At 41.4% G+C, this 72,089-nt stretch overlaps 1 protein-coding gene across 1 annotated transcript; it reads left to right on the top strand.

Annotated features, from left to right (window-relative positions):
• The first annotated feature begins 8,207 nt into the window (after positions 1-8,207).
• Positions 8,208-43,384, top strand: UGCG (UDP-glucose ceramide glucosyltransferase). The gene is made up of 9 exons (XM_014889223.2): positions 8,208-8,516; positions 31,667-31,808; positions 35,349-35,451; positions 36,418-36,519; positions 36,895-37,007; positions 38,910-39,088; positions 39,507-39,593; positions 40,000-40,189; positions 40,940-43,384. Exons 1-9 carry the CDS (start codon positions 8,419-8,421, stop codon positions 41,108-41,110), a joined length of 1,185 nt encoding a protein of 394 aa, XP_014744709.1. The 5' UTR covers positions 8,208-8,418; the 3' UTR covers positions 41,111-43,384.
• The last annotated feature ends 28,705 nt before the right edge of the window (positions 43,385-72,089 follow it).

Below are 72,089 nucleotides of genomic sequence, written 5' to 3' on the forward strand. Positions count from 1 at the left end.
TAATGAAAAATGTAAATTTAAAACATTACCTAAACAGACAAAAACGTAAATGCAAATTGCCTTCTTCCCTCTCTATGCTTGTACTCAATATTTCTCTAACATGTTTGTGGTTCAAAACAATTATATTTTGATACATATTCTGATCAGCATGTGAAATTCCATGTACATACTGTTATCAGGTGAAGAATTATTTGCTCAGCTGGTGGGAAAACAAAATACTTATGCTGCAAAATCAGTGGCCAGTAGAACCACACAATACTTATTCTGTAGGCTCATGTTAAATGCTAACCAAGAAGAAGTACAAAATAATGAAGTTACTTCCATGTTTGGGAAGTAACACCAGTTTATCCAGAAGTCAGCTATAACTCTGGGGTTTACAACCACCAGAGGAAACCCCGGGACATATGAACATATGTGCAAAGGGGAGGGAACATTTACTAATAATAACTTCAGGGAAATAATGATCATATGCATGTTTATTCAAGGAATATCAATTAATATTATGTAAAATTCAGTATAAAAGCAAGAGTTTTTTTATACTCAGCTCAGCTGGTAGAGATATCCCGTGTGCATCCAGTGGCATAATAAAGAATGCTTGCTTCTTAATGCTATATTGGCATTAAGGAGCTTTATTTTATTGATTTTTTGGTAGCAATACTTGCAACAGATTTTCTTCTTACAAGGAACCTGTTTGCTTAGTATTCCTTAGAGATATGACTTTTAAAATACCACAACAGATATTATTTTTGAAGCAAAGCTAGCCCCAAAAGTGAGAGGACTTAGAGCTTTAAAAAATCCCCAAACAACTCTGAGCCTGTATTCTATTTATATCTATCTATCCATATATATATAGATATATAGATATATTTAGATATAGATATATAGATATATTTAGAATATATATATATTCTAAATATATATAGATAGATATATTTAGTATATATATATATATCTTTAGAAGGGAAACAAGGTCTGGAACACAAATCTTGAGGGACTAGGGATGTTTAGCCTGGAGAAAAGGAGGCTCAGGGGTGACCTTATCACTCTCTGCAACTGCCTGAAAGGAGGGAGTAGCCAGGTCAGGGTTGGTCTCTTCTTCCAGGCAGCCAGTGACAGGATGAGAGGACAGAGTCTCCTAAGCTGTTTTAGGTTTAGGAGGAGGTTTAGGTCGGACATTAGGATCAAGTTCTTCTCAGAAATAGTGGTTGGGCATTGGAATGGGATGCCCAGGGAGCTGGTGGAGTCACTGTTCCTGCAGGTGTTTAAGGAAACCCTGGACCTGGCACTCAGTGCCATGTTCTAGTTGACAAGGTGATGTTAGGTCAGAGGTTGGACTTGATGACCTCAAAGGTCTTTTCCAACCTAACTGATTCTGTGAAATATATATAGATGTAGATAGATTTACTGTTTCCTTTTGTACTTCAGATATGAAAAATATCACAACTACCACACTTTTTCAATCAGATGCTCTCACTCTTGATCACCACCCTCTTTTCTCTTACCATCACACAGGGAGAGATTCCTGGCTGTTCTTCTTGGCCTGTGGCTCCACAATAACCAAAATACTGTGGCCAGATGATTTTGTTTTCCAGGAGGTAAGGGTAGCATGATATGCCCTATAAGGAGCATATGATTTGTTTATAGGACATTTTTTAAAAAATAAAAATATACTGGTGTGTAGATATGACAATTTTGTGACAGTCTGTATATTGAAAAGTAATGTCGTTCCATCTCAGAGGGATAATCCTTGTTCTGAAAATTTCAAAATAAAAATGGAGACAAGAGGAGGTAAAGGAATAAAAAGGGAACAGATAAAAATTGAAAGATTACCTGTTAACACTTACTTATAACAAAGCCCCATTGTTGTTGCTCATTAATAATTGCAAATTAAAAGCAGAAACTTTGGAGTACGTAACAGAGGACAAGCCAGAGCAAACATTTGGAGGTGGGCCTTGGAGAACAAACTCTTACAAAATGTGGCTGCTGAAGTGAAGAATAAGAACTTTGAAGGAAAGTCAGGAAGGAGCAGTAAAGAAATGGAAGATATCCAGGGCTTACAAAGGAAAAAAGTTGAAAAGGCCTGTATGAATGAGTGTCCATCTGGAGTTGAATCTGATGAAGAATGTGAAGGACAGTGAAGTACCCTGTAGCAAAAGAAAGATGATAGAACATGTAGGACCAGTGCTTAAGCAGGAAGGTACCTGGTGACAAAGGACATGGGTAAGAGTGAATTAGTCAGTGCCTACCTTCAGTGGAGGAGCATTAGGTTAGGGAACACTGAATGGTACTGGACACATAGGGGACTATTCCACCTGTCAGATACACACGAGTGCTGAAGCAGTGGGCCTCTTCTGATTGTCTTTGACACATCAGCAGAATATTGGAGGTTCCTGAGGACAAGGAGAAAGCAAAAGTCCCTCCTGTTTTCCAGCAAGGCCACAAGTAACAGCCATAAAACTACATGCTGGTTAACCTCACCTCAGCTCAGTCCCTGGAAAGGTGATGGATCAACTATTCTGGAAACCACTTCTAAACAAAGAGAGAACAATTAAGTGATTGGGAGTAGTTGGCCTGGATTTATGCAGTGGGAACCAACCTTCTATGTAGCTTTCTATGACCAGATGAAAGTGAGTAAGGGGTGGTAACTGGAAGTTGTGAATCTGAGCTTCAGGAAGGCTTTTACCACTGTCTCCCACAATATCTTCATAGACAGAATGACAAGGAATAAACCAGATAAGGGTGTGGTGAAGTAAACTGAAAGCTGGCTTAGGCAGCCAGGCTCCAAACCTTGTGATCAGTGGCAAGAACTCCAGCTGGAGGCCAGTCACTATTGGAACGCATCAAGTGTCAACAGTGGAGCCAGTGCTGTTTGAACCCTCAGAAAGTTTGCAAATGAAACAAAGCTGGGAGGTGTGGCTGATAATATATATAAGTGGATTGAAATTCAGAGGAATTTTGATAGTCTGGAGGAATGGGCTGATAAGAACTACATGGAATTCAAGGAAGAACATTCCAAGTCCTGCATCTGGGGAGGAACAACCCAAGGCAGCAGTACACACTGAGGGCAAGCTGTCTGGAAGGCAGCTTTGCAGAGAAGGACCTGGGGGTGCTGGTGGACACAGCTGACCATAAGGAGCAATGCACCCTTTAGCAAAGGCCAACATCAGCCTGGCTTTCATTGTTATGTGCATTGCTACTACATGTAGTAGCATGGAAATAGACCAGCTGAGGGTCACAAGAATGACAGATACTGGAGCATCTGACATACGAGGAGTGAAAAAAGAGATGGAATTGTTCAGTCTGCAGAAGTCATGGGGAAATGTTACCAATGTGCACAAATACCTGGTTGGGTGGAATAATGAAGATGGAGACCAACTCCAAACTCAGGAACTCCCAATGACCCTGCTCAAGCAGTTAAATTGGAATAAATTAACTCCAGAGGTCTATTCCAAACTCAACTATTCTGTGACTTGCGAAATAATTTCTAAATGACGGTTTTCTAAATGTAATTATTGTCCAAGTATTCCACAATTCAATGCTGAGTGCATATGCATACTTATTTCCAACAGCAATATTTGGGAGCCTTACAGGTTAATGAGCCTGGATCAATTTGTCAAGAAAAATACATGTACCTGAAACATTATTGTTTGAGTTTTTTTTAAAAAACTGCTTTCATGTTCTATTACAAAATTGTTTCTGAAGATCAAAAGTACTGAGGCTTTATTAGTTTCAGATTTGTACTTTGAGGTTTCGCTGCAACCTGTAGCTTTAACTTTTTCAGCCCTTAGGCATAAGAGCTCTGGTCTCTAATTTTTCTGATCTTCAATTTTTTGAGACACAGTACCAGACAAGACTGTTATGGCTAGCCCAGAACTACATTTGTTAAACCTCACAAGCTACTTCACAGATGCAGATCACTTAGCTTATTACTGCCAAATAAAGAGGATACTTGCAGAACTGTCTCCTTTTTGGTCTCCCTCTCTTGCCCCTACTAGACAGGCTTTTATATCTACAAGTCTTCTAGGATTTAAATGAATTTCTGAACTTACTTATGCATGGATGCTAAGAAGCAGGGAGCAATTGCATAGATTTCTGTATCAAATCCAACTAATAACTGGATACTTTTTTCATAATCTAAGCATTTAAATTGAGGAAGATTTAAAAGATATAAAGAAAGATATGAAGAAGATATAAATATTCTGCAAGGCAGAATATTTATATAATAACAAACATGCAGAGCTGTAATACACACATTTCTTTGATTAGAAAAAGGGAACAAAAGTGGATTTTTAATAAAAGAAGACAGACATCTCAGAGTTTAAATTACTAAAACCAAGTTTCAAAGACACAGAATCCTTACCAATGCATATTCCCTTTATAATAAGGTATTAGCAGTTTCAGAGTGCAGATGCATTAATGGATCTAATAATTAAGCAAAGAGAAAACTTTTGCAGTCTGTCCCCTTATATGTATGTTTTCATAAGGAAAATGACACATAAGCAAGAGAAAGCAAATTTATCCTTGCCTTCTATTTGCTCAGAAGCTCAGTGATGCCATTCTAAACAGAAACAGGAATAGCAAAGTGGACTGGAGAATATATACTTGGAAACACTAATACAAATTCTTAAATAGCATTTCAGTGGATTTTAAATACAATTTTAACTGTAATCCAGGTGACAAGTTGTCTTGCTATTTGAGGATGTAGACTTAGATCAAATTTCTATCTCCAAAGCTTATGTAAGCAATGGTTTTCAACAGAAACTGATGGTTGAGAAGAAAACTGGGAGGTCTGTATAGGGTTAAAACCTTTCATAGGTACACCAGTAAGAGAAACTCTTGTGGTTTTGGTTTCCACAGCCTTCTCAGCATTAATACCACTATCACTATAGGCTAATCCACTATTGTTCCTTTGTTGACTAATTATATTTATCCTTTTTTATCAGCTCAAAATTACATGAGCGTTTCTATTGCATCACTTTTGTTGTTGGAACAAGTCTCATACCTAGGCCATGTAGGACCATTATGAGAGAGATTTCTATTAAATTAATCTTTTTCAGTCTGCAACACTGTCAAACACTGTTGTAATTAATAAATATTTTGGCAAAATGATGACAGAACCAAGAACGGCAGCTTTATCGCACATGTGAAGGCTAATTTTGTTTTTAATTTAAACATAGTACACATTTGCATTAAGTCCCAAGCACTTGATTAAAACACCAGGGTGTATCATGCCCCAAGGCATAATGAGGCACCTTTGAGAGGCAGATTTGCCCTGCTTGAAGAGCACTGCTCTCTGTGAATTGTTGCACTCCATACTTACAGAGAGGAGACCAAGGGTATGTCCCCTACTACTGAACTGTCACAACACCAGGCAGCCTCAGGCTTCAGGCAACCTTTATTCTTTTCTCCCCCACTAATCTTAATATACCTGCTGAAAGAATCCATATGGCAGCAGATTTGACTGTAGAAGATGCTCAGGTTGAAGGCTTTACCACACCTGATTTTCCTCCATTGCAATCCTGAAAGTATATTAAAGATGCTGGTTTTAAACCATGCATTGACTTGAACATTGAGTGCTGCAGCTTTTTACCTTAAACACCTAATGAGAGAGTTCTTTCTCCCCTTACAACCACAGGCTGGAATGACATCCCAGAGGGGATGGCAGAAAGGCGGATCCTTTTCTAGATAAAGTCATTTATACTAGCTTGGTGTTTTCCCGTGGAACATTGCTTTAGGACTGCTCATTCATGAGTATGGCTGGCTGAAGTATAGGAGTCAGTATCTCTATTCACTTTAGTTATGAAGAAGTCTGAGTAAAGTTTGTTTGCATGGAGCCATTAACCCTACCTGTTGCACAATAAGCAGCCTCTCAACCTAATCTCCCAGGCAAACACCTTCTAGGACAAAAAATAAGATTTACTGCTTCAGTTTAATAAACTGTGATTAATTGCTTCACTGATTACTGGAGATACAGGCCCTCAATCTTCCTCATTTCCCCGTACTGTCATATTTTAAGCCCAGATACTCTTTTACATAGGCTGTTTCTGCCTTAGAAAAAAGATGCCAGCCAACCAGGCAAGGGTTATATGAGCTATATTCCACCAATTCATACGTATCAGCTCTGAATTCTCTGACTCAACTAGTCTTGTTACTGTGCCAATATTTAGCATGGCAGTTCAAATCATGGCAAAAAAATGTCTATAAAGCTCATTGAGGCAATCTTAAATCAATATAAATGTGATCATTAGACTCTAAATGTAGGAACAAATAGAAAAACCCTGCCACTTTCAGTTACAAATGACATATAAACACAATAGGGGAATTTGAAAATTAAGGTAATTAATTTTACTTGAAAAATTATTTTTAAGGAAGTTATAATAAGAAATCACTGAAGCCAGTGAACAAGCATGGTGGTGGCCCCATGATTTATTTATGTGGAAAGTAACATTAACAGGAACTAACAGATTACACGAGCAGTGTTCGCATTAGAATGGACGGATACCTCCCCTGTCCTTACCAGCAATTAATAGCTTTTCACTTTTAGTTTTAAATTATACTTTTAATATGGTCAATTCGTCACCAGGTGAGATCCCATCTTTTCGGACAGTGAGTTGCCTTTAAATTGCTATATCCTAACTTCTCACTTACAACTAGAGCTAACTTGAAATCCAGTTCTTTCTACAGTTGTTGTGGTGACTAGAATACTTTTCAAAACCACAACTGAGTTCTTAGCAGAATGTATGAACACACCTTTACCTATATTAACAAGACAGAGCTATGGAGGAAAACTATTACAGAACATGCATACACTGCAATGTTCAGCTTGTGTTATTGGTCAAGACGCCTGAGAAAAAGTATACCTTCTCGTGTACAGGTAAACATAGTTTCTTATGTAAGGCTGTGCTTATTCTGGCAAGCTCAGTATGCAGGCACAGCCAGTCAAGTCATTTTATCCTCCCACGGCATACCCCAGATTAATGGAGTTAAATTTAAAACAGTTAATGCAATGCATGTTTGCCTATTACACAATAAGCAAAAAAAGGAGATAAATTGGTGTTTCTGACCCCAGATCAAAAAAGCCGAACTGTAAAAGAGAGCAGAAGTGTTGGGAGATTTCTGCGTATGAACCCCCTGAAAAATGGAGCCACATTACAGTAATAGGAACTGTCATAAACACTGTAATGAAATAAAGGTAAGAATAGCTGGATCAGAGGATTAGTAATGAGCAACTGAAACTTTCATTAACTGGGCACTAACTAAAACGTAGCCAAGGCTGATAGTCATCAGGCTGCTTGAGCACTACTTCGGCTCCACAGATGGCAGTATGACTGTTGGAATTGCCCTTTGGTCCTTGGTGCAGCTGCTCTGACTCACAGAGTTCAGCACCGCCAGCAGCTCATAGGTGCACACCTATGCTGGAAATAGCAATCCCGTCCTGCAGCATTCAACATCACCAAGAAAGCGTTCGGACTCAAAAGCAATAAAGAAAAATAACAAAGGCCATGCAGCCCTACATCAGCCCCCTTGCACTACATCTCAGAATAAAGAGCAGTTAGTGTTGGAAGACACTTCTAGAGATCATTCCGTTCAACCCGCTTGCCAAAGCAAGGTCACCTAGAACAGGTGAACCAGGAACAAGTGCAGGTGGATTTTGGAATATCTCGGGACAAGGAGACTCCATGACCTTCTTGTGTAGCCTGTTCCAGTGCTCTACCTGTGTAAAGAAATACCTTTCTCTTTCTCTTTCTATGCTGAGAGGAACTTCTTGGTGAAATTTCTGATTTAGTTTATGGCCACTGTTCCCTGTCCTGTCGCTGGGCCTCGCCGAAAAGACTCTGACACCTTGGTCTTGGCACCCGCTTTTGATATATTTATATGCATTAATGAGATCCCCTCTCAGTCTTCTCTTTTCCAAAATGAACAGGTCGAGCTCCCGCAGCGTCTCCTCAGAGATGCCCAGCAACACCGGCAATATCCGGCTGCCCCCGACCCTCCGCCTCTATGGATAAGGGGCTGCGGTCTCCTCAGCGGCCAACACCAAAGTTGGACGGCACGGAGCCAGCGCCTCCGCCGCGCCCGCATCCGTCCCCGGCGGCCGGAGCTGGGCACACCGTTCACCGGCGGCCCGAGGGGGACGGACCCAAGGTCAGGCGGCGGCGGCGGCGGCGGCGGCGGGCGGGGGCCGGGCCGGTAACGGATGTGCCCGCCCGCCCCGCCTCCTGCGCTGACAGAAAGGCGGCGGCGGCGGCTCTCGGTGCGGCAGTGGCTGCCGCGCGCAGGCCGGTACGGAGCAGCAGCGGCGCCTCCGGAGCCGCCCAGAACCCGCCCGCAGCAACCGCCGCCCTCGGGCCGCCCGCGCCCCCGCCTCGCCCCGCTCCGCTCCGCCGGCTCCTGCTCGGGCCGCCGCGCCCCCCGGGGATGGCGGTGCTGGCCCTGGCCTCGGAGGGACTCGCCATCTTCGGGCTCATCCTCTTCGTCGTGCTCTGGCTCATGCACTTCATGTCCATCATCTACACGTAAGCGCTGGGGTGCGGGGGGATGGCGCCGGCGTTGTTCCGTCACCCACCCGCCATCGCGCCCGGAGCGCTCGGGCAGCGGGCCCCGTCCGCCGCGCCGCCTCCGCCCGGGCCGGCGGCTCCCTGCCCCGGCTGTCAGCCCGGGCACCCGCCTGCCTCCCCGCGCTGCAGCTCCCGCAGACCCCGCCGAGAGACCCGGGCGTCGGGCTGGCCGTGCTCAGGGCACAGCTGTGTCCCTGCCGTCGGTCTGCGGGTCAAAACCGACCTCTGGGTTTCTGCCCCCTGCTCTGTGCGGTGATCTTTGCTCCGTTGCCCTTAGTGCTGCTAGGGAAGGCTTGGTGTTTGTTGTGTGCTGGTATACACCTGTAAAGTGTGGTGATAGTGGGAGACCAGGGTGCACAGGACTTAAAAAAAATGTATGATATTTGACTGCAACGGCTGTACGACAGAACAACTAGAAGAGCACAGTACTGAGCCAGCCATAAGCACACTTCTTTATTGTATTGAGAAATAATGATAGTACTAGTAAAACAAGTATATATAGTGAGTCAGATCCTTCTTGGATAAGTCCAAGTAAAAATGCCTTTAGAGTTTGAGAGCAGTGTTTGCATTTTAGTGACTGACAAAGCAGATAGAACCTGGCAGAGGAATTTTCTGTGGGTATGTGGAAGAAAGAATTAAGAATGCGTCTCTTTGTATATAGTTGTTTTGCTTTCTTAAGTAAAAGGCCACTCTTGCATCACTACTAGGATTAGAAAATACCTGAATTTCTGTTTACTTTCCTTGTGCTTATCTGTTCTCCTTTCTTGCTGCTCTACTGCATCTGATAGGTACCTGTAATAAACTTCAGCTCTTACTGAAAGCAAAGCTTGCAGAATGGGACAGGTTGGAAACGGCCACTGTGGATCATCTGGTCCAACCACCCCTGTCCAGCCATCCCTGTTCATCCTAAAGCACATGGCACAGGACTGTGTCCAGACAGTTCTTGAATATCTCCAGTGAGGGAGACTCCACAGTCTCTCTGGGCAACCTGTTCCAGTGCTCAGTCACCTGCACTGGAAGTCTTTCCTCATATTCAGGTGGAGCTTCCTGTTTCTTCCTGTTTCTTTCAGTTTCTGCCTTTTGTACTATTGCTTGACTCCACTGAGAAGGGCCTGGCTCCATCCTCTTGGCATCCTCCCTTCAGATACTCTTCAGATACAGATCAGGACATTGATGGGGTCCCCCCTCAGTCATCTATTTTAAACATTGAATAGGCCCAACTCTCTCAGCCTTTCCTCATATAGGAGATGTGCTAGTCCCTTAATTCTCTTCATAGCTGGACACTCTTTTGTCTCTCTTGTACTGAGGAGCCCAGAACTGGACACAGCATTCCAGGTGATGTTTCCCCAGGGCTGAGTAGAGGGGCAGGATCACCTTCTGGGACCTGCTGGCACTGCTCCTCTTAATGCAGCCCACGATGTCACTGGCCGTCTTGGCCACCAGGGCACACTGCTGGCTCACGGAGGGCTTGTTGTCCACCAGGACCCCCAGCTCCTTCTCCACAGAGCTGCTTTCCAGCAGGTCACCCCCAGCCTGTGCTGGTGCCTGGGGTTGTTCCTCCCCAGGTGCAGGACCCAGCATTTGCCTTTGCTGAATTTCAGAAGGTTCCTCTCTGCCCATCTCTCCAGCCTGTTGAGGTCCTGCTGAAGGGCTGCACAGCCCTCTGGGCTATCAGCCACTCCTCCCAGCTTTGTGCTGTCAGTGAAATTGCTGAGGAGGCCTCTGCACCTTCATCCAAGTCACTGATGGATAAGTTGAACACGCCTGGGCCCACTCTTGAACCTTGGGGTCACCACTAGTGACAGACCTCCAACTGGACCCTGTGCTACTGATTATGAACCTCTGAGATCTGCTGTTCAGCCAGTTATCAATCTGCTTCACCCATGCCGTCCATACTTTCAGAATCGAATTCATGGATACTAAAGATTTGCTTCTGCTGCTTTATTTTATTTTGGGATTGTTTGTTAGTTTTTAAAAATGTGAAATTACTAATGAGCTCTAATAGTTTTATATTCTTCTACTGTAGTGCAGTTATCCTTAGATCTTATAGCTCTTATATTCACTTGGATGTTTTCTTTCTTGAAAACTACCTATATGGGTTCTCTTGGACACAAATGGCAGGATTTCAGTACTGGGGAGCAGAAAGGCTGCTTAGTGGAGGAAGAGACTACTTTGGACATGGCTGATTTTTGTCAGCTTTAAAGATTATCAAAACGCAGGACCAAAATAAAACCTGTCAAGTGAGCATGTGTGGTGCTACTGCTCGTAACTTTTTCTCATAAGTGGCAACTGAAATGGGCAGGAGACACAAATGGGGAAGACATGCAAGAGGATGAACAGGAGGCAGAAGGATGAAATATGGTAAAAGATGTGAGAAGAAAGACCAGAGAAGAGTACACTTTTGGGCAGTTGATGCCACAGGAGCTACCCCTTCAAAAGGACTGGCTCCTGTGGAGGCAACACTGGAGCAGGGACACTCCTGAGTGCACTCTGCCCTTGCAGGTAAGGCACTCCCGAAAGGACTGTAACCTGTGCACAGCCCATGCTGGGGTAGAGACACCCTGAGGGGCTGCAGCCCTGTGGTTGACTTTCCCCTTAGTAGACTGCAGCCCATGACACAAACTGTGCCACGGGACACAGACTCTGCTAAAGGGATTGCAACCTGTATTTAAGACACAACCAGCACTGGATGAAAATGAGTGAGAAGTAAGACATGGCAGAAAAACCATGATGTGCTGACCCTTGCCTCCTGTGTCATCTTGCTGAAGGGCTGGAGGAGGGACTGAGTGTAAGGAACTTTTCCAATGAGCACTTCAGATAGAAGGGTGAGGGGAAAATGTTTCTTACTGAAGCAGAGCCTCGGGAAGGAGGACAAAGGGTACTTCTCTGGAAGCTAGGTTGTTTGTTTTTTTTTCCTCAATACCTACATTGATAATTAGTTGCCTTATCATTGCCAGTAATTTAAATAGAATTGCCTGAATTGAAGCAGCTTTGCCTGTGACAGTAATTGGTGGGGAATGCAGCTGGACCTGGTGTGGCCTGCATCTAGAGTATTTGCAGTGGTGTGAAATCTGGATGGAGTTGTATTTTTTGTTAATGGGAATTTGTGTTACAAGTGCATGTATAAATTGTGTGTTAACAGGTAGAAAACTTGTCAGTTGTGAAGGGGAGTAAGAACTGGGGTGATCCAGTCTCAGCCTCTGTGGCCCCTGGAATTGCCATCTCAGTAGGGCCAGAGTCAGGAGCTGTCTTTGACGGAGTAATGGGCTGATGTCAGCAGGGCTATTCGGTGTTCAGTGCAAAACAGTGGCCCGTGGTTAGAGGTGAGCTGCTGGTAGCACTGAGATAACCAAATTGCAAACTGTTCTGAGTCCACAGGCAGTTGTGGAGGAGGTGCCCTGTTTACAGTGATTTGGCAGATCTGGAGAAAAAGGACCACAGCTCCCCATAGTGTGTCAACACAGCTGCCCTTTGAAGTGAAAATAAAGAAGTGGTGGACACCACTGTCCTTGGTGGACAGGCAACTGTCCTTGCAGCAGCTGATGGGATGATGGCTAGAGAGGGACACTGTGCTGGCGAGTTTGGAGCCCGTTAGCATTGCCCTGGGCAAGGGAAGAGGGCTGGGAGATTGTCTAGTGGAGCTGTGCAGGGAGGAATGCCCTGGTCCTTCAAGCAAGATCGTCCTGGGAAGGCAAGGTGAAGGAGGTGATCAACTGTATTTGCTTTGAATGCTGGAGCATCTTTGGAGGGAAAGGACTCCAGATAAAAGATGATTGCTAGTGTTACAGCTTGAAAACCCCTGGACACTGTTACTAGCGCCCTTCATCTCCTAGAGACTAGTTTTATCCTGGATGGCTGACACAGCACGCTGGAGCCTTTCTGAGACCCCTGAGGAGAAAAGGGTCTTCACCTATGGACTGAAGCTGCTTTTTATGTCGGAGGATACAGCATTAGAATAGAATTCGATGATACTTGGCATATACTGAATAATACATTGTTCCTATTACAGACAGTAAAGAAGAAAGGTGAAATTAATTAGTCTTCCTGCTTTTTCCTTACAGACAATATTATTATTATATTATTATATTATTTAAATATATTATATTATTTAAATTTTTTGAAGTCATTGAGGTACTGCTTGTACGCAATCTGCACTGTGTATAGCCATGCTCTATTGGTGAGCTGGAAGGTCCCATCTCGGCCACTGGAGTACTAAGATAATGTAACATGTATTTAAGAAGTTTGATTTAGTAAAACACTTAGAATGTGTGAATTAAATAGGTAAATGGAGTTATTCAAGAAAGTAAGCTTTTTTTGTCTTGAAATGCTTTCAGCAGTTGTTGAGATTAAGATCAAGACAATATTTCTTTTGCATTGGTTTATGCTGTAATTGCATTCAAAGTTGTAGGGTTTGAATATCTAAGGTACTGTTCTTCTGTACTGTATTTGCAAAATCTGGTTCTTGCCACCTCTTTCCTCTACTTTGAATGGATTTGAAACATTTAGAACATGTTTGAAACATTTAGAAACATTTAGGTTGGAAAAGACTTTCAAGACCATTGATTACGGCTTTGACTGAGCACCATCTCTTCAGTTAAGCCTTAGCATCAAATGCTATGTCCATTTCTTGAATATTCCTGGGGAAGGTGACCCTACAACCTTCCTGGGCAGTCCATTTCAATGCTTGGCAACCCCTTCCTTGAAAAAATTCTTCCTGATATCCAGCCTGAACTTCCCCGACAGAGCTGGAAGCCATGTTCGCTGTCAGTTGTTGTCTAGAAGACACTAACCCCCACATGGCTTCACCCTCCTCTCAGAGAGCTGTGGAGAGCAATAAGATCTCCCCTGAGCATCCTTTTCTCCAGTCTGAACAGCCCCAGCTCCCTCAGCTGCTTCTCACAGGACTTACTCTCTAGACCCTTCTTCAGCTTTGTTGCCCTTCTCTAGACAAGCTCCAGCACCTCAATGTCTCCCTTGTTGTGAGACGCCCAAAACTGAATGCAGGATTCAAGGTGTGGCCTCACCAGTGCCAAGTAAAGAGGGACAATCACTGTCCTGGTCCTGCTGGCCACACTATTTCTGATACAAGCCAGGATTCCATTGGCTTACTTTGCCTCCTGGACACGTGGCTGGCTCATGTGCTGGCAGATGTTGATCAGGACATCCAAGTTGCTTTTTACTGGGCAGGTTTCCAGCTACTCTGCCCTCAGCGTGTAGCACTGCATGGGGTTATTTGACTCCAGAGCAGGACCCAGCAGTTCACCTTGTTGAATCGCTGTCATGGCTTAAGCCCAGATAGAAATTAAGCACTCACAGCAGCTCACTCAAACGCCCCTCACAATTGATCCTGACCTATCGATCCAGATCCCTCTCCAGAGTCTTCCTACCCTCCAGCATTTCAACACTACTGGCCAGTGTGGTGTCATTGTGAATGCTTGATCCCATTGTCTGGGTCCTCACTAAAGATGTTAAAGACATTAGGTAATGTTTTGTAACTCTCTTAAGCTTTTTATTTGTCTTTCTGTCTTTATTTATCTGGTCAAAAAACCTGAACTCATGTGAAGTCATGTTCTGGCTGAGTCTTCACTGTTCTTGTCCCACTTGTCAGTGGCAATTCTAATTATAGTACTTAATGGAAATCACTTTAAGGCAGCCACAGTCAGCTGATATTGAAGTTGCTCATTTTCTTGGTTCCCAGGTGTAAGCAGGAAGGGTCGTGCGTGTCACTTAATTGATAAACATACTGCTGGTTTTAGACAAATTATTTTAAAAAGCTTTTAGTTACAATAGTAAATTAAGAAATAATGAATTCTGCATTTATGTGGTATTTGGGTGTAACTGGGCCTTTTCTGCTGAGTGAAAATGAAGACTTTTCAGAAACATATACAGGCAATAAAAAACTCAAATATAATTGAAAGTAATTAGTAGCCTTATTGTGTGTATGGACTCAAGGAAAAAATTCAATTTTACAGATGCACAAGACTCAAGTTTCCTGAGGTACTTTTGCCACACTGAAAAACTTCTTAAATGTGGCTTCCAAACCTAAGCAAAAACCTCTACATAGCTGATGTTTAACTTCTGTTTTTTTTATTGTTAAGTTAATACTTTGGTTAACAATCTCTTATTGTATAGTAATTGTGACAATTCTAAAGGAAATAACTGTTTTATTTCTCTTGTGCCTGTTTGTCTTGTCAACCCTTTTTTTTTCCTCTTTGACCATCTTTTGCTGCCCAGTCTGTAATTTGTGTCCAGGGTTATCCTGCTCTAATCTCTCTGCTTCTCATTGTCATCTCTTTTTGTGTGTTGGTGGGACTGTTTCCTCTTTAGAACTTTCTTATATTTTCCAGTGTCTGGCAATAGATTGGGTAAGAAAGCTTTTAAGAGCAGCACTAGTTAATCAATTAGCAATGATCGAGTTGGCATTTTCTTTGATTTGTGAAACTGCCGCAGACTCATCTTGTTGCACATAGGAGCCAGGTAGGTTGTAGTGTGTATCTAATTCAAAAGGCAATGTTTAGAGAACTCTCCTGTTACTAGCAAGTGTTACCAAGCATAAGTGAACAAACACTTTGGTATTCTCTGATGGAGATAATCCAACTCCTCCTTTGTGAGGTGAGAGGGACCCTTCCCTCCTGTTGATAACCAAACTCGGAGAACTGCAAAGTGTGATTGTACTGGAGCTTCTCCAGGAAGTGGCTGGAAGATGTCTAGCACATGCAGAATACCATGTCTGTTTTTGGGTACGTGATTAAATGAACTTCAACTTGAAGTTGAATGAAATTCAACTTGAACAACTTATGCAGGTTGTCTTCCTCAAGATGAGTAGTTTTTCCAGTTGTGTAGCTGATGACAAGGATGATGTAAAGTGTTGGTGACTCCAACAACAGATTGCCTATGGTCTTGTATGTGTGGAACAGGGAATGAAAGAAGTTGGTGCTCTGATCAGCAGTGTCTTTTTCCAAAAATTCTTTTATGGTTAAAAGCACGCAAAAGAAACACTTAAGTGTTTGACCATAAACTGGGACATGGGAGAAGCAGGAAAAGTTGGAAAGTTATCTGAGGCTTCTGTTTGATTTGAGGTGATGTTTTATCTTCCTTCTTTTTCCCTGAGTAAGTGTTATCTCCAGTAATCTGTGCATTGATGATGGTCCCTACTTTGGGATTTCTGTGTAAAGTGTTTGCTGCAAGTGTTACATTCTTAGAACTTCATGTTGTATGGGTTTTCAGCGAGTGGATTACATTGTAGCGAAGCAAATCTGAAAGACAGCAACGCAGAGATTGGAAGCCAAGTACTGTTAAGGGGAGGAGCACAGGATGTTCATAAGGTATGGAAAAGCAGAAGTCAAAATAGACAGAATATCCTGAGTGGGAAGGGACCCCTAGGATCATAGAAATCCAGCTCCTGTTCCTACACAGGACAGCAGTGTTCTTGTGCGAGTGCGCCTTTAGCTCTGGCAGACTTGATGCTTTGACCACTTCCTTGTGGGGGGAATCTTTTTCTACTATCCATCCTAAACCTTTCTTGACCTTCAGGCCATTCCCTCTGGTCCTGTCACTGTCACCCCAGAGCAGAGATCAGTGCCTGCCCCTCCTCTTCCTCTCACAAGGAAGTTGTAACTGCAGTGAGGTCTGTCCTCAGTCCTCAGTCTCCTCCAGGCTGAACAGACCAAGTGACCTCAGCTGCTCCTCCTCATACAGCTTCACCTCAAGGTCCTTCACCAACTTCATTATCCTCCTTTGGATGATCTCTAACAGCTTTATATCCTTTTTTTTTTTTTTTTTTTTTTTTTTAATGTTGTTGTGCCCAAAACTACATGCAGGACTTGAAGGAAGGCTGCACCAGTGCTGAGCAGTGTGGGACAATCTTCTTTAACAACTTAGAGCTGAAAACCTTTTTTTCCAACAGTGTGAAGGAAATTGGAGTGCTTTTGACACATTTTCGTAGTTTGATGTATGCATTGATATGATAATAGCTTGTGATAGAAGATGGAAAGTATTGAAGGAATGCTAAGTTTGAGGTGCACAAAATCATCAGGTGTCAGTGATTGCTGGGGCCATTTGACATCTTCATTAATGACATGGTGTAGGTGCCGTGGTCAGCAAATTTGCTGATGAAGAACTGGAGAGAGTGGCTGATATATCAGATAAGTTCAGAGAGACCCAGACAGGCTGGAGAAATGGTCTGACAGGAAGCTTATGAAGGTCAACCCAGGAAAATGCCATGTCCTGCACCTGGCAGAAATAACTCCATGCATCAGCACAGGCTAGGGATTGAGGCTTGAAAATAGTTGGGCAGAGAAAGACCCGTGAGTGCTGATTGGTGCCAGTCAGCCAATCCAACATCAGTTTGATTATGAATAGTGACATGCTTTTGGCAGAGAAAGGCATGGCTGCATGGTTAGCAGGTCAGGAAGGTGATCCTTCTGTTCTACACAGCACCAGAAAGGCTGTGTCTGGAGTGCAGAGCACAATTTTTGTCTCTCCAGTATGAGTCATGGGTGTGCTGGAGCAAGGCTTAGGGCTGCAGAGATGATGGTGGGAGTGCAGCATCCGTCGCTCAAGGAGGCACTGAGAGCTGGAACTCCGCCTGGAGAAGGCTTGGAGGGATCCCATTAATGTGTGTGAGTACCTGATTGTTTGGAGTAGTGAAGGGTGTGAGGTCCAAGACTCATCTCAGTGGTGCCTTGTGACAAGATGAAAAGCAACAGGGACAAATTCGAGTGAAAGACTGTAATTTTAAAGCAAAGAAGACAGTCATGCTTAGGCATTGAAACAGACTTTCTGGAGAGTTTGTGGAGGCTTTGTCCTTGGAGACAGGAAAAACTGGCTAGTTCTTAGCAACCTAATCTAGTTACCTCACTTAGAGCCAGGCATTTGGAGTAGCTGGCCTCAAGAGGTGCCTTCCAACCTCTGCTGTATGGTGGATTTTTTTTGTGAAAGGTGATGCTGAAGCAGCTGTCTGGACTATTATGGAGCAATAGACTAAGAAAGAGGTTGTATGGAGGATGTAAGTTTTGAGTGTTGCTTGTTTTAAACAAGTTGAAGTTTACCTGACACCATGTAATTATAAGACTTAAATTTAGACAGTCCTTAGGGGAAGATGTATCTGAAAAAAACAGGAGGTGACTTTTTATATATTAAGATTGTGGTGGAATGAGTTGCTGTATTACAAGCTTGATAAATGGGGGAAGCAAAGCAGTGGAGGACCAGAAATCTGAGAGTGGTAACAGTGTGGGAGAACACCAATAATGCTGAAGGCAATTAGGGCTGGCCAATTTTTTAATAGTGAGAGTCAGGAGGATAAAAACTATAAACTTTGAGGCCACTGTTAGTGGCCCTGCACTATTTACCAGAATGCAAGAAACCTAAGCCTAGATTAAAGACTGTCTAATGTTCATTTAAAGGGAAGAAATCATGGCAGTCTGGATGGTGTGCTTATGTTGAGAAGAGGGAAGACAGTGAAATAGGTGTGTGTTAATTTTAAAGGCTACTTAACACATGTCTTGGAGTGGTTTGTGTAGAAAGGGAAGATAGAAGACTGTAAGATTTAGGGTATGCAATATGGAAATGAAATGGGTTGGGTTAGTGGAGCTCTTACAGGACAAAAAAGCATCCAGCTTTGTATGTGAGCTGGAATGGAAGAAGCTGAATAGTGGAATGGGGAAAAATAGTCTTTCTATCAGCTTTTGTCAGGATAAGAGTATTTCAAAGGCATTTAAAGAAGTTGATGCCTTACATGAACTGTTTCCATAAAGGTGCAAATTTTGATTAAGGCGGATGAGTAAAATGGAAGATGATAAATTACTCTAAAAATTGGAATCTGAAATTTATGTCCTAGCTGTTCCATGACATGCTGAGCATGTAACTAGTTTTCCTCGTTTGCTGGAGCACCCTTTAATATTTGTGTCCATCGCTCCCTGAGAATGTCGTAATGCTAAATAGTGGTATCAGAGTTCACTAGGTATTTAAAATTGCTTGTTAACGGAAATAAAATACTGTAGTTTTGACACACTGAATATTGGTTTTACATTTTACTGAGGACTACTCTTTAAAAGAAATTATTAATTACTTTATTGTGAGAGACTAAAAAAATTTCATTTTGCTAATTGCATGGTGACTAGTTTTGAATTTTTTAATATGCATTACTTTAAATAGTAGGTGATGAGGATCTATGCAAGACTATATCTTCTTGTAAGTGGCCTGGGTGAATTCATACACTGAATCAAATTATTTCCCTTTAAGCATATATAAAGAAAGTCTCACACTGTCCTTTGGACAATGAAGGCAAAAAATATTCTTACAAGTGTGAACCTGTAAAATAGAAAGCTGAAGGGATGCACTGTATTAAGAAAAAGATCTGGACTTTCTTGTCACTGTTACTTGCAACACTTTGCTGAGGAATTGTTTTATTTCTTGTAGCAGTTCTTTGAACAACCTGGTGGATGCTTCTAGTGGAACAACCTTTTTTCATTAAAGCAACAAATAACTAACAGCTTGTCTTTGCCCATTTGTGCTGGTTTGGTCAGGTTTCAACCACTTGAAATCTCTCTGTAAACTAAAGATTGTTTTGTTTTCTTCTGCTTCTGTTGATAGGGCTCATCTTGGATTTGTTAACAATAGGGTCCATGAGGAATCTGTAAATGAAGTTAACCATTCACTCTTATGTTGTTTGCAGTTGTCCTATTTTTATTAAGCATTTGCCTTGATCTTGATTCAATTTGCCCACGTTGTAATGATTTCCCAGATGACTGCTCCTTTGGTTTAATAATAGGTAGTATGCTACACCTTATTTTATGAAGTGGAAATATCACTTGTCTGGTCATATGCACACATTGTTAAAATATTCAAGCTGATGAAAACCAGATATTGATCAATGTATTGAGTTGTTATGGAGCAAATATCCCGAGTGCTTTATACTGAAATACTTTGAGTTAAAAATAGAGTTAAAAATTGAGCTAAAATAGTTACTTCACACTTCTTTTTAAGCATTTTTAAGAGAGATGATACATATGTTTTATACCTGCATTTACAAGAAGATTCTTTTGTGCAGATTGTGTAGTGGTGAGGGCAGTAAAATATTTTTGACAGTATGAACCAAGTATTGTGGGTTTTTGTAGATATAAGACAGGTAAAATTTGCCAAGTTAATTTTTCTGGTTTGTATCTGTTGAATGTGTTGGCTTTCTGAAATGCAGTCTAACATGATGCTGAGTGTAGAAGTGTTATCTTAACATTTTCTTTCACAGTATTTTTGGTTTTAGGTAATTACTTCTTTTAGTTTCTGGTGTTTCCTACAGGAGACTTATTCAAGCTTTCCAAGGCATTTGCAGCACAAGGGCAGTGACCCTCTCACTGACAATTGTGTCAGTCCAGACAAGGTTTACAGCTTTTTTTATTAGCCCAGCTGTGGGTAATATGGTCCCAGACTTGTTCAAACTTGTGTGAATTGGTGTTGGAGTGTCTTTTTCAGCATTGTGCTGTTTTGTACTCTGGAAACACTTGTTGCTGAGTCAATGAAACAAAAATCAGACTGTCATACACTGAAAATAAAGAAAAAGTACCTGCGATATGGTTTGTTAATGTAGTTTCTGATTAGCCATTAACATAATTCTGTTACTGGTAGTTAACTGTTTTGGAAGTTTTGAAGGACAAAAGGAGCAATTTGGGGTAGGATGTACTTTATGTAATGTTTAGCAAATTATGTTGTCATTTAAACTTGTGCCTTATGAAATAATTGAGACTGAGCTAGTTTAATCTTATAATATTTTCAAATAAAAGTCAGAAAACCAAATTGAATAGTCTGAAAATAAAATTGTTCTAAAGCTTTGTGTTTTAGAAGCTCCCATACATTGATGAGTTGATCCTGCACTAAGAGATGTCTGCTGTGGTTAGTTCATCTGGCCCAGAGTTATGGCCATCCCTTGGAGATGCTTTCATAAAACAAACGCGAATTGTTGGATGCAGCAGTTGTCTAAACTTGCATAGTGTTTGTTGCAAGGAGTACCAAAACATTTCTGTTTCTTTGCCTTAGTGAATTTTAATTCAATGCTCAAGGGTGATAACCCAAATCCCTTCTTTCTGCTATACCTTTCTAAACATTTCTGCCATTCTAATCAGCCCTTAGTGAGCATGTGGCTGTGTGGTGACTCAGATTGGCAAGTGAGTTTTTTCTGTGGGGTAGTTCCCTGTTTGATCAGCAGGCTGATCGGATTTGTCTTGTGGTGCTGACTGTTTTATGGCCACAAGTGGGCTGAGGGTGTAGGAAAGCAGAAACAGGGAATAAATTGCTATTTTGATGGCAGACTGCAGATAGACTACAAGGAAAAATGGTGTGTTTATTTTAATGTTTAGTGTGATGCAGTAATGAATGTGTTGTAGGCAACTTGCTGTGTCTTTAACTCTATTCAGCTTGCTGAATTGTGAACTATCAAAGATTTGGTCAGCAAAAGGTGTTCCTGTTGCTTCAGGTTGAGCCACAGCCTATTGTATGGCTGTTTGTTTCTCCTTTAATCCTGAGGGCGTGGGAGGGGAGTAGGAGAGGAAGTGCTTGCTGGCTTTAAGCTGAGGTCTCTAGCGTTTGCTCTTTCTTATCGCTGAAAGATATGGTCGGGGTTTTTTCTACTTAAAACTGTAAAACAGCTTTGAAAAACCATTTTTAATTCCCCCTATTGTCCCCCTGTTTTCGAAAAGACTGTATTAAGTTATTGATTGCATGTACTGAATGTGACTTAATGGTAATACTTGGAAAAAACTGGTTAAAGAATTCCAGTAGTGCATGGAGGTTTTACATTTGAAATGGGAAATAGCACTAGATAGGACCTTAACCGTTCTACATTATATGATTTTTGTCCTTATTCTCAGCCACTGATTGAATGACTCCTTTCCAAAACTGAAAAAGCAAATTGGTGTTTAGTTTTTGAGAATGCTCACCTTCTAAAAAATAACAATGGTCACGGTCTAGTTCTTTCTTGATCTTGATCAATTCCAGTTCAAGACCTCTAATTTCACCTTTCCCCCCCCTTTTTTAAAGTTTTGACTCTTGAGCTTCTTTTAGCTTAACTTTTTTAAAAAATCAATTTCTCTTCCTCTCCACTACTCATTGTGATTTCAGGCCACTACGTTTTAAGATCCTTTTCATTTTGTCTGTGGAGGTTATGTGTAGCACAGGAGAAAATATGCATTGAAAGTCAATGGAGTGTTTTATTTGCCTTGTATACTTAGTTGGTATGTGATGAAGCACAATTGTAACATGCTTTCCAACGTAAACCCCTAGTATACAAAAGGCAGGATTGCGTTTTTTATTTTCAGTGGTTTTGCAGGCATGCAACAGCTATGCCTGTTTTTCTGCTGGCAGACAGCCAGTGCACACCTGAATCATACCTACCATGTTCTTCTTTCAGACTCATCTACTTCCCCCTGTCTCTGAACATTTTATCAAGGCCAAGTGACTTGTTAAATGTTTTTAATTGTATTAGGGTTTCCCCTTAAGTACTGTCCTGTTGTCCACACCTATCTGTTTCTGCTCCTCCCTGGATCTGACAGTTGTGTAACTCTTAGGCTGGTGAGTGGGTAGGTTGACTTGCCATGTGTCATATGGCTGTTGAATTGGATGTGATTGAGTGACAATAGTGGAGGATGGGAAAGAATGCCTTTCTGACAGCAGTGACTGACTGGTGCAATGGTTTGACCCAGGCCAGCAGCTAAGCAAGGGTGCCTGGCACTAGCATATTTCTATAGGCTGATGTTTTCCTTTCGGTCAAGAAAGGTAGGAGAGGGATATGCTGTAAGTATTACTTCAAGAGTCACTTTTGAACACTGGCACTGTTTTCTGTTACTAATTAACTCAAGTTAGCTTTGTCTGGCAGATAAGGAGCAACCTATTAGGGAGTGAATGCTGTGAAGGAAAGCTATGATGTAGAGTTGGTTGTGGAACACTGTTTAGAATCCTGAATCTATGGTCAGCTCAGCTCTTCTGGAATCCCACTGAAGCGTGAGATTGAAGGAGAGCCTATTCCTGCTCTTCTTCTGTGATGCTGGCAGCACGTTCAGAGTCTTCTTAAACATGCTCTGGAGCTTTGTGCAGCTTTCCTTAAGATGCCTGAACTCTAATTTGGCAGAAGAGAATCTGAAGTGGAAGAAAACAAAAGCTAGATTTAACGTTCAGTTGAGTGAGTGATTTGAAGCAGGAATGTATGTGCATCAGTACTGGCACGATGTCTTGTTTGGCTGGTATTGATGGCAGCATAGGAGGAGGATTACTGGGGGACCTTTACTGCCTGTGAAGCTGCATGATTATCTTGCTGCATCCTTTCAAGCTTGCTAGGTGGAACTTATGAATCTCAGCTAATTCACTGTGGGATCAGACAAATGTCAGCATAGGACATCTCAGAAAAAGATGAGGAAGGAGGAAAGAGGGAGTGCCTCTGAGCTGTAACCTGCAGTTAAACTGGTTCAGCTACATTATAAAGATCCTCTCAAGGGGAAGAAATCTTTTCAACAAGACCAAGATGTTTAAATCTTGCTTTAAGAGTAATTCTGTCAGTTTAATAAGAGACCAGTGCCTACAGGTGATTCTGGGTTTTCTCTTTGATCTTTCAGTTTTCAAATCTCTCTAACATCTATGAGGCCCTTAAAAAAGAGTAATAGTGTAGTAGGCCTCCACAGTAATGTAGTAGTAGTATTTCTGTGGTCTTAAATATGGACAGAGAAGTATAAGAAATGAGTATTTGATAATAGTATATTATACAGCCTTACTTGTATCATTGCAGTCTTCTTGTGTTTCTCTGCTTCCATGTTTGCTTCCTTATGAGATCTACTCGAGCTGTGACAATGGTTGCTTATATATGCCTTATTCCTCCCACCTTCACATGCAGACAAAACCTGCACATGTATATTTGTTACACAAAATGTAGTTATATATTCATATATATTTATTATATAATATTATATATAGAAAAAATCTTATTCACGTATAAAACACAGGAAAATATAGAGTCATAGAATAGTTTAGGCTGGAAAAGCTCTCCAAGATCATAAAGTCCAACTGTTATCCGAACACTGCCATGTCCACCACTAAACCATGTCCATAAGTGCCATATCTATACACCTTTTAACTATCTCCAGGTTTGGTAACTCTGCCACTTCAGACTTGTGTTCCAGACCTTTCTCTAGCTCCTTTGCCCTTCTTAGACACACTCCAGCGCCTCAGTGTTCTTCTTGTAGTGAGGGGCCCAAAACTGAACACAGCACTTGAGGCACAGCCTCACCAGTGCTCAGTACAGGGGGATGGTCACTGCCCTGCTCCTACTGGCCACACTATTGCTATTACAGGTCAGGATGCTGTTGGTCTTCTTGGCCACCATGGACACATGGCTATCAATCCCTAACATTCTGGCTCATGTTCAGCCATTGTTCACTTACACTCCCAGGTCCTTTACCTCTGGGCTGATTTCCAGCCCCTCCTTCCCCAGCCTGCAGCTCTGCACGGGGTTGTTGTGACCCAGGTGCAGGACTGACACACAGCCTTGTTTAACCACACACAACTGGCCTTGGCCCATGGATCCAGGCTGTCCAGATCCCTCTGCACAACCTTCCTGCCCTCCAGCAGATCAACTTGGTGTCATCTGCACACTGACTGACAGTGCACTCGGTCCCCTCATCTTGATCATTGATAAAGATATTAAACAGGACTGGACCCAATGCTAACCCTGGGGAGCACCACTGCTGACTGGACGCTAACTGGACTTAACTCCATTCCACACCATTCTCTGCCCTGGCCATCCAACCAGTTCTTAACTCAGCAAAGAGTGCATCTGTCCAAGACATGGGAGTCAATTTCTTCCAGGAGAATGCTGTGGGAAGTGGTGACAATGGCTTTACTAAGTCAAGGTAGACAACACCCATAGCCCTTCCCTCATCTACCAAGTGGATCACCCTTCCACAGCAGATGATCTGGTTGGTCAAACAGGACCTGCCTTTCCTAAACCCTTGCTGATCCCCAGGTTGTCCTGTACATGCCATATGATGACACTCAAGATGATCAGCATCAGAACCTTCCCCCACACTGAGGTCAGGCTGACAGGCCTGTAATTAGTTTCCCAGATCCTCCTTCCAACCCTTCTTGCAGATGGCTGTCATGTTGGGTAGCCTCCAGTAAATTAGAGCTTCTCTCATTAGCCAGGACTGCTGGTAAGTGACTGAAGAGTCTTGGTGTGCACTTCCATGAGCTCTCTCACTAGCCTTGCATGGATCCCATCCAGCCCCAGGTGCTTGTAAGTCTAAGTGGTTTAGCAGGTCACATTTGTCCCCCTGTTCCTTTCTTTCCACTCAGGGGTCTTGTTACCTGAAGAACAATTGGTGTCACTATTAGAAACTGAAACAAAGAAGACAGTATCTCAGCCTTTCCGTATAATTTCTCACTGTGATTCCCTCTGCAATCAATAAAGGATGGAGATTTTCCTTAGCTCTCCTCTTGTTGCTAATGTGCTTATATATACATTTTTATTGTCTCCCATGGCAGTAGCAAGATGAAACTCTATTTGTGTTTTGGCCCATCTAGTTTTCTCCATCCATAACTTAATGACACCAGAGATGCTTGCATCGTCTTTCAAAGGTCATAAACTCTCCTTTCCATCCTGAGTTCCAGCCAAAGCTCTTTCTTTAGCCAGGTCAGTCATCTTCTCTCTCTAGTGGCCTGCTGGCTGTGCCTTTAGGATTTCCTTCTTGAAGAATATCAGGTACTCTGTAGAACAATCTAAACAGGCCAAATTCTGCCCTCTGGAAGTCCTAGGTAGCAGTTCTTTCGACTCTTCCTACTTTTCCAAGAATTAAAACTCCATAATTTTGTGATTGTTGACAGCCTCCAACTGTCCCAGCAGCAACCAGTCCTCAGATGACAAACAAAAGGTCCAGTGGGCCCCCACCCACAATGGACTCACTCAGCTTCCTGACACAGTCAGTATTTTCTACACATTCCAGGAACCTCCTAGACTGTTCCTTCTTTGCTGCATTGTATTCCCAGCAGATACCTGTTACATTGAAGGCCCCATGAAAAAAAGGACTAATGACTATGAGACTTCTCCCAGCTGCTTGCAGACTATTTTGTCTGTCTCTTCTTCCTGGTTGGGTGTTCTATGACTCCCACCATGGTTTCTGCCTTGTTGGCCTATTACCCTGATTCCTGCCCATAAACACTTAACCCTATCATCACCATTATTAAACTTTAGACAACCAAAACAATCACAAACATACTGGCTACCCACCATCCATTGTAGCACTTGAGTTGTGCCATCATCCCACTGTGCTTCCATGGTGATAGCTATGTCATAGTTTTCCAGCTGCACAATGGCTTCCAGCTCCTCCTGTCTGTGGCCTATGCTGCATGCATTGGTTTAGATGCATTTCACCTGGACAATTAATCCTGCCACCTTGTTTGGGGGTGAGGTTTTCCTATGTGACAGTTTTCAAACACTGGTGGTTTCTAGGACATCAGTAGCCCTTGTGTGTTTGCTGCAATGTGGATCTCAATCCCCTGCCTCCACTGAGACTGAAGGACCTCACTAAGCACACTGCCCCTTAAATACTGGCAGGCTGTCCTCAAGCTTATTTCTAGCATGCCTGATTTTTTTTATCCCTTCCCCTTTTAAATTAGTTTAATGAGCCCTGCTCACACCTATGCAAAAATCTTTTCCACCACTTTGAGACAGGTATAACCCATCTGTTGCCAGCAGGCCATGGTGTCATGTAAACCAGCTGTGGATCAGGAAACCCAGAATTCTGCTGGTGGTGCCAGTTATGGAGCCAGATGTTATATTCTGCTTGATCTTCCAGTGATGTTTCCTCTCTCATCCTTTGCAGCTGGGCGTATAGAGGAAAAACTATTTGTGTTCTGATTCTGTAACCAGTTGTCCCAAGGACATTATTGTGCATGCATTATTTTACATATAGAAGTTCTCTTTCTTTATAAAAAGTATTCTTGGTTACATATTTTTAAAATGATCAGGTGACTGTATAAAAAGTTACTGCTGTGAGATACTGGAACTTTTTTGTTAGCTGTCTATGACTTCTTATGTGAACTATTGCATTAAGGGTGGTAGAATTTTATGTGCCCTGATATTAGTCCTGGCGAAGCAATGATGCTGTTAACACTTTAATAAATTTAGGGGTTGTCTGTAATACTTTTTGAAATCCTCCAATCTTTTTCAGTTGTATTTAGTGCACTGACCAGTGTAGTATACCAGTAACAAATTTCACTTATTTTTCTTCTGTGGATAAAAGTATCAACTTTGGGAGTGTTTTAACTATATATACATAGTTAAATATATAGTTATATGGATGGATATATTTCATTACGCATACAATATGTAAAGTAAAGAAGATATGAGGAGCTCATCTTTTAACCCTTCTGTTACGAAAAGGAGAATAACCTCACATTTTCTTATTCCTGTTCAGGATGAGACCTTATGCCCTGTATTCCATAGCAAACCAACAGTCCACAAAGACCTGTGTGAGATGTTTCAGATCACCAAAAATTCAGAAGTAGAAGCAGGAAAACAAGTCCCTTTCAGAAATGATCTTCTGCTACCTTATCTTGATGGCCTGTGAAACCACAGCCTTTGAGGAATGCCATCAGTGCTTTCTGCATCTTGTTCTGCCATCTTGCCAATATTAAGAATCTTTTACAAATTTCTCATTAAGATTTACTTACCTCCTTCTGACAGGATAGTTCTTTAATTAAAGTAGCTGGTGAGGAAAAGTTGACATGAGTGAATAAGGACTGTTGAGGTTTTTTCAGCTGCCTTTAAAAGGTATATGTCTGAGAGACTCAGCAGCGTGTCTACTGTAGAAAGGTTCTTGGTTTTGCTAGAAGAGAGATGGAGAGGGACTTTTTACAAGGTTATGTAGTGATAAGAGAAGGGGGAGTGGCTTCAAACTGATGACGTAGGTTAGATTAGATATTAGGAAGAAATTCTTTGCTCTGGGGGAGGTGAGGTACTGGCACAGGTTTCCCAGAGAAGCTGTGGGTGCTCCATCCTTAGCAGCGTTCAAGGCCAGGTTGAGCGGGGCTGTGGCCACCTAATCCAGGTGTCCCTGCCCACGACAGAGTATTGGAGCTAGATGGCCTCTAAGGTCCCTTCCAATCCAAGTCTTTCTATGACAATACTCTTCTGCCCTTAATGAGCTGGGGAGAGGAAGTCCTGTCCTGGCCTTCTTTTGTTGCATAATTTGGTACAGGTTAGCAAGAATTCATTCTGAACAATGATAACTTGTTGGGATTTTGTCTTTGGAGACTTTTTTTTCCTCTGCTGAGAGGAAACCCGGGGTATGGGTGCTTCCATGGGTTAGTTATTATTGTCATAAGCAACAAAGCTAGAGAAGGTTTTGCAGATGCTTTTTCCTTGATGCTGGATAGTGAAACTACAGCTCTTAACACTATTACCTTATGGCTGCTTTTTCTTTTTTCTTTCCCAATCTATGTATGACAGTACCAGACTGTACAAAAAAAAAAATTCAGTTTCACTACCTAGGGACTGCAGGCTCATTAATTTAATAAATGTGGGTTCAAAAGTGCTTAAATAGAACCTGGCTACTTTAACACACGTTATCTCAAAGTGCTTATGAGCACTGCTGTGCCAGCATCTGTTTCAGAGTTCAAAGGTTCTTGGTGGTTTTGGCTGCTTTGGACTAATATCAATGCAAAATAACATATATTATCCTATACACAATGCGAACCTTTGAGAAAGGATTGCTTAGCTTTATAATTTTGAACTGTATGTGTTACACATGCAGAGTAACGTAGAAATTAAGACCCTTGTGATCACAACGTATGTCTGAGAACTGAACCAGCATAAGCACAAGTTAGTGCTCCAAAAGGCCAGCTTCATCTTACCTCTCTTTGGAGACTTTGGTACATATACTGTAGCAGATTCATTTAAAACGTGCTTGCATCAACAGTGTTAATGTTGCTTAAATTCAGTCTATTATTTTGACTTCCACGTTAAATGTTAGCCTGAATTTCAATACTGTAACTTTTTAAATGGTTAGCCTGTTTCTCTGGTAGGTTTTCAGTTGAAACTTTAATTCTTTTTCAGAATACGCCACTTCAACAAATAGACCTCAGTGTAAAATGGTGTGGTTTACTGTTAATTTGCTGTTTGGTACGTGGACTCTAGCAGAGCACCATAGTTACTTTAGTGTCACAATACCTCAGTGCTTTCAGAAGGACAGGCTGCCACTTCAGTGCAGCGTTATGAATAGCACATGAACTGGAGTCTTAAGATGGAATGTTAGGGACAGTCTTGCCACTTGCTGTCAAAACTGTACAGTGCTTCTGGATTGCGATAGTGCTGCATGTCTTATTTGAGAGTTTTGCAAGACTTCTCTCTTGCACAGTCTGTAGACTTCTCTTACCGTAATCAGTCACCCTCATAATGCTTGTCAGCGTGGTTCATACTATGTTGCCTTGCAAGAGTCTGTAATTTTTTCACTTTATGCTTATTTGCCACAGTCCTGCCTCAGAACTATCGTCACAACCTACTGCTCTGACACTTCCTTCTAGTATTTCCTGTTTGTCATGGCTTTTGTTGCTGTACAAAGCTCTATGCATTGTTGCATTTTTTTTTTTATTTTCTGTCCCTTGCATTATCTACTTTTTGACCCTCCTGGTCAAAGTTGCATTCTTCAGACTCTCTCTTTTCATTGGCATTAAAGGGCCTATTTCCTGTTATGTTTGTGAACATTGGTAGAAAGATTTCTGCCTGGGGTAAGTTATCTGAATTACTGCTTTTTTTACTTCGGTCTGACCATCCCTTGGCAGTTAAATGCTCAGCAAGTCTATTTCAATTTACCTCTGCAGAGCCCAGGCCTGGACTCAAAAATAGCATTGGGACATAATCTGCCTTGTTCTTCTGTCTTTTTGGTCAACCCACTGTTTATTTTCTGTAACATTATGCTCATGATATCTAGCTGCTAACCTACCTGAAAGGCAAACATGCAGGCTGGGCTGGGGCTGATTAGGCATCAAATGCCATTGTGCCACTTCAGGGAAAAGAATATTCTGGAGATCTACTGGAATCTCTTCTCTTGCTGGAGGTTCTTCATAGTTCAGTAATTTTACTTGGTGAAAGTTTAAAATGAGAATTGATATAGTTAGGTATACATTGCAAGAAAATAGTCTTTCAATCTGACTACTCTTCACAGCAGAGAACTGCAGTGTGTGGTATGTATGTTAATTTGCAAATTTTATGTTTCTGCAGATACTTGCCCTTCAGTTACTTGTGTATATGTATTTTCTCAGTGCAAATTCGATTGTATACTGGCCCATTGTTAGACAGTGGTTTAGCACAGAAGACCAAAAGAAACTAAGCCTCTGCGAATAAAAGAGATTGGATCCAGAAAGGTTTGAAATATACCCAAGTAATGTGATTAAAACCAAACGAGGTTAGATGTTGGTGCCAAAAAATTGATGTATTTTATTTAATAGTAAAAGAGGCAAAGAGAAAGAGAAAAGAAAGCAGAAGGAGATAGAGAAGGAAGCGTGCGTGGGGGGTGTGGGACAGGGGGAGAGTGGCAGGGGTTCGGGGGAAGCTCATCACCCATCCCAGGGTCCCAAGGACGTCTCGTTGCTCCCCTCCATTGCTCCTCTGGGTGCTGAGGGTGTCCCGTCCCTACCGCCACAGCCGAAGCGTCCAGAATGCAGCGGATTAATTAATGCACGCTTTGGGCAGGGGGAGCGCCCAGGGCCTCCCTTGCAGGGCGCCAGCGGGACCCTGAGGGCCTGGGGCATCCCCTGTGGTGCTCTGGGCTGGGTCTGGGCACCCCTTTGGGGGCCCCTGATGGGCCAGGACACCCCTGTGCTGTGGGCAAGCTTTTCCCGGGGGAAGGGGCCCGCAGCTGATCTCTGCACAGCGCGGGATGGGCGGTCACTGAGCTCTGAGCAGAGGCTTTTCCAACACGCACCCAAAACCTCTCTCCCCACCCTTGGGTGCCAGGGTCTGTGCGAAGCTGGCAGCTGACAGCCCCGGGCTGCGGTCCCCACTCCAAAGGGGCTCAGCTTGATTCCTGTGTGAATATATTCTCTCCCCAGACCCGGGTTTACTGTATCTTATCTCCATCAGCGAGCAGGTCAGGGTCTCAGTCAGAAGGCCCGTTCAGGGTGTGGTGGTCTTCTCTGCAGACTTTGTAATACAGTTTTGCTATAATAGGCAAAAGTCTTTCACGAGAATGTTTAAGTCATAAATGATAACGTTCAGTCTCCAACACCCATCAATCTTTCAGAATTCAATCTTGTGTTCGTTTATACAGGTGTGTAGGATTAAGCATTCGTTTTAGTGAGTTGTGATGTTATTGCCAGCACATTTTATATATTCAGTGTGGCAGTTAGGGACAGGGTTTAGTTGTGGACTTGGTAGTGCTGGGTTAACAGTGTGACTTGATGATCTTAAATGTCTTTTTCAAAACCTAAACAATTCTGATTCATTGCTGAAATACCAGTAAGTGTTTCACATTGCATGTAAAAGTTTATCTGTGGTTCTGACCCAGCCTGCTGTCAGGATTTTTATACTACAGTTAATTGATCCTTAATGTTTTCTTGGAGTAGTTAACAAATTGATCAGTAGGATCAACTGTTTCCCCTGTGCTTTCAGTTTCTTCTAAATTTTGCATAACTTGATGCAGGAAAAAGCACCCGAGCCTTTTGTTTTCTGCCTTGTTTACAGTAGATTGTTTTTTATGATTGTTTTGTTATAGTACTGTGAGTTTTAATGCTGTAGAGGAAGGCAGAAAAATCTCGTCTCTGCTGCAGTTTGAAAATAGTCGTATTCCTGTTGCTTAAAATGCATAGTGTAAAATGCATTAACGTATAATATCTAATAAGTTAAATAAGGCTGAATGTCATGCTAAGGTTTCTTTAGGCATTGCCTTTGACATCAGCTGTTTACATCAACTTTGACATCAACTATTGGATAGAAAAATAACCGTTTTCTCAACAACTTGACTTAATTCTTTTTGCAGCAATTTTAACTCCCTAGCTTTCTTAGTTCTGACTGTATTTTGAATGGCTTTTTCTAGCATATTTTTTTGAGTGGTGTTATATACTATTTCTCATTGCAGGCGCCTCCATCTCAATAAGAAAGCCACAGACAAGCAGCCATATAGCAAGCTTCCTGGTGTTTCACTTCTAAAGCCGTTAAAAGGCGTGGATCCTAACCTGATCAACAACCTAGAAACCTTCTTTGAGCTGGATTATCCTAAAGTATGTATATTATTTAGTGTCTTTTTTTTTTTCTTCCTATGCCTCAAAAAGTCATATGACAAGCTTGGATGAGAGCTATGCTGCTTGATTGTCTTGGATTGTTCTTCCTTCTGCAGAAAATTTGTAAATACGTATTTTACATGTTGCAAACAAAACTTACTCCTTTTTAAAAAGCTGTATATTGAGGAACATGTCCAAGGCTTAGGGGGGAAACGTACTCTACACTTCACTAAGATTTGCTTAATCATTGTTCCTGTATTGTGGTGTTTATAGATTTTAAGTGTATCTTACTGCTGTAAGAGATCACTTGAGAAGCAAGAAATTCTCCTCAGTTGACTACTTCTCAGTAAGAGATCCTCCAATAGAGAACACTTAACTGATAGCCTGAAATTTTTTGATGGTTCTTACTGATGGCTCATCTAATTAAGAGCTGCTCAATGATGAGGTAGTGTACCTCACCAGTTGTTGGTAGGTAGGGCAGTCTCTAAGCCATTCTTGGTGATGGAAAGCAAATAATTCATAAAGGCTCACATTTGCTGTTAAGCACTGTTTGAATTTGTAAGACAAGTGATAAGCAAAATAATTGATAAGTGTGTCAGATGCTCTCCTTGCTCTAAAGAGCTTAAAAGAAGTCTACAAATGTTTGCTGTATCATTCAATAATATTTAGAGTAAGCTCCTGTGGATGGGAAAAAGAGTACACTTTTTACTTAATTTGTGTCTGAATTCTGAAATTTGAAATTTAGCTTTAATGTAAAAACTCCTCTTTTTTCAGTTCTTCTCAAAACTACATATGACACTGCTGTTCAGTTGCAAAAGGTCAAAGGTTTGTGTAAGCTGTATAGCAAGTTTTGTTTGTGTATTCTAACTGAGAGCCTTAAACTGGCATCTAAGCAGGCAGGGTAAAACAAATTAAAATCCCCTAGCACTTCGAACTAATCAGTAATTGGAATCTTTTTCTGTATGAAGCTTTGGACCTTTTGAAAAGATTCAGATATGAAACGTGTGAATCCTTTCAGCTCATCAAAGTGCAGTAAAGTGTGGCCAAGTGCATTTTAAAGCATACTTGAGGCATGCTGCGTATGCCAGTATTGCAAAGACTGCAAAGAATCTTCAACAGTATCATAAGCTGTTATATGACCTATAATGAACATCAAAACATTATGCAGCTGAAACATTTGACAACAAATAAACCTTGTTTAATAGTTAAAAAAACCAGTTGTGTTGGATCTTGCTTTACAAGAGGTAGTTTTGGTTCTGAAAGGAGTTAATGAGTTCTGAAAACACATGGATAATAATCATAAAGTGTTGGTACTCCACACAAATCTGAGTTTCAGATAGTAGTAGATAATAATTTTTTCCAAGGAGAGTGAAAATGCATGTGTGAATGCTTCCGTTTACTGCAGCAGAGATTAGACAGTATGAGGAAGGTCCCCAAACTGTCTGAAAAAAAATGTTATAGTTACTGTACAGAACTACCTAGAGATGGACTGCAAAAATTAGAACAACAGTATTGCCGGGTATTCAAAGTTCAGCTGTGCAGTGAAATATTATTAGGAAAGATTGATCTGAAATTTTTTCTGGTGAAGCTGAATTCAACCTGCAGTGATAATTATTCTCTTCTGTGATCCTCCATGTATGATATACTTTTCTCTCGAATGGAATCCAGTTATGCTGTCTCAAAACTTACACATATTATTTTTTATTAGTGAAGAGGTCTCACCTTCTGTGCATATTGTAATTTTGCAAAAGGTTTTCTATTCATATTAAATACAAATGAACCTCATGGTATTATTAGTGTAGATAAGCATCTTCGTATTTGTTCTGCTTTTATATACATTTTCTATTTTTTTACTTTGCTGCTGCATACAAAAGCCATTTGTTTTGAATTTTTCTCTTTTCAAATATTGGAGTCTGAAATATCTGGTTTACTTCTAGTTGAATTTCTTGGAGAATATGGATAGAGAAGTGTCATTGCTGCTGTGGATTGAAGATTAATTATATAATGACTTGGAAAACCAGTTTTATTTTACAAATTTAATTTAATGTGAAGTAAAAAATTTTTTCTTCAGTTGTTTATTTCTATGGTGTTTATGCTGTCAAGGTTCTGTTGTGATGAAAGGACCTGTCTGCTTAATGAAACAATTCTTTTAAAATCTATTTTCAGTGCTGTAAGGTGGTAGAAATCAAGCGCTGCATGCTCCTTAGCCAAATTGAGTTTTCATTCTGAGAGGTAGAGATATTTGCCTGATAATTTGTAGTGCTAGAACAAAACTCCCATTTAAATGATTTTAAATTCCTCAATATTCTGAATGGAGTTAGAGTAGCTCAGGCTTTTGTGTATGACAATACCATTTTTTATTGGAAATATATATATATATATATATATATATATATATATATATATATATATATATATATAACTTAATATCTTCCATTGTATGTAATACCCCATCAGAAATTTTCATTATAGAGCCTATAGTGAGCTTCCAAAACTCAGATTATTTTCACTAAATTACTTAAGCAGAAACTAAATGTAGTGAGGTGATAAAATAGTATATGAGAGAATAAGAACTGGTGTGATTGCTACTGGGGATTATTTTTTTCAGCAACTAATGCAAATGTGGTCCAAGAAAACTATTTCTTGTTGTGGTTGAATTTTTCAGTCTTGGACTGTAAAAATCGATTCTGGGTATCTTGATCAGAAATTTGCATTTTCTGTATTTTAGTCTTTATATTGGAGCTTTAATAGCTCTAATTTTGATAGCGTAAAAAAAGTGATATCACGTGAGAAGTATTTAATGAATTTGCTGTTATTGCAAAAGTAGAAATACCTTTACCAAAGCTGCCTCAATGATGAGTGATAGTAGGTGAAGAAAAAACAGTCACTAGTTTGTGTAAGCATGTAGTAGCTACAGTTTTCCCTTACCAGTTGTTGTTTTTTCAACCATTACTCTATTAATAAGAAAATACAGATACGTTACATATACATATTCCTGAGCTTTGTTGTACAATTAAGTGTACATATATACATATACTGGTCTCTGAGTTGTCTTCCAGCTCTGTTCTGCATATGTATCTATAAAGTAAAGGAATGGAAGATTTAGTTCTGAGGTATGCAGTTACAGTGTATCATAACCTCATTTTTTAGTATTTCAGGTGCTGTAATTTCATTTAATATAATATTGGATTTAAGATTCGTATGTGAACAAAAATGGAAATGAAAATAAATATTTTACCGTGTACACCAGAACATCTTATTTCATGACTAATAGAAACCCTTCAATAACAGCAGAAGTAATGTTCATCAGTGAAAGAGTTCGTTGAGATGCAGCCTTAGGTCCTTTTTCAGCAGTACGTGGCTGTGCTTTAGGAAACTAGACTCATTTAGCTGCAAAACAACCCCTTTGTTTTTTATTCTAACAGCAGTCTTTATTTTTTTAGCTTACTACACTATTAAGCTTTATTTTATAGACCGTATGGATATTAGCTGTGTGTATGTAAATATATATGTGAGTGTATACATTTTTGTTTTTACTAGTATGAAGTACTACTCTGTGTACAAGATCATGATGATCCAGCTATTGATGTGTGCAAAAAGCTCCTTGGCAAATACCCAAATGTTGATGCTAGACTGTTTATAGGTAAGCAGTGCAACTTGGAGGTGGGACTCTGACTTGTAAAATGATAGGTTTTCAACTCCATATCGAATACTCTGTATGGGGTTGAAGACTCCATATGTATATGGACTTAAAGAAATAGTTGTCTTCTTCAGCCCATGTTGTTTCTGTAGCTTAATTATCAGCTTACAGTAAAAAGTAAGTTTGTAGTCACAGTCTGTGACATCAGTCCAAGAAAATCTTCTTTAGGAAGAATGATTTGGGTAACCTCCTGCAATTTTTCCTCCTAATTTTAAAACAGTTTAAATCCTGTCTTTGCAGTGAACTAAATGTGCAGGAAGTGACTTAGAGTTGTGGCTGTGTTTGAGCTTGAGGTCCTGCAACAATCCTTTCTCACCTGCTTAGGCTGTATGGCTCTTTCTTCACTTTATATTTGATTTAGTGGAGGAAAGGGGTATTAGAGCAAGGTAGTAAAATGTAGGGGTTTTTTTCTCTCTGATAAAAACCAAACTTGACCATGTCTGTCAGCTGGATGCAAAGGAGTGTTTCTCACTTTATTCTGCTCCTTTTTTATTTTTCTGCTGAAATTACTGTAGAATACAATCTTCATAATCATAGTCTTAAACAATAACAGGTGAATAATGTTTACCTTAAAAGAATGTAGTAATAAGCTACAAGTAATAAGTATAAGTAATAATTTTTATTTTATTTATTTATATTTAAGTTCTACTGCTCCTTTAATTACACTAATCTTGCTATCCTGCCATTTTAAGGAAGCATTTGAATATTTTCCCTTTTTTTTTTCCAACTACAAAATATAGAATTGATGCTATACTTAAAATGTAAATATTTTGTATAAAAGTGGACTTTAGGAATTGGTGGGTAAACATTTACTCTTCTTCAGTTCATATATTGAAATATTTTGGGTATTGAATCTGAATTCCAAAAACTCCCCATACATTAATTTTGTATGATCTTTGTATTTTTTAGGTGGCAAGAAGGTTGGCATCAACCCCAAGATTAATAACTTAATGCCTGGCTATGAAGTTGCCAAATATGATCTAATATGGATTTGTGATAGTGGAATCAGAGGTAGGTGTGTATGTGCTAAGTGTTAAACTGTGCTTATTCACTGTAAGCAAGCAGATTTTGGATACTATTGTAAGTGAGAATATAAGCAGAAACTAAAGTTAAGTCTGAAAAAAGTGTTTTTATGGAATAAAAGATTAACCTCTAATTAAAGGAGAAAATACCTTACCAATTAGACTGTTTCCATTTTATTTGTTGTTGATCATAATAATTGTTAATCACTAATATTATTTTTCTGAAACTGTTCTTATTAGATAGTATGCATCAAAGCATATGTACTCTTGGTACTGGTAATAAAATGAGAATCAGTGTCTCACTGCCGTAGTCTGCTAATGACGAACTGCTCCATCAAGTGTGGTTTTTTCCTTTGTCACTTAGTAACACCAGACACACTGACAGATATGGCCAATCAAATGACTGAAAAAGTGGGCTTGGTCCATGGGCTTCCTTATGTTGCAGACAGACAGGGTTTTGCTGCTACCCTTGAACAGGTGAGTGCAGTGTTCTGGGGGGGGATTTTGTTTCATTCTTTTTTTTGCTTGCAAAGTCTTGCTGAGTGAAAGCTGTATTGTGCCTCTTGTACTTTGTGAGTGAGGAAATGTTTATTTTTAGGGGCAGTCACACTCCAAACTCAGGGTAACTTGGACAACTTCTAAATGCTCCAAAATTCCTCTGTGGTGCTCTGCCTATTGATTCAATATTTAAGTTTATAATATGAAAAATAAAGATTACATGATACACATTTTGCATTTTATATTTAAAATTATTTAAAAACTGAAAAATTGAACTGACAAATGCCTTCTAGTGTTTAGTCAGAAAGGACTAATTAATTCTATTTTGATACTGAAAAGGCACACAAAAATGGCCATGACAAGTCAAAGCTAAGTCCAGCTCACACAGTATCTTATTTCCAGCAGGATTTACAAGCAGAGTCTTTGAGGAAAGTAGAACAAAAGCAAGGCTTATATCCTATTTTCCTGTAATACTGCCTCAGCGTTCTGTAATTTTCAGCTGAGGGACTACCTGAGCAGGAAGCAGACTTGTATATTTACTAATCCTTAATATAACAGTATTTTAGTAAAACCAGATTTTTTAAATCAACTCTTCCCTTCTTTTTTTTTGCATCCATGTAAATTTTTAACACTTATAATTTTCTCTACCTGGAAGTTGCATAGATCTATTTGTTACAGGATCTATATGTGGTTTACTCTGACTCTTATCCTGTAGTGCTATTTCATGTCTCATATTAATTGTAGTGAAAGTGAAAAGTTGATTCCTATCCACCATTTTCATATTACTCATTCTGTCCTATTCTCCCCTCTCCTTTCTCAATAAGTTGTCTTTTGGCAGGATAAAGAGGTTGAGTTTGCTTTTTCTGTTCCTTTTGTCTCAAGGCATGTAATTATATCAGTTTTTATTTGGAGCTGGCATTGGTATAAGGCATTTTGGCCCCGAGGCTACTTGATAGGGATGAAAGAGAAATGTGAGAGATGAAAGTGGGGTGAAATTCAGTACTCCATCATGACTCTAAATGGGGGATGCTTTTGTGCTGATTTTTTAAATTGTTTTATTTTTTTTTATTATACAAGTCTGAATTTTCTCTTACAAGAGAAAAGCAGAGATCTGTAGCACAAATTTCCTAGTACTGCTAATTGTTAGAGCAAGAATTGCACCCCCTGCTTCTGTATTCCTTGAAAAGCTTTTTGCCTGCTGATCCAGTATCCTGCAAGATGAGCATGCCTTTTCTTGAATGAGTTAGTGTACCAGTGTGAAGGCAGTCTAAATAATAAAAGTGAGAGGCACTTGCACTCATTGCCTCTGTTGTTTTGTAGGTCGTTCCTAGTCTTAGGTTACTGAATCTTGTAGAAAGGTTTGCTCACAATCTTGTGTTTTTTCTTCACTGTTTTTGCTTGCAGGTGTGCTGAGTAAACAAATTTCCCATGCTTCCATAGAATCAAATAGTAACTTTCTAAGAATATGTATGCAGGAATGCAATTAATTTTCACAAGAGGAAGTGAAAAGAACATGTCTGTCGTTCTCACCACATAATATATTAATCTTAGCGATTGGTCTATTACTTAATGGATTTTTAATACATATATTCCCTGAGAAAATCTTCAGTAAATTAGAAATGAAATATGAAATGAAGTGCAGTAGTTGAATATGTGGGTTTAAAACCTGCTTATAGATTTGCAAAAACACAGCCAATATCACCAATACACTTCCCAGATTTGGTGATACACTAGGTTTTTTAGAGTGGTACTAAAGGTCTTTCCAAATCATAATTGGCCACATCTAGTTTTTTTTTTACCTTCCATATGTTTTCAGAGGAAAAATTTGTCAGTATAGTACTTACATACAGAGTTTTAAATGCTTTTTTTTTTTTTGGACAGGTCTATTTTGGGACTTCACATCCAAGGTCATATATTTCAGCCAACTTAACTGGCTTTAAGTGCGTAACAGGAATGTCATGCTTGATGAGGAAGGATGTCTTGGACCAAGCTGGAGGACTGATAGCTTTTGCACAGTATATTGCTGAAGATTACTTTATGGCCAAAGCTATAGCTGACCGGTAAGATGACTCTGAACTAAGCTTATTGCTTTAGATGTAGTTTACATCTTTCTTTTTGTTTGCTTTTTGTTTTTTTTAAACACATGGCACATACTGTAAGTACAGGTGTTCATGTCAGCTTCATGTATATATAGCAAATATGTTAATGACATGTGCTTTGTCCTATCCTATTTTAGAAATAATGAAACCATAACATTTTCAATTCCTTTAGGGAAAAGTTTCAGAATTTGGTGTATTAGGATTTTTCCAAAGAAGAGTCTTCATAAAATACTTATTTTTTGCCTATACCCATTGTAATATAGGGCACATATGCCAAAGAAACTTCTCAAGCCTAATAAAATTCTTCTGTGTTTGTTATCTAGTTGGTTTTTTGCATCTCTTGTTTGCACCTTTTTATAATAACAAATTCCTTTTTCAGGGGCTGGAAATTTGCAATGGCCACACAAGTTGCAATGCAAAACTCTGGTTCATATTCTATTTCTCAGTTTCAGTCCAGAATGATCAGGTAAGATTTTGATCTTTACTTCCTCTCCCACCCATCCCCTGCCCCCTTCTGATGGGGACAACCTGATCATGAGAGGGAATACATTTTCCAGGCTGATTTGATCTAATGCCCAGTGTGCTAAAGTTCAGCGCACAGCTTGATGCATACTTCTTTGTTAGTGCTGGGAGAGAGGAGCTGACTTTTTGTTACAAGTGTAAAAAAAAATTAAAATGCACCTGCCCTTAGTACCTTAAGAATGCTATCCATAGTATCTTTGAAAGGGATGGTTTTTGCAGTATTTTATTTGGAGGTGTTAATTAATGAGATCAGCATTTTAGAAAATACCGTGATGGCTCATTTGGTGAGGTGGGAGAGGAGGAGGTAATGAATAATGCAAAGTCAAAACTGATTTGTTTATCTTTTCCAGGTGGGCCAAACTACGAATTAATATGTTGCCTGCCACAATAATTTGTGAGCCAATCTCAGAGTGTTTTGTTGCCAGTCTAGTTATTGGATGGGCAGCTCATCATGTGTTTAGATGGGATATAATGGTATTTTTCATGTGTCACTGCTTGGCATGGTTTATATTTGACTACATTCAGCTAAAAGGTGTTCAGGTATGTAATTTTATTTTCCAGGAGGTTACTAAAATTATTACTGCCATTGACTTCAGCAAAAAAGCTAAGTTTAATTGCAACCATAAAATAATTCTCTTGTGATGTAGGAAATAACAGGTTACTGTTACTTCTCAGTCTTCCAACTTCAGTTATAGTATCATGAAAAGGAGGAAGAGGTTGTAATTTTGTATTTGGTTGTACTTTCCTAGTCTACAAAATTCTGCACTTGCCTCTGACGAAACTCTGAAAGTTTTTGTGTCCCATTAATATTCATGTTTCAAATCTGCTCTACGTGGGCATATACAGAAATTCTAAGCTCTTTTGACAGTACAAGAAAAGAGGATTTGTGGGATTTTATTTTGTGAGGGGCTTTTATTATTTTATTTTAGTTGTCACTTTAGCTTATATTTGTTGAGGTGTATGTATACACATACGTACATTTTTCACTTCGTTTTGGTAATAAGGAGCAAGGAGAACAGCCCTAACGTACTTCCAAGGCTTCATAAAACTTTTAATATAGAAAGGTGCCACGAATGAGAACAGCATTTGTTCTTCTAATGCTGTAGAAAATATTTAATATGGGTAATTGTATCTTGAACAAAAAAATATTCTCGGGTTTTGATGAAGGGTGCTATTGCTATGTAAATCTTATTGTATGCTTTACAAATTTTTTTTAAATGTTTTAAATTACTTTAAAATATCTCTTGAATTATCAGTATGATTAAATACCTTGGTTTCTATTCTTTCTAGGGTGGTGCTCTGTGTTTTTCAAAACTTGATTATGCAGTAGCTTGGTTCATCAGAGAATCCATGACAATTTATATTTTCCTATCTGCTTTGTGGGACCCCACTATTAGCTGGAGGACTGGGCGCTACAGATTACGTTGTGGAGGCACTGCAGAAGAAATCATTGATGTATAGCCACACATTTGTAACTGTGAATGTCAAAAAGAGAAGGGGGAAAGAAAAGTATTATAAGTTGTTTATATACTTCCAAGAAAATCTACCTTCAGTAGTTTTATTACTTGTATGTTTGGTATCTGTTCTTCAATTTATTTTTGCATGGCACTTGCATCTGTGAAAATACATCTGTAGTCTTGGCCAAATGGTACCTTCTCCTATGTACAAATAAAAATAGGGAGAATTGGTCCTGACATCTGCTTTCTATTTAAATGCTCTGCAGTAGACTTTTTTTAAAAAAATATCCTTTGGGATATGAACAGCTTCTTACTCCTTGGTGTGCTAGCCTAGTGAATCTAGGGTTCACATAGCTATTTTTCAGCTGGGTTGCACAAAGTTGTACCTAGTAAAATCACAGAGGTACAGCTGATTTTTGTTTTATCCCACTAAATTGACCTAGTAATGGGACCTTGGGAAAGAAGCTCTGAAATGTTTTATGCCTACCTCTTGTAGTTGCTGCAGAACAATATGAATAGAAAGACTATACTGCTTCGCAAAAACAAACTAAAGTAAACCTGTAGTCTTGTGTTTATATGTATATAGGGAATATTTTAATCACTGCAGTAACCAAAAGTGGACTGAGTTTGATAAGAATGAGTTGGAAGGATTTACTGGTCAGGCATGTATTATGGGCATCTTTTGGCCAAGTCTGATCTGGTTCTGTCTTGAACCTCGTTAAGCACTGTGCTGTAACTAGCCAAGGTGATCCCCTCAGTACTTCCATCCTTTTTTAAGGGGTGTTTGTTTTTCCCTGTGAGTGAATGCTTTCATGGTGGGGGGTGGGGGGTGTTGGGTGTGTGTGTGGGACATAGTAGGGAGTAGAAGGGAGCAGAAATACATTTCAGAAACATTTCACACATGAGCTATTTTCTTACGCAATGTCTTAAGAATGTAATTTCATGATGCAGGTATTTAATATCTTTGTAAAGTGAACATACATACTTATACTAGTCATAATTAAATATTCAATTGCAGTAGATATTGTGAATATATTAAAGGGCCGGGTGAGTTTGCTGTTACTGATTAAAACTGTAGTCTTAATTTAGATATCAAACTAAGTTTACTCTTGGCTGTTTGCCTGTTAGTCTAGCCTTTAAATTGGACTTCTGTATTCCAGTGGTATGACTAAAAGGACTAGATTATAATGCATGCCATGGTTTTCCTCTCGCTATTCCCTGTAACTTGATTTTCAACCTCATTGTGAAATTTCCTAATTTGTGGTGAACTGGACTTGTTTTCTTTGAACACTTCTTAAACAAAAACACAGCAAAGCTAGAGAAGACTGTTGCATAAGCCTTTTGTTTTCATAATTGTATTTATGCTGCTTTACTTTTCTTGATATGGAATATCATATTGTCACCATGAACGTGAACTGCTAATTATAAGGTTATGTCAACAAAGCAGCTTTAAGAGTTGGATGATGATGTGTAGCATATTAGCAATAATGACATGTATTTATAGAAATGGACTTTTTACCTTACTGAGCCAATCCCTTACCCATCATATGCTACACAAGTGTACTGTGTAGGTATTTGTTGCAAAACATACTCTGGGCCAAGATGCTTCATCCACCTTAATATCTCTTTTGCCTTATGGTAATATGGAACTTTTTTAATGGGCATTTCTGTATGAACAAAGGCTTGTAATGCTTCATTCTTTTAATGTGAATCAGGAAGAAGCACTTTTCCTGAGGAAAGTTTTACATTGAAACCTAGTCTAGTTGTGACCCACAAAAACATCCTTTTTTTAATATTGTTTTGACATAGTTGAATTTTACTGACAATATTTGTATTTTCATTTGTTTTTTTCATGAAGTTTGATGCCATTCATTGCACTGCTAAAGTGAAGCTTAGCTTGCTACTTAGCTTTATGCTGATTTCTATGCAGGCAATGGAACAGAACCAAAAAAAGAAAAAAGGCTGAACAGACTTCCGTTTAAAAATCTAGGTGGGGATATTTGTTTAACAGGTGCTTTGGTACTAGTAGAGCCATCTTTGGCTATGTGAAAAATAAAGCTTCACTTAAGCAAATGGTTTCATTTGAGTATTGCTTGGTTGATGATGAAATGGAAACCAACAGTGTCAAATGTTGTAGACAATGCTGCAACAGAACTTCTAAAAGTTATAAACAGCTAATGTGAAGTTATGTTGATCTACAGCTGTGTAGAATACACCATGTTTATTTAAAATAATTGTCTTGTTTTTTCCTTTATTTAAAAATAAATTTTGAATACAATTTGTTTGGAGTACTTTTCCTTTTTTCAAAGATGCTGTAATGTGACAACTTTAAGTGTTTATGGTAGTTTTGTTAGATTATATTTTTAATTAATCTTCACAGCAGTAAAGGGATGTGCCTGTCGAGTTTTTTTGCAACTATACCAGTCTCTTTTAGATTTTATATTTGACTGAAATTAAATCACATGTGCTAAACTGATTTTGAGTTATCCTAAATTTTTTAGAATAACTTCAGTGTACAAAAATTTTACAGGTGAACAGCTTAGTTCCATATCTAGTGTAACTAGCCTAGATTCAGATTTTAGAGATGATATCTTTGCCACAAAACGTGTTGACTTTGAGAAGTAATGTTGATCCTTTGCTTTCAGGTACAGTAACTCGAAAGCACTCTGAACTTGCTCTGCCATCTAACTTGGCTTTTTTTTTGTCTCTTCCCTACCATTTATGGAGATCATGTGAAATTTAGTAAGAGACTGTGTTTATGAAGGAGTTGTTGGAATCCTGTGTGTATGGCATAAACAAACACTGCTGGGAATCACTTGAAAACTATTTATAGAAACCTAAATGTTCCTGAATGTATTTTGTGCTCAGTACATTTGCAGCCACACAGTACAATACTTAAATCCTCTTTGTTCAGTCCTTTTATTACTTTGCTGCCTACTGTTAAATAATGCTGTCATTTTATTCTGTAGTTTCAGTTGAAGTCTTTCTCCCTTGAATTCCTTTTGCCACTCTCCTTATTTCCTGCTGAGTTCTGGCTACCTGCATTTCTTCTCAAGTCTATTTTGACAGAAAAAGCTTGGAAAAGCTTGTCTCTAACCAGCTGTTTTCACAAATCAGTTCTGGGAGCTGTTTCATTCATCTTTAAAAGCTTTTAAGCCTCACACCTAATTTCTGATCATCTAATTTTAGGGTGGGTTTGAGCTCCAGCTGTTCTTGGATTGAACTGGTTCCCCAACAGCTTTGATACTAATGATGGCCATTGAGGCTAAGAAAGACAAAAATTTATTATGACAGTAGCTACACTTTTAGTAGTGTTTTAATAGTTACACATAAAAATTTTAGGTTCTATAATGTCTGTGCTTGTATAAATAACACTTAGAAGAGAGAATGGCACTGCATAGAATGGCAATAATTTCAAATTAATTCCATCTTTTGGATCTGAGAATGTGTAAGGTTGGAGCTAATGATCAGATTATACTGAATGGTTTATTACTTGGATATTCCGAGTGAATGCACAGGTTTAAATAATGCTTTTTCTTATTTCATAAACTAAAATCTATGTCATAGGCAGTACTTAGTGTTATAATGCAGTTGTCTGGGCAGATGAGAATTTCCCTCCACAAAGTCACCTCTGCTTTTATGTTGGCTTTGGAGAATATATTCAAGATTCTTATGTTAGTATTGTAAAACTGCACTGTAATTGAAATCAGGGTCCTGGGATGTGCTTTTAACAAAAAAAAAAACACAAAACAAAACAAAAAAAAGCCCAGTAAAACAAACCAACACTAAACACAACAAGCAAACAAGAAACTCCCACCAAAAAAAGCAAAGCAAGCAAAAACCACCACAACCTAAAAAAACCACCAACGACAGAGCCAAACCCTGCTGACTGTGCATCCTGTTGATTCTGAGCCTTTAAGAGTTGGACTGCATGAAACAGTGTTACCTGTTCTGCACTGCACGAACCATTTTCGAAATGATTTCGATTGCCGGCTATCATACAAGTAAGAATAAGTGATAATTCATATGGTTAAATTCACCCCATTCTGCTTTTGCTTCTGCTTTTTTCTAAGGGCAGGTGGCTGTGTTTTCAGTCTTAAATCCTACCTGGGATCAGTGTCCAGTTCTCCCTGCAAATCCAGCATTAAGTCAAAGCACGCCAGCCAGCCTTGAGGATCCTAAAGCTTTGCTGATGTTCAGCTATACCCTTGCAAGGTTGTGACCAGTGGGTTTCCTTTCCAAAGGTTCTAGGTTAGTCCTGCAAGTGTTCTAACTATACTGAAGCCCTGCAGAGTGTACCTGAAAGGACAAGTGTCTAACACTTTTTAAGTGGAAGATGTTTGTGCTGCTGAGGTTAAAATAACTAGCCAGCTTAATTCTGTAACCTAAGAGACTGTAAAAAGTGAAGTAAAGCATTTCCAATGTTTTCTAACACAGCTTTTGGAATGCTCTATTTTTTAAATTCTCATCAGATCAAGAGTGGAGTGCTGCTTATGTGTGATTTGTGCTTCTGGGGAGAATATGCTGCTTCTTGATCTGAATCAGATATAATGATTTCTGCCTAATTGTTGGTATGACTGCAGATGCTCAATTAGGAAATGCAGAGCAGGGAGCCCTGCACTGGAAGTTTATGGATTGCTGCTTCTTTCTGTCTCATCCTTCTACACATTCCTCCAACGCTTTTTCCCAGTTTCAGACAGGAAGGAAGGGCCTCAGCCGAAACCCCATGTGCCAGCTGGAATTAATGGCCATTTTATATGTAGCCAGTTTGTGGGTGAATGGGAGAGGTCAGGCTCATGTGCCTGTGCAGGAAGCCAGTAAATTCACTGGGAGCACAAAGCAGGAGCTGTCAAAATAAATCTCTTCACTGGGCTTTGACATGAAGTGAATTATTATTCTTGAATTTTTTTTTGCATCTTCTGAGCCTGTGTTAAACTTAGATCTGCTCACAGGGTGGAATTGAGCTAGCTCTCCCCCCTGTCTTTACTGTATGATGAATAGTTTTTCTTTTTTTAAGGCTTCCCTGGTGCCTGGAAGAGTGCGTTTTTATATGTTGAACAGTAACTTATATTTGGTGGCAATAACTTTGCCTTTTCTCGATACCTAAACACTGGGAGAGGTGCTGAGACAATAGCAGTCCTGTATAGTACACACGTAAAATGCTGTAGCACATGCAAAAGTGACTCACTAACCCTATAGAAATGAGAAGATAGCAAGAACTATGAAGCCTTTGGGCTGTACATATAAGTTTTGTTTTTCTAGTGAATGTACACACACTACGTAGATAAAGGTATATGTGCGTACACTTTTTATATATGAACTTTTTATGTATAGATATATGTGTACTAAGGCCAAAACAAAACCTTGTAAAAAGCCTTGAATTTGACAAACCTATTCTTTCTGTAAGTGGACCATACAGGTAAATTAATGATTTGCTAGTATAAAAGGCCAGCAGCACGAAGTTAAATAAATAATGAGCTGCTGGGTCTAGTATCCAGTTCCATTTCACATCTCAGTAAGCAGACAGAGGAAAGCTCAAAACCTGTAACTTTCTTCCTGGACTTTTTACTTATAAGTTTGAACACCATTTTATCCATCTAGGCTTTTGCATCTTCCACTAAGGGTTCAGAAACTCTGCTTCTTTAGCTGGCAGCCCCCCAAATCTGAGCAAGGCAAGGCCCATACTTTTGTCACTTGCCTCCTTTCTGTTCAGTTTTATTGACTTCTGCTCCTCTCTTTTGGGACAACTGAGGGTCTTTATAAATGAGTTTTCCCAAGGAGAGAAGCATGTGGGAAGGAGAAATAACAGCAATGAAAGGTAGAACTAGTGAATGCAGTGTTAAATTTGCTTGTGACTAATGCTCCAGAATGAAGTATGGATGAATCTGGCCACTTTTGCAACATATACTGGGTAACAAGGAAGAGTAAAAGAGGTGAAACTTCAGAGTCGTTCTTTAAATTTTAAGAGTCCTTGCTCTGAGAGAGAGGCTAGAGACCCGAGTTATTCCTGAAGGCTAGCTGCCTAGAATAAGCCTGTTTCTATGAATTTTATGGGGCTTTCAGCACGATCTGTTTAAGGGTTATGCTGTATGGCTGGAAAAGGAGGAAAGCAATTCAGCGGGGGTTGCAGCCTGCTCCGCAAGATATGGCAACTTGCATCTGTGTCTCTGGATTACAGACCTCTCAAAGGCTCCCTTATTTCGGCTTCCCATGTCTTGAGGCATTCAGCTAGCTAGCCCTCCTGCAGATGATTTGTAGGATAGGTGCAACTTGTCACTGTAGGGCCACTGGCTGAGCAGGGAGGTAGCTCCAGCTGGAGCGGGCAGGTTTGGACTTCCCCCGTGTTTGGGAATGTCTGCAGCCACAGACTTTATTTGAGATGAGAATGTTAACTCCTAGATGGTGTGGCATGGTGATGACTGTACCATGAAGGGTCTCCGCCCATGCTGCAGGACTGGGATGTCTAAAAGCAGACAGCAGCAGATTCTAGCAGAGGGAAGGCAGATGTTAGGAGTGGTGCTCTGTGAGTAACTATACTGGTGGTATGGACTAGGAACTCTCTTAGTAGAGCTTAAAATCTCAAAAGCTTAAAATGTTGGAGTGTTTCAGGCATCCTCCTGCAGTGATAAGTGCATGTGAATGTGAAGTGAATCTCGTCTGTGTGCAGACTGACACAAGCAGTGATCTCATCATGGTGCGTCAGCAATGCGCTAACTCTGCTAGGAGTCAGCAGTCATATTTGACATTCATATCTTTGTGTGTACATAAAACAATCTTTCTGCAGCCAGAATATAACTGCATAATATTTTTGTGCTTTGCCTGTCGAACAGATTGCTTTTGTATGCAACAGGTGATGACTAAAGTGATTATTTCATTTAGTTTAAAAACATAGCTGAAATGAACATCAGAAGTAAAATTTGGCATTTCCAGCTCTGTCCGGTGATTAACAGAGAAGCTGGTGCATTTTTTCCTCAGGCAATCTGTTACTGTTGAACAGTGGACTCACTTTTTATGAACATATAAAGTCACAAACCAAGTCTATACTGCAGGAAGGACTGCACTTGTCCATACAGTCTGTCTCAAGGCTGGTTTTTGTGGGGTCATAGCAAAGTAGCCTATGCCCAGCAGTAGACTTACACCATAAAGCCATGTACCCACTGGGTTTTCAATGTCTATGAAATGATGCAGGTGTCCAGAGGAAATTGCCTTTCAAGGCTTTCAAATGGCTGACATGGGTGGTGATAGCTATTTTGCAGGATCACAGAAGCCAGTTTTCTGGCCACAAAATTATGCTATTTTGCATTGCATGAGTAGGTAGCATTTCTTGCCATTGTTTCAAGACTAAACAGAGATTATATCATAAAGGAAAGTATCTTAGAGAATAAAAGATCCCTTTTTACTGAAGTTTGTTTCCTCCAAAATCCAGTGGATTTCCCTCTAAAAAAGCACCATGGACTTTGTCTAATTCATAACTCCCAACATCATGGGGTATTTTTCCCCTTGTAGGCGGTGAAATGTTTTGAGCTTTTCAGTGCTCAGGAAGCTGATGTTGTCATAAATAGGCTGGACACAGTTTTCTTTGGTTTTATAGGTGGGAGATGGCAAGTATCTGCAGGGACTGAAGCTCCACCATTTCCCTGGTGTGCTGCCTTCATCTGGTTTGCGCTACCGCCACTTCTGCTGTCCACTGCACCTGTGAGAGCCATTTGCTCCCATTGCAATGCTGCAATCAGTGGATAAATGTGTTTCTTCCTGTCAAGGGAAATTTACCATCTCCTCCCTGCTGTTAGCAACAGAGAGCACTAAAGGGCATACCAAGTTCCAGGCTGGAGAACCTTATCTCTATGTACCACAGCGTACAGATGGTGTAAGTCTGATACACTGATGTTTGGCAGTAACTTTTTGGGAACTGGTTCCTGCCAAAGTGGTAATAAAGAGGGGGTTGGGTGGTGGGAATTGTATTTGCTTAGCATTTATTTAGAGAAAAAGACATTGTTTGGAAAGTCTTGCTGCAGTATTCCTGTTTCAAAAAGTCCTTGCTACACATCTCCTAAACAATGTTTCCAGTTTCTGTGCTCTTCTGCTTACTTAGCTGAAATCTATTGTTTTGCAGGGAGAAAAGTGCACCACTACCCACTAGAGTTTGATCAGATTGAGTAAATCACAGATGTCTATTTTCCTTTGTGCTTCCAGCTGATAGATCCTTAAGGTTTTTTTCCGTGTGTGGTATGCTTAAGTCCTTTTGTGGTGAGATCAGTTTGTTTAGTTACTATCTCTGTGACCTTTAGAAGTACTCTGCAGATATCCACAAATCCACAGGCAATGAATCCAAAGACACTACTCTTAGAAAACTTCCTGTGAAAAGAAATTTCCACTTCCAACCAGAGAGTGTCTGTACTACCACACGACCTCCTCAGAAAAAATGGGTATTGGATTTTTAGTAGAAGATTGGTAACTACTGCTGCTTCAAACAGCCCACTATAATAAGCATTCTTGCAGCACAGGAACTTCTTGCTTCCCCAGTCCATTCAAGACTGCTCTGGACTGGGTCCAGGTGGATTTTGAGCATGCAGACAAAAAGCTCTCTGGCCATACTGTGCATCCACTCTCACAGCAAAAGTATTTCAGGAAGTTCAAAAGCAATCTCCTGTGGTTTTTTGGTGCCCATTGTCTCTAATCCTGGCACTGTGCACCACTGAGAAAAATCTATCTCCATCTCCTTCACCTCATTGGGTATTTGTACATGCAGATAAGATGCTCTTGAGCTGTTTCTTCTCCACACTGAGCAGTCCCAGCCTCTCTCAGCTTCTCTCCGTGTATCAGATTCTTCAGCTCCTTCATTATGCTTGTGGCATTCCCATGGACTTGCTCGAGTTGTGACCTCAGCAGTGCTGAGTAGTAGGGAAGGATCCCATTCCTCAACCAGCTGCGTTCATTCCTTTCTGTGTGGCCCAAGAGACCATTTGCCTTCTCTGTGGAAAGGGCACACTGCTGGCTAAAGTTCAACTTGGTGTCCACCAGGACCTTCAAATCCTTTTCTACTAAGCTGCTTTCCAGATTGTCAGTCCCCCAGGCTCCATCGGTTCCCTTCTGGGTTCAGGATTTTAAACTCCTCCTTGCTGAACTTCATGATGTTCCTTTGGGTCATTTCTCCAGCCAAACCAGGTCCCCCTGGATGACAGCATAACCTCCTGGCTGTTATGTGTACACCAGCATGGTGTAAAAAGGGAGTATGAATCTCAAGTTATTTTACTTCAGTATAAATATGGAAAAAAAAGATTTCTATTAGTCTAACCGAAAGCAAAATATATTGTTCTGAGTCTGAAGTGGAAACTGTTCAAATGGATTACTGATGGCAATCATTGGCTGTGACTACTGGCTGCATCACTAATTCCTGAAATAATTTTCCTGGGTGAAAAAAGAGAATAATTGAGTTTTGTTAATCCTTTATATATCTGGGCACAGACTCTGAGTGCCTTCATTGCATATTGGATATGAGTCATCTTGCCTGGGTGAGGGAATCAACAACTTGTCCTTCACAATAACTTTTCTTCTTTGCCCAATGCCTCCAGTCTCTCTGCTAGTCTTTCACCTGCCCATTCTTTTCAGGGCCAATATCTTACTTCTAAGTTTCCTGTTGCTGTTTTCTTACCTCTAGGTTTGCTCTCTCTGCTCTTCCTTCCCACTTCTTCCCTCCCAGCCGAGTACAGATACAGGCTGCTGCTCCCTGCCCAACCACACCTGGGAATGAAGTGCATTTTCTCATCTCTGTGCCTGGTGCAGGGGCTGATATGGTTCTCTCTGCCTTTGCTCTTCTCCATTTCTAGGCGGTACCAGTTCACACAGAAACCACCTATGGGTGTGTTGCTGGTGTGCACCCTCCTGGAGGACCTGCATGTGGAATGAACCTGCTCCTCCCTCGAGGACAGATGCAGAGACAGCTACGGTGCCTTGATGGTCACCATCCTGCTGAACACCAGTCAGTCTGTCCCACTACTTCCATGCTAAGGGGATGGTAAACAGTGGGAATGGGCAGCACATATGGTGGGTGTAGCACAGCTTTCAGCTGAGTTTAGGGTGCCTCCAGCCTCTGTGCCCATTGAACCCATTGCTTAAAACCTAGTAAGTGTGGTCAGAGACTGCTGGAATGGGGTCCTGGGTGCTCCAGAAATGCTTTGAAGCAGTGATGAAGCCAAGTTGGAGGATAAAACAAAGGATTGTCTTCTGTGTTGTGTTTTTGCCTGGCTATCCTGGCACCCAGAAAGATGGTGTAAGGAGATGCAATGTGTCCAGCACCTATGTCCCTGAGAAGTGCAACTCTCTTGGCTTAGACAAACAAACATGCTGGTCCTCCAGTGGCCATGGACTCCGAGCTTGACAAGGCACTGCAAACTGAAAACCTCGAAACACATCCTTCCCAGCAGAAATTTGAGCATCTGCCACCATCCAGGCACAGGTGCATTTGGGCACAGGCCATGGAAGTCAGACAGTTACTGAATGCCTCCACTGTGCTGGCTGCAGGGATTGATAAACCCTTGCAAGTCTGTTTCAGCAAACTGAATCGAGTTGTAAAGGAAGGGAAGGAATCAGGTTTGGTCTGGGGGAGTTTGCTCTGTGTATTTGTTGTTTGTTGGAAGACCTCAATGAAGGGTCTGGTGTCTGGCAGAGGGAAGCAAATGCAGCAATCAACACCAGTATAAGCTGCAGTAGGCTCACACCCTCAGACAGCAATGCCTTTAATAGCTTAGCACAGATTTCAGTGCACATGCTGGGTTTTGCATGTTGGGTTAAGTGATTTGGGTTTTATGGCTGGCCATTAAAGCAGCAGCTTAGTCATAAAATTTATTAAGCTGTGGGAATTTGAGTTGTGTATTGGATTAGTTTTAGCATTAAGCTAGCCAAGCAACATTAACCCTGTGCATATTTTGTCTATATGTAATACATACACTTTGAAACTAAATATATTTGCTTTAATATTAATAATTAATTTGTATTCTTTAACAGGATATATTTTAAATAAATTTAAATAAACCTAAGATTTGATTACTTGATCATAGGTTTTGCTTGTAAATAGAAAAAAAAAGAAAATGTAGTCTTGACTAATTTTCTTTATTTTATATTAAAGATATGACATTTTTATTTCAGTAAATGAAAAAAATTGTAAATTTCCATGCTTACCTGTGTGCTGTCTGGGTGTGTTTGCATTCCTACTTGCTAAAAAGACCTTTTGTTCATACAGAGTAGTCCTTCAGCAGGATACCAGATATTATAGAAATATAAACAAACCAGTTTTTAGCTTTGAATTTTTCCACCAGGTGGTACATCCTGTTCCTGAGAAGCTTTATTATTTGTCTAGCAGCTACAGGATTGGATTCCTAATTGTCTTCATTTGTTCCATTTGTGTGAAAGAGAGGGAAAGAGTCTAAAATGCTGCCATTTAAATATCTAGCACCTTTCACCCTTTTTATTCTGGTTTGACACACATAATGGTGCATAAGGCAGCAGATGTGTCCTCTTTGTGTCTTGTTTGAATGACTGTAGTGGTATTTGCAGCAGTGTTATTTGGAGTTAGTATTTTTTGGCTATTACTGCTTTATCCTAACCAATATCTTATTGAGACTAACCTTTCTAGGGTCTCTTTTTTTGCAAATGTCTGCTATAGATTTACATCACTATGTGTGTGTAGCTCTAGACTTGCTCTCTCAGGCTATGTTCCCTGCTCAGGAAGAGCACAAAGTTTTGTGTCTGTCCTGAAAAAGTAATGCATAGAAAGTAGCATATACTGCTGAAGTCAGACGAAGCCTCTGGACATTGCCACAGGAGGAGATGAACATTTTTTTATTGGAAACACATGGCAAAATCCTATGCACCTACCATGGCCCTGCACTCATGCCAGGGACAAGGGGCAGTGAGAAAGCCTTGCTGTGGTATTTGATGTGTATCCATGGAGGTGGCTGCACCTTGCAAGAGCAGGAACCAGGCTCAAGACCTTGAGGCTTCATTGATGTGTAAGTAAATGCTGTGAACACCCAGAGCCCCTGCTGTGCATCATCACAACTCATGAGGTGTAACTTTCTCCTGACCTCCAATCTCAGAACCATAACCTGAGCCAATGCAGACTAAAGGTGAGTGCTTTTAACCCACGCCATGTACTAAGCTGTTTTTCTTCTAGGCTGTTTTTAGTATTATTTTTACACTGATCCCCATGAAAGGATTTTGAATTACATTTTGGACTTAGATGTACTTTGCAGATAGCACTGTTCTCTTTCCTATTTCTTGCATTGTTTCTGTGGTGGCTGAACAACTCTGTGATGTAAGCTTTTTGGAAAGCCTGCTCTAGTATCACTGCGTGCTGTTGTTTTTCTCATTAGCAGCCCTTTCCCGGTTCAGCCAACAGCACAGCCCTGATGCTGTGTATGTGCTTTTGCTCCATGTTTGGGAAGTGAAGCCTTTGGGTCATGTGGTGCCATGGCCACTGTGGTTCTGGGGGCATGTGCTGAGTGGGGCATAGTGTATTTTGGGCAGCCCAGGGCAAACAGCCATTCCTCAAGGTGTCCTGCTTCCACGTTAACTAACTATATGTAAACCTTGAGCAGTCATGGCTACAGGGTTGTGCAAACCTGTAATCAGTGCCAATTATGCTGAGCCAGAGGCAGGTCTGAGGATGCCTTCTGCTGGTTTTAAGTTATTCATCCTTCCCAGCTTCCTTTCTTAGGAGATGGCTGTCCCAGAGTGTGGCTCCTTGTGCTGCCAACAGAGACAGACTTGACTCTGCACCAGGGTCAGGCCTCTGCTGGGTAAATAACGCTTTCATTTAGAAGGAGTGCAGCTATTTGGACCACTTCCAACTGAGCCAGGATGGATGGAACAACATTGTACACACAGTTAGCTGCAGACTTCCTACTGTGGCAGCCAGGAGGCTTCTGTGGGTAGAAGCTGGGGGAACAAACTTTAAGGCAAATTCAGAGAAAGACGAGGAGGGTGGATGGAGATGTGAAGGCCCTTTTCTAATTCCTAAAACCATGCATTCCTCTTCCCCTTCCAGGGGCTGGGAGGAAAAAATTTGGAAGGATATTCTTATGAGTCCTCGTTCAACCCTGCTGAAGTTATCACTGCACAGGGAAGCAGAGTTTAGTGGCTCCCTGCAGCATCCCTCTCCATTAGCAATGCCACTGGAAACAGGCAGTCAGCATAATCCATTTTCCTTTATGGCACTGCACAGGTCAAGCCTCTGCTGTGGTCGATAGATTGGATTTTGCTACTGTGCTCTCCTGCTGGAAGAGGGAGTACAAAGAGGCAGAAGTGTCAGAGTTGGCACCATCACCATGTGCAGCTGGTGCTGCCGATGCAGGAGGTGCTGCCCGCCCTGTTGTGTCCTTGGGAGCCAGAGTTAAGGTTGTATAATTAGGTTTCCATTTCTCCAAGGAGCTGGCAGTGCTGAAGCCTCTTTGCTACCCCAGAGGTGCCAATTCAGTACCAGGTCCCCACAGCCTATGCTGCACCAGCCCTCTGAGATGGATCACGGGGTCCTGCATGTCCCTGCAGGGTCCAGGCATCACCTTCAGGGTATGTGGGGCAGCCTGCAGGAGGTGTGGACAGCATTTGTGAGAGGAGCCTATTGCCTAAAAATTTTGCTGAATCTGGGATTCAGATAGAGCCAACTGTCTTATATTCAAGCAGAAGGTAGGACCCTGGGGGTAAAGGTTGGGAGCAACTAGTATCCTTTCATCAGAGAGTACCCTGTTCCTTATTCCGTGTGCACAGCTATCCTATGGCTAGCTCTGATCGTCTGGGAATATGAAACAGGGACCTCTGCAGCCTTCATAGCCACCAGTGGTGCTGTGCTGCCCAGGGCCCCACTTGTGGTGCAGTATGCTCCCAAAAACAAGTACCCACTCCAGAGACCTCAGTGAAGGGGCCTCTCCTACCAAGGGGAGTAAATCTGTTAGTGACCCTTACAAAAGCTCTCTTCACTTTTTTGTACTCTTGGAAATGTCTGCTGTGAGATCAGGTGGGGAAAAAACCAACAACATCTGCTCACAGCAAATGGTACTGTGGCATTACACAGCAGTGCTGGTTATTCAATTGGTACATGCTGAATACCACAGAGATCCATTTTTCTTGGGTGTTTTGTTTGTTTGTTTTTTGTTGGGTTTTTTGTTTGTTTGTTTGTTTTTGTTCTTCTTTCCACAAAGGACAAAGGTATTGCAGTTTCCAGAACATACATAGGGCTTTCTGAAGCATACTGAAGAGAGTTATGCTTGTAGCAGTAATCTAAGATTTGTCAGTGCTGCCACTTAGGAGAAGCACATGAACAACATCCTCTGCCCAGCTGCTCCTGGTGTGTACACATTACTCATCCCCTTGCCATCTGGATAGGAAATAGCAGTACTTAGCAGCTTAATCCACCCCTTTGCCAGATTACACATCTGTTTTGTGCAAGTCCAGTTCCTCTAAAGCTCAGTATGTCTCGAGAGAAGTGACAAGAACTTGTAATCCCTGATGCTGGAGAGAAGGTTCACACCTCTCTGGAGCTGCTGTTCAGCTTGCAGGTTTACTCAGACATTTTAGACTTGCATTTTGGAACATGAAAACTGTTTGCAAGTGCCAGAAGAAATAGCAAATTATCAGCACCAAGAGAGACAGTGTTTAACCACAGACTGGATCTTAGGTGTAGCTGTGGGAAGCAAGTGTTTCCCATGTAGATTCTCCCTATCCATATCCATGGGACAGGCACTTGGAGGGCAACACCTCAAATCCCAGGAAACTGCTGATTATCAGAAGAGGGTTAAAGACCAGTAAACTCACATGCAGATCAGCAGTGCCCCAGAGTCATCTGCACTCACAGATACCAATGCTGTGAGATAGACCTTCTGTCCGTGGGCAAATGTGTTGCTGGCCCACCCCCGATTTAACTTCTGACCACTAGCCAAAGGTTCTAGCAATAAGTTTTACAACCCCCACTATAGTCACCCAGGGCAAGCAGGCTAATATTTGCTCAATACTGGAGCTTTCTACTGCCATAGTAGACTGTTTTAGCTGTACAGCAAGGCAAAACTCAGGTCTCCTCCATTCTGAAGACCTGCTAAAGGAATGGGAGGTCAGATCTGAGGCTCCAGTATAAAGTAAAATAACTCTCTAAGCAGTGAGCCTGACATATAAATTGGTGCAAGTCTGTGGCTGGTCATCACTGCTGCCTGTTGGACTTTTGTTTCACCAGCAGCACTGATTGATTTCACCTTGCTGAATAGAGCAGAAAGGAAAAAAGAGAGAAAAGCAACAACACAGTCTTTCTGAGAAGGGAAGCAGCCTGCACTTCTTTATGCCTTTTCTAAATGCATATCTTTAGTGCTATTTGTCTTGAAACACTACCTGGCCTCTTTCTACCACAGCTTTACAGTGTGGTGAGTCATAAATTAAAGCTTTATGCAAGGAATAAAAGTAGTAAGTATGTGGAATATGTAGGCATGGAAGCTACCTGCAGCATGATTCCTCAAGCTGAGATAATTATAGAAGGAAATTATTTCAAAGAAACATTTCTATTTATGCACTAAAAAAAAAAAGAAAAAGGCAAAAAGGAAGATTTAAAAAAAAGCTTCTAAATTCTGGGAACTTCTGCATGAAATCAGGTCTGCATGAAACCAGTCAAAAAACTGGATTGCAGCCTAAAAGGAAACTCTTACATACTGGTGCAGTGCAATGACCTGGGAGAGGCCTGTGGAACAAGGCTTAACAATTCTGTGTGGTAGAAACACACAGTTTTCATTAGAAAACTTCCTGAGAAAAGTAATGTACCAAGCCAAAATAACTTTGGCCGTGGTTGTATTGTGGATTTTGTTTAGCACTTACTATCAGAAAAACCTGCACATTGCAAGCAGATCTCGGGAATTCTTGCTCCTATCTCTTCTGCATATAAATAGTCACATTGACAGTTTTAGCTGTCACCATGTGAAAACTGGCCCTTTAGTTTGGGCTGCAAATGGTGATGGACGGGTTGTTTGCCCTGGACACCCCACCCTGGACAAGACCACTTCAAGCAGACGCAGCTAGGCTCCACCAAACAGCCGAGTTTTTGTTTGCTGGAAGGCCTCTGTGGCCCCAAATGGGCTGTGTGGGGACGGGCAGGCAGCCTGCCTTTTACTGCACCAGCACATCTTTGCAAACTGCTCTCATATATTCATATGTCATAGCTTGCTTGCACGAAATGGAAGCAGAAAAAATTGTAAGTGGTACAGTTTTCTAATGGTGCAACCATTGTAACACGGGTGCCTGAGAGGCAATAGTATAGAAATGGGATATCAGTATTTTTATCTGTGTGTCAAATCACTGTTGTGTTTTTGCTGGTTTGTAAGAGAGGAAATACTTCAGCCTCCTTGCAGTTTTTCTTTCAAGATTTCTTCCTGTGAAGTAATGAGCATGCATAAAAATCAATGCAGTAAGTAGTTTAACAAATGTTTTCACTTTAAAAGAGAAACAAAAGCATATCTATTTTGGAGACGAGTTGGTAAAGCTGCTATTTTCTAGAAGTCCTGAAATTTCCTACTTACGTCACCTCCCTCCAAAATTCCAAGTAAAGACAAAGCACCAAAGGAAAAATCTCTGGCCCTGAGGAGTTATAAAAGTGTATCTGGAAAGGTCTAGATAGAATTTTGACTTAACAAAGTGCAGAAAATTGCAGTTCTAGAAACACCTTGGTGATCTGCTGGCCAATGGCTGAGGCTGACAGATGTGAGGGGTAGGTGTAATATGCAGAGGGTAGACCTTGAAGTATGGGCAAAACTAGTGGAAGAAAGCACTGGCATGGGAAGCACTTCCCACAGTGCAGCTGGCACCTTGCTGTCCCAAGAAGAGGAAGAAGTGGGCTACAGCCCTCAAATCCAGGTTGCAAACACCATCGATCCCTTTGACTACCAGCTTCCAGACCTCCTGCCTAGGAATCATTGTGCTCTTCTGGTAAATGCTGAAAAAAACTACTTTTTTTTTTTTTTTTTCTCTACGAGGTTTTCTGAGGCTGCTCAAAGGCCTCTGTGCTGTGGGGCTGGGTGGCCAGGATGGCTGGAAATCACTGCTCAGTAGGGCCAGGGTGCAGCCTAAGCCCCAAGGCATTAGGGGCACCATGCACAGCAGGTACTGACCCGCCTATGTGGAGAGAGTAAGGACTGGCAGCTTGGGCTCATTGCCAGTCTCATACAGAGGTCCAGAGTGTGTGACACTGCATGTTCTGACATGTCATCTTGTGGCATGTGCTAGAGGAAGGTAACTAGAACATGCACGTTTGTCTTCTTGAACGCCTTAATATTTTGGATCTATTGAGAGTTTATGCTGGTTTCACAGTTTTAATTGAATAAAAATACTGGGGCTTGGGGCAAATTACAAATTGTTGGTGTTCAGTAATTGCAAAAGGCATGAGCTAGTTGTCCCTTGGCTTGGCCTTTGGAGGGTGGTCCTTGCATATATCCAGCATGCTCTCAAAGTTACTGATTCTTCTGCAGAGAGGTGCCAGAAATGCTTGGAAATGCAGCAGGACTTCAGAGCACTCACTACAGCCATCTGTTACTGAAAGCTCGACTCTGGTGTAACAGTCTGAGAGACTTGTTCTTGTTCTTGTTACTGCCAGGACCTGCCTATCCTTGTGCTGGATTTAACACTTTTCTCTGACTTTTAGATAGTCATTCTGTTTCTTCTGTCTGTCATATTTATTCTGAATTTTAAGGCTATTTCAGATCTTCTAATTGTTTAACATCTTAAAATTCTGGAGGCAATATACTTTCCAACTTTATATAAAGCCAAATTCTTATGTGTTATACCCATAGTTAGGTATTAAATTTTGGGTATTTTAAGCACAGATAAGGCACTATTAATGCAAAACATATCTTTAAAAAGAGCTTAATCTCTTCTTAGTGGTCAAAATTTTGTGACAAAGACGTCTCTATCATTAGTCTGTGTAAAACCTTATTTTCTTGTCAAAAGGTTAGCATCAAGTTCAAGTAGAGGTTTAGTAGCTGTGAGTGGTATTTATGAGAGTGGACAGTGTGGAGGTGTGTATTTGTTCATGCCAAAGTGCATGTGTGTGCAGGACCTGGATGACTACAAATGGAAATGCCTGGTAGAGGATTCTGAGCCAAATGTGCTCAGGGTTCCCTCCCTCCCCTCATCTCCCTCTCACAAAGCACTGGCGGGGGGACTGCAGTCCACTGGTGCTGCCACACACTCAGCAGAGGAAAGGGGAAAGCCTTGATGTTCCTCTTCTTGCAGTGATTTGAGGAGCATAGTTAGGTAGTTAGGGCATGGGTGCCCCGTGGGCAGCTGTGCAGTCCCCCTGCCACACCAGTCCCCACCATCCCACCATTACAAGCCACCCTGGGGAGACTGAACAGTTATTCTGTCACGTACTTAAGAAAAGATAATTCTCCTGTTCTCTACTGGGGTTCTGCAAGAGAATCTTGGCTGTCCTCATGCAGCTCAGGCTGTAGTGCTGCCTGCTAAAAGCAGCAGAAGAGGGGGAACAAAATACAAATTGAAAGCTGACTCTGGTTTCCTTAAGGTAGCTTGCACAGTTCCTGTGCCTTTCTTTGAATACATCACTGAACACGAATGTCCCCTCTTTTACCTTCCCTTTCTTCTTCCTCTTCCTATTTTTCTTTATCTTTGCAGATCATGATCAAGATCTTCCTCTTCCACAGGCATGATAACACTTCAGAGGTAGTTAATTCCTCATAAAGCACTGCACAACATCAAAAGAGAGAGGGAACTTTGTCTATTTTTACATACTTTGGTAGGATTTTTAAAATTTTTCTCATTGTCCAAGAGGCATTTGGATGATGTTTCCAGGCACACAGCGTAGTTCTTGAGGATAATCCAGTGCAGAGCCAGGATCTGGACTCGATGGCAAGGACCATGTCCAGATGGCTTTTGAATATCTCAAAGGATGGAGACTTTACCACCTATCTGAGCAACCTGCACTAGCATTCAATCACTGTCACAGTGAAGAGTCTTTCTTGTTGTTCAGGCTGAGTCTCCTGTATTTCACTCTGTGCTTATTGCCTCCAGTCCTGTCATTGGGCACTGATGGAATAAGCCAAGCTCCATCTTCTTTGCACCCCTCTGTAGGTATTTGTACACATTGCTAAGATCCCTCCTGAGCCTCCTGTTCTCCAGAATGTATTCTCTGCTCTCTCAGCCTTACCTTACAGATTAAATGCTTCAGGCCCTGTCATCTTTCTGTACTTACTCCAGTACATCCATGCCTCTTATACAGGAAGCCCAGAAAGAAAAGGCAAAGAAACCTGCATGGGAGCCATCAAAAGCATGAACCAATTGAGAGAGCAGCTGGGATTGGATGTGGCACCCTGTGCTATGGTTTAGTTGAGGTGTTAGGGCTGATCTTAAAGGTCTCTTCCAACCCAATAATTCTGTGATTCTTCTCCTTTCAATTCAGTGAGAGGGATTCAGCTGAGTGAGTTTTTCATTTTCATTTCAGTCTGCCTCTCTGCTGAACTCTGTTAAACTTCGCATGTTTGGGGAGTTTCATTTTCAGTGCACTTTTACAATTCCATTTGCCAGTAAATGTCAGGTTGTGGTTTCTGTGCCGCTCTGCACTGCACTGGTGGTTTTCTTCCTACCAGGCTAGTAGAAAATACATCAGTGGAAAAAACCTATTGCTCACGGGCTTCATTTGCCAGACATAGGTCTCTGCCTCTTATCAGAAAACCTGGAGAATTTGGAAATGAAAGTAAATTGAAAACCACTACTATAATGTTGCTCCTTTAATTCCAAACACATGAATGCTGCCAGATCCAAGCACCAGCACTCATCCTCAAAATGCAAAACAAAATATCTCTTCGGTTGTCTTCATCCTGAGCAGAACACTGTGACGGGGCACCAGCAGCATTCCACAGCTGGGATAGGGTATGGTCTTCCTTCACTAGCAAAGCGAATAAGACTGAAGAAAATATGTAGGTGCAAGTTTGTTTTGTTGTCTGATGTACCAAAACACACCTGAAATACCGAAGTTTATTGGGCTGGAGGAAGTAGCTTAGTATGTGAAAGGAGTAATTCTATTTTTGGTTTGTTGTATTATCTCACTCACAGTGGGGACCCCTGTTCATGGATCAGACCTTCCAAGTGGCTGGCACAGAGCAAACCCAGAGCAGGACAGTGTCTGAGGCAAACCCAGGTGTTTTCCTTTGCCTGCACACCCTGCTCAAATGCAGGCTCTCACTTTTGTGGACCACCTGTAAAACGTGCAGGTGAAATACAATACTATTTTTGCAATTGCTGTTGCAGCTGCATTGATACAGGTAACAGCCTGGCTGCAGGTGAAAGCCTCTTGTGAAGGCAATCGTAGCACACCTAACAAGGGATACACCTGAGAAGTTGTAGCCAATCTTACACTTCAAGGGATGAGTTTCAAGTCACTTTATTAAACCACTTATTCCCTTTTTAAGTGTCACCTGTCTTGCAGAACAGGGCTGCCCAGAGCAGCAAGGCTGTCAATCACTACAGAAGCTACCTTACTGAGATGCATGCTAAATTTATTCCTTTTGAAAGCTGAATCCCATGCTTTCAGGCTTGGACCGGGCCTGACTGGGCTAATTTAATATATTTGACCATGTTTCAGAACTGAAACGTACTGAATTCAGTGTAAACCAAAGTTTAAACTAATTTTGATTTTGTGGTTTTATGAAAGTTTTATGTCTGTTTCATAATGTCAGTGTGTGAGTTCTGTACTTACGTGATTTTTAAAATCACGTCTTTTTTTATCTGCAGCAACTTGGAATAGAAGAAGGGCTTAGATCTTCTGAGATGAGAAGCCAAAGGGGAAGTTGAAAATGCTACATGTGATCTCTGAAAACATGAAACTCACAAGGCTGTAGACATAATCTCCTTGGGGGGAGAAACCTCGGGGAAAAAAAAATCTATCTTTTGCAGCTGATGTCTCAATTTGAAATTCTGTCTCTGGGCATAATATCTAACATGTTCCTCAGAAAATTAATTCAGTGGTGGCTAATTTGTTAATTTTGTGACCACAGATGTAATTTGTTTTCTTTCAGGAAAGTGCTTGCCCTCAGTGCTGCACATTTTGCCTTTACATGGTCAGGAATGCATTTGCAGGCAGCTGTAACAATGGTTTAAATGACTGCCCTTTGTCTAATTCAAGAACAACTGTTTCTGTGTTTTTGTCTAAGCAGAATGTACACATATTCATTATGTTCCTTTTGAAAATGCCTCACATGTGTTGGATTAGACGTCTCACACACGAACACACAAACACGCAATTCCTCCCCCCTCTCCCAATATAAATACACAAACAAACCAAAAAACTGAGGCTGACAACGAAGCCGGCTTGGGCTGCATGCTGAATACCTTTTGCTTGTCTGCCTGTACTTGCTGGAGGTGGATGGTCTGTTTTGTGTGCTCTGCAATGGCAATGCTTCAGTGCCATCTACAACAGGACAATCCAGGATAGCTGTTTTTAAAATATATCAAGATATGTTTAAAGCATAGTTTTAAACTTCAGGTTTAAAACAATGTAATTTGACATTTCAAAAAAAATCTTCACGTCTTGAACTTGCATCAGCATAGAGACGCCTACCTATATTTATGTACAATAAAAATGTGTGTGGCTTTTAGTTCAGCAAGCATAGTAATTCCCTGAATTCATTCTCTGAGCTAAAGGCTCTCATCTGAAGGGCGTACTTGAGACTTGGCCAGAGAAGGACAACAGCATTCAGCATTCCCTTTCTTCACTGAAAACATGAAATCGTGGGAGTTAGTTCAAAGGAGGAGAAAACAAGGACTGTCTCATAAGAGCAAAAAATGAGGTTTGATCATCCGGTTTTTTTTTTTGCAAGTTCTCTGATATTTTCCTAGCACTGGGTTTAGTCCTGATGTACACAGCAGCAGTGATGCAGCCCACTGATATTCTGGATGACTGCTCCTGTTGAGTTTATGGCTCACTGTAGTGTTTTCCTTTTTTTTTAAATATATTAAAAACTTCAATTTGGTTTATCCCGTAGTTGCAAGAAAACACATTATAGTTGTCTGATACTACGTGGAAGGAGTTAACTGGAGAATAAGGTGAAGTGGGTTGCAAAGTGGATCATACAGTGGAAAGTGGAGGGAAGTTGGTATGTAAGGGAGAATATGGAAAAGAAATTTGAAATAATGCTACGGTATGTAAGGCTCAGTGAAAATGTACAGCATCTTGAAGCTGTGATGCTGTGATGTGACTTGAAGTGGTGTAATGGTCAGTGTAGCTGAGCTTCACTGGCTGAATAATCAGAGGTGGATGGAGGTGTATATGTGTGTTTGGTACAAGAACTTACACTGTGGATGACTTTGCTGCAGATGCATTGGCTCACTGATCCTAAGACTCAAACTGCATGTTATAGTCATTTTGTACTTGGGACAGAAGTGTTTGCACAGGCTCCAGTTTTCCTAATTTCCACAGCTGGATTGCACAACTATTCAGATTCATTCAGTTTGCAGTTTCATTAAACCTTATCTTCACTTTTAAGGTTGTGTTTGAACAATGTCTGCTGCTGCTCTAAAGTAATGATTCACAGAGCTGCCTCCTCTAACCTTTGACATGATCCAGGTGGTGGCTGTCATCAGACCCTTTTGCAGCATACTGAATGTTCATGCCACTGTAGGCTTTCTTCTGTGATGGCAAGGACTTTGGTCTCCCCTGTGCTGGGGTCTCCCTGCCACTAAGGTACTCTCTTATTCTCTGCTAGTTTTATTCTGTAGCCTCCCAGAATATAATTTGCTGGTGCTTATGTTTGCCTGCTGCTCCTCTGAGGACTCAGCTCCAGAACATAGGACACAGGTCTTGGTGACCTGAAGACTCAAACTGTGTGTTCTACTCATTATAACAGAAATCTAGTATCTTCTGCTGAAAGCCATTTTTGTCTCAACAAGATACTTTCTGTATAAGTCAGTCTGCTCCCTTTTTTCCTGTAAATGTTGTTAACATTGTCACCTATTGCTGTTGTGTAAGCAGCTTCTTTCCATACAGCTAGCAAGGGTTTATATGATTCATGTACAGCTAGCAAAGGTTAATGTCGTTCACATGAAGTTGCAAGATTCAGGCCTTATCTACCTTGCCTGCTATTTAAGTATTGCTGCAGTTCAGAGGAGAATCACAGGGGGTTTTTAGCTGGCTATCAATGGAAAGTTTGGGTCTAATTTTCACCAACTAATCTAGGTCGTTCCAAGATGAGTCACCACTGAAGCCATGGACTTTTGAACCTCCACCAGTCTCACATAGATTTTTCTGCAATAACTGATGAGTCACTATCAGTTAATGGAAATCTAGGCATGCTGACCAGGCTTACAGGGAAACACTCCCTCAGGTCCCATCACGGTCACCACAGAGAAGAGATCAGTGCCTGCCCCTTCTCTTCCACTCACAAGGGAGTTGTAGTCTGCAATGTCTTCTACCCATATCCTCTTCTCCAGACCAAGTCACCTCAGCCACTCCTCACATGGCTTCCATTCCAGAACCTTCACCATCTTTGTTGCCCTCCTTTGGACACTCTCCAACAGCTCAATGTCTTTTCTGTGTTGTGGCACCCAGACCTGGAGCTGAGGCTGCCCCAGAGCAGAGCAGAGCAGAGCAGGACAATCCCTCCCTTGCCTGGCTGTGATGCTGTGCCTGATGCTCCCCAGGACAGGGTTGGCCCTCCTGGCTGCCAGGACACTGCTGGCTCGTATTCAACTTCAACCAGGACTCCCAGGTCCCTTTGCTGCACTCATTTCTGTTTTCCAGCCTCTCATTTGTTTGTCTGTAAATCCAGGGTTGCCCCATCCCAGGTGCAGAATCCGACACTTTCTCTTGTTGAATTTCGTGTGGTTGGTGCCTGCCCGGTCCTCTCATTTGTCAAGGTCTCTCTGCAGGGTGTCCCTGCCTTAGAGGCAGTCAACTGCTCCTCCCAGTTTTGTATCATCTGTAAACTTGCTTAATATCCTGGCTATTCCTGTGTTCAAGCCATATATGAAGAGCACAGGGCTGAGGATGGAACCCTGTGGAACCCCCCTAGTGACAGGTTACAGTCTGGTGTCACCCATTCACTGTAACCCTTTGTGACTGACCCCTGAGCCAGTTACTCACCCATCACAGAATTTGTTTATCCATCTGTGTGTTGGACAGTTTGTCCAGAAGGGTCCTGTAAGAGACAGCATCAAAGGCTTTATTGAAATCCAAACAGATTGCATCAACTTGATCAGCTAGGTGGGTTTCCTTGTCATGAAAGGAAATCAGGTCTAACAAACAGAACCTACCCCTCATAGAGCCGTGCTTGCTGTGACCAGTGACTGCATTGTTCTTCAGGTGTTTTTCAATACCTCCCACAATAATCTTTCTATAATTTTACTGAACACTGAAGTGAAACTGTCAGGCCTGTAGTTTCCGGAGTAATTTTTCTTGCCCTTCTTGAAAATCTGGACAATGTTCACCAGATTCCAATCAGCTGGGACCTCTCTGGGTTTCCAAAGCTGTTCAGAAATCACTGAGAGAGGCCTTGTAATAACATCAGCCAGGTCTTTGAGTACTATTGGATGAATCCCATCAGGCACCATAGACTAACAGGGATTCAGCTGGAGCAGCAGATCCTACACTAGTTCAAGATTGGCTGGGTGTGGAGACCTTAAAAGGCACTCCCAGTTAGAAAGATAAGAGAACCTCTCAGTTATCTCCTTTTGAAAACGAATCCTGTTCTATCAGGTCAAGACAACCCTTGTTCTGTTCCTTAGGACAGTCCCCTGCCCTCTCTCTGTCTGTCAGCCTTTAAGTCACTCCCACCCTGGTTCCTTGTTGGCCCCTACACTCTAACCCCACCCTTAAAAAACCCCATGTACTTAACGTAAAGCCCCAAACCATGGCCTTTGTCTCTGCCTCTGAACTCCGGGACTGTGTACATGAGTGGCTGAAATAAACATCTCGGTGAAACCCTCGCAGCGGCCATTCCTGCTTCTTTACCTGTTTCACCTCCAGAACCCCAACCACAACAGCTAGGAGTTCATCATTCTCTCAGCCATGGTACTCCAGCTCAGGCCACTGCAGTTCCCAGAGTCTGTCACTGGTGTTGAAGACCAAAGCAAAGAAATCATTAAACTGTCTTGTCTGTGTGCAGGTTTATGAGGTGACCATCCTCATCTTGTAATGGGATAATATAATTTCTGCGTTGCCTTTTCCCATTAATACGTTTTAAAAAACTCTTTTTGTTGTTTCTCCCAGCATTGGCTAGCTATAACTTCAAATGAGCTTTGGTTTAATGAATTTTATCCTTACAGTTGTAAAAAATATCTCTGTATTCCTCCCATGTTGCCTGATCTTGCTTCCGTGGCCCTATACCTCCTGGTTTTGCTATAACTTCACAAGAAGATCCCCGTTCAGGCAAGCTGGCCTTTTGCATTGCCTTCTTGACTTCCAACATTTGGGAATTGCCTGCTCTTATACCCTTAGGCAGTGATGTTTGAAAAGTGAACAAAAGCATTGTCCCAGGGGACTTTACTCAGTGGTGCCCTGAGCAGCCTGAAGTTTGTTCTCCCCATGTCCACAGCTGAGCTTTGCTGGCACTTTTCCTCCTGACAACAACCTGATGCTCTGTCATCACTGTGACCAGGATGGCTGCTCACCTCCACTTTGCTCACAAGATCCTCTCTGCTGACAAGCAACACATCTCATACCTGTATCTTGGGGTTATAATCTCGGTGTTTTAGCAATCTTCCTGACCTGATTGTGCCAGCTATGTGACATTTTCAGTTAACATCTAGCAAATTGAAGTCCACCATAAGGGCAAGGGCAGATGATTTGGAAGTGTCCCATAGTTTCTCAAAGAATAATTCACCAGAGTCATTGTCCTGGCTTCATGGCCTATAACAGGCTCCCACGATGACATCTGCATTATTTATTCATTTTATCCTTACCCAGAGGCTCTCAGCTATGCCACTCCCAACTGTAAATTCCATACACATTCCAGCCCCTCCATTACTTCCAGTGCCACACCACCTCCACCTCACCTGCCCACCTGTTCCTGCTGAAGAGTCTATACCTATCCATCCTGGCACACCAGTCACTGGACTCTTACCACCAGGTTTTCCATATCCCAGTGATGGCATATCTCTGAGACTGGGCCAAAGTTTCTGCTTCCTCTTTCTTATTCCTCATGCTGTGTGTGTTGGTATAGAAGGGTTTCAGGTGTGGTTCATTGCAGCTGTCACCTTATGGAGCCGATTGAAGCATCTCACCAGCACTTTGTCCCTCAAATTTTGCACAATCCTGCAGAATATCACTGGCAAGACTGATCTTTTCCCATTCCCCCTTGCAATATAGTTTAAAGGTCTAACAATCAGCACTGCTGGTGTGTGCAAAAAAGGCTTTTCCCCTTCTGAGAAAGGTGCATCTCATTGACTGTCAGTAGATCCACTGTTGTAGACTACTCCATGATCAAAACACTGAGCAGTCCTTCATTTAGGACAAGCCTAGCAAGAGACAAGACATCAGTGTGTTTTCAACATCACTTTCACTCTGAGTTCCAAAATAGAGTGCTGCACTGGCTATTAAGGAGAAAATTAACTCTGTCCCAAGACAGACTCTCAAGGAGGAAGCTTTGGCTTTGCAAGTTACCTTATCCCACACCTCTGTTTCTCCCATAAGCTTCTGCCCCACAGCATGGTGCCTACTTTGGGAGACTAAGCTTGCTGCATGTCACAGCCCTGACTGCATCCTCCTGTACAGCAGGGGAGGGCTACTCACACACAAGCAGCAGTGAGAAGAGTCCTGCAGGAGGACTTGCCATGGACAGGCAGTTGTTACTGTGTGCTTCTGGATCTCTGGTCGTGTGGCTGTAAACCATTTAGCCACCCCTGCCATCATATCCTTACAAATATCCCATCCAGCACCTGTTCTTCTGCACTCTGGGGCTTGCCAGTTCCTCTAGTCATGACAAAACACCAACAGCTGATGTGTTAACAACTGAGGTCTGCAGCCTTTTTTTTCAGGCAGTTATTGTTAGCTACAGGTACTATTACCCTCCTCCATTTATATGGTGAGCTGGGAGAGTCTTTATTCCCTCCCTACCTTGCCAGCTACTAACATCTGCCTTTTGCAAGACTGATTTCTGCTCTCACTCTTCACCTGTTCAGGGAACGGAAAAGCAAGATGATGTTTTCATGAAGATGCTTCCACAAATACAAGAAGAACCCTCAGCCCTTGCAGAAGTGGACACGTGCATTTATTATTTATGATTTACCCAACACTGGCCTTGGAAATAAGCACTTCCAGCAGATCAGGTGGCACAGCGTTTCTCTGTGTGTTTCTTCCAGAAGGCAGGGCTTACAGTCTGGTCTAAACACAAGGGACAGAAGTGTCAGGTTACAGTTAACAGTCAAAACCATTTGAGCACACCAGAAGCAATGCAGGTGTGATGTATTTTGCATGAGCATATTTGCTCTTTGTCCATGACCCTCTGCAGTTTCAGGAGGGAGGAATTTTTAGTTGAGGACAAAATGAAAAAATCCTTATGCATCTAAGGCAAATATGTACCATGAATCCAAACTACATATAGCTGAAGAAATGTCTCCTGAAATGAAGTGAGATTAAAATAGCTAATATTTAGCTTGCAGGAGAAAATTCTTAGTGAAATTATGAGAGACCATGATCAGCCTGAACAAGGCAGAATTTTACCTCACCCGTTGTGGTATCAAACCATCACAAAGTGAAATTATTGTCATATGAGACCAACACCATGTTGGTCTGAGCATTTTCTGCACCTGAGAACACATAGCCCCTTTTTTGGACTATGGAAAGTCTTCCTCCAAGACCCACATTTGCTCAGACAACATACTTGCACAACTATTCTTCCACTTCTCAGCTTACAACCACACTTGATCCAAGGCAGTCCCTGAGATGAACTTTATCCATCCATTGGCTATTTTTATAAAATCTTGAATATTCAATAGGAGCCATTGAAAAAATGCAGACAAATCTGCAGTTGTGGTAACTCTGGACAAGGGTCTGTGGACCACACATAGAAGGCAGAGAGACAGATGACTGCAATGGCTGTGTGTATAGTGTAAAACTGTCTTGTCAGGCTACTCTGGACTTCTGGGATCTCTTACAGGCTTTTCATGAGGCTCCCTCTCCTTGTGCAATAATCCCTGTTTTTTCCGCCAGCTGGATAGACTTCACTGTATCAGCATCAGGCATAACCTTGTTTTACTCTGGAGAAATAATTATTTTCTCCTCTGCCTCTCTAGGCCTCAGTTCTTGTTGATTTATTTTTCCCACTTCTGGGCAAACAGCAGCATACCTGATTCTGCTGATTTGCTCTTCCATTACTGTATTTCCATGCTAACTTTTTTGTGTGATGCTGTTTGAAGGCAGCATACATCTATTTCTTCATGGCTGTATCACCAGGACCACACTTAGAAGATTTTGGCTCTCCTTTTAATGGTATTTTCCTTATTAAAGTAACGCTATTTTTAATAAGAAAAGCTGTACCAGGAGCCTGAGTATTACGAACCTAGACCCTGTGCAAGTCATCAGCAGCTGATTAAGACCTCTTGCTGTTTCTGACATTGAGCACAGAAATGAAAGATGTTAATTGCCAACATTTGTGTGAAATCAGTGAATATAAGACAGCCTGCTGTGAATGTCAGAGAAGACACTCTGCCTGTGACAAGAACAGTGTTGTGTAATGTCCTTTTATTACAGGCCAAGCTATAACACATTATCTCATATATCCATCAGCTAAATGCATGCACACAGACCCTTACCTGCTGTCTGCTGGTCCCCATACAAATTAGGACACTGCTGTGGATCACAGCTCCCCCTGCTCTTTCATTCCATACCTCTTTCCACCTTTCTCACCTCACACAGAAACCAACCCCCAATCCATCCACTCCCCTTAATGTCATCTCCTTTTTCTCTTCAACCTGTTTCTGCACCTTGTTTGGGAAACAGGGCTGCAAGAGTAGTGCTCAGGCTGTAAGTCATATAAGTGATATTTGTGCCAGCATTTGTGCTTGGTAGTACCAGGCTCCTGGAAACACAGGAGCGTCTGCTCCCAGTCATACCTTGCAGACAAGGCCCAGCCTCTGCACCAGCCCTGGACAGCTCAGGGGACTGAGCAACTTATGTTAATTTTTCCCTGTCCCTCTCCCTCATGGATGCCACCATCTCAGTTTTCCAGCTGGCTGCAGATCCAGCAGCAGTGCTGTGGGGAATGAATAGGGACCCTGAAACTAATGTGGATTTCCTTTGAGTGGGTGCTCTGGAACCCTAATGCTGCCATTATAATTGTATGAGCATCTGCTCCTCCTTACACTAATTCTCTGACCCTTGTTCACCCACATCTGAGGGTCACAAGATGGGAAGAAACCTGAAAAATAGGTGTTTGGGGTTTTTTAATGGCTGGGCTGTCTGTAGGTATTGCTCCAACACGTCATGAAATAAGAAATCTGGCAAAACACTGCTTTGCTCTTAATTTTTCCTACAGGTGGGGCTTTCAGTATCTTATTTGGTCTTTAGAAAAAAAAAATCCTTCTTTAATACAAAAATAGATGATGGCAAGTCTACATACAGAGAGCTGCAACAGTCAGCACATAGCAGAGTGTTGAAAACAGGAAATTCAGCATCCTTTTAAGCAGATGAAACATTTTAAAACAGTCTGAAAATATGTGTAAATCTTATTTCTTCTGTCCTCATGATGATCTCATCACCATGGGTAATGAGTTTTCCTACAACTCCTGGTAGAGATGCTTTTTTGCATTACTTCAGTATCACCGTTTGAGGATACCCATCTTCCCTTTGCTTAAATGATGCAACTTAGTGGATGAGCAATTACTTCCTGGCACAGTGCAGGAAAGACCCACCTGGAAAAGGATTTATCTGACTCAGTCTGGTTGACTTAATAGAAAAAGGAATTGCTGCACTTTGACAACATCTCTTCTTGCTCACTCTATTTTTTTTTTCTCCACCAGAATTCACCACCAGAATTTTGCACCTTTAGACACCTCTGTACTGGCTTGACACCTCCCTGGAATGACACAGTGCAGGGCTCAGTATCATGGGTGTGGGATGTTACAGCCTGGCAGGATTAGGGAAGGTGCTGTCACCCATCTTCAGTTCTTGGTGTGTGTGCAGCTCAAGAAATACTCTGTTTTGCTTCCAAGTGCAGGTTACCAAAGGAAGACCAGCAGCTTGAAGGTTTCTCCAAGAAAAGCAGCAAAAGTTAATCCGTTTTGATCTCTGCATTAGCCATGATGTTGCACGTTTCCAGGCAGGCCCTGGTGTATCTGTTGGATGGGGAATACTGGAGGTCAGTGGAGTTTCTCTTAGAACCAAGAGATCAGGACAGTTACTGATGGCACAGATCAAGCAGCATCACCCATCTGAAACAACCCACAGTAACGTAGAGGCCCCAGGCTGACTTAATTTCAACTCTTTTGGGAGACCACTAGGGCTTAGGTGATTTCCTCTGGTCATTGGAATGCAAGAGGCTAAGCAGCAGGAAACATCCATGCCATGCTTTGGGGGCACACAGCACTCAGCTGTAGGATACATCAGTCCTTTCATACCTGACCCTGGATGTCAGCAGCCATTTTTAGTGTGTCTTGGGTTTGTGCCCCGTGCAAGAACAAATTTGGCCAGCTGACCTGTCCACACATGGGAAGCTCATGCCACTGCAGTGATGTGGAGGCAGAGAAGTAGGGTGGTAAGGGAGAAAAACAGATGGGTGCAAAGGGGGTTTGGGCTATTTGCAGGGCTGCAGCTGACCATGACAAAAGTGGGTGCAGCCTGGCTTCTAGCAGCCTCCTCTATCCATCCTTGCAGCTCCTCTGCAGCAGGGTCTGAAGCCATTGTGTGTCTGGTCTGTGCAACAGCATTTCTTCTGGGGACAGCACCCATGCCTCTGCCTCCTTCCCCATACACCCTTTCCCATCCTTTCCAATACACTGACCATTTGAGAAGCAGT

The sequence above is a fragment of the Sturnus vulgaris genome, chromosome Z (genome assembly GCF_052056855.1).
Source record: "Sturnus vulgaris isolate bStuVul1 chromosome Z, bStuVul1.hap1, whole genome shotgun sequence".
NCBI lineage: Eukaryota > Metazoa > Chordata > Aves > Passeriformes > Sturnidae > Sturnus > Sturnus vulgaris.

Excerpts from the sequence above, each read along its gene's own strand:
- UGCG (XM_014889223.2), top strand. The coding sequence starts at position 8,419 with ATGGCGGTGCTGGCCCTGGCCTCGGAGGGACTCGCCATCTTCGGGCTC. Across the intron at positions 35,452-36,417 it reads TGATGCTAGACTGTTTATAG|GTGGCAAGAAGGTTGGCATC; the intron begins GTAAGCAGTGCA and ends TGTATTTTTTAG. Across the intron at positions 40,190-40,939 it reads TTCAGCTAAAAGGTGTTCAG|GGTGGTGCTCTGTGTTTTTC; the intron begins GTATGTAATTTT and ends TATTCTTTCTAG.